This window comes from Urtica dioica, chromosome 2 (assembly GCF_054948205.1).
Source record: "Urtica dioica subsp. dioica isolate 48M chromosome 2, U.dioica_male_clone48M_v1_H2, whole genome shotgun sequence".
NCBI lineage: Eukaryota > Viridiplantae > Streptophyta > Magnoliopsida > Rosales > Urticaceae > Urtica > Urtica dioica.
The window spans coordinates 41,064,960-41,137,048 of record NC_142757.1 but is presented as its reverse complement, the minus strand read 5'-3'; the positions used below and the strand labels follow the sequence as shown (position 1 = coordinate 41,137,048).

At 38.5% G+C, this 72,089-nt stretch overlaps 3 protein-coding genes and 1 non-coding gene across 4 annotated transcripts; 3 read left to right on the top strand and 1 right to left on the bottom strand.

Moving 5' to 3' along the window:
• Positions 1-5,748: 5,748 nt before the first annotated feature.
• LOC149404773 (SNARE associated Golgi protein family) lies at positions 5,749-8,575 on the bottom strand. Its single transcript, XM_089607147.1, has 5 exons — positions 8,148-8,575; positions 7,195-7,465; positions 6,428-6,598; positions 6,126-6,328; positions 5,749-6,035 (listed from the first exon to the last, which is right to left on the bottom strand). The coding sequence occupies exons 1-4, from the start codon at positions 8,357-8,359 to the stop codon at positions 6,200-6,202; spliced, it is 783 nt and encodes a 260-aa protein (XP_089463273.1). The 5' UTR covers positions 8,360-8,575; the 3' UTR covers positions 5,749-6,035; positions 6,126-6,199.
• A 15,458-nt stretch (positions 8,576-24,033) lies between these two features.
• LOC149404772 (uncharacterized) lies at positions 24,034-24,582 on the top strand. The gene has a single exon (XM_089607665.1). It carries the CDS (start codon positions 24,034-24,036, stop codon positions 24,580-24,582), a length of 549 nt encoding a protein of 182 aa, XP_089463791.1.
• A 20,463-nt stretch (positions 24,583-45,045) lies between these two features.
• On the top strand, positions 45,046-46,628 carry LOC149404771 (inositol-tetrakisphosphate 1-kinase 1-like). The gene has a single exon (XM_089607343.1). The coding sequence runs from the start codon at positions 45,177-45,179 to the stop codon at positions 46,245-46,247; it is 1,071 nt and encodes a 356-aa protein (XP_089463469.1). The 5' UTR covers positions 45,046-45,176; the 3' UTR covers positions 46,248-46,628.
• A 19,376-nt stretch (positions 46,629-66,004) lies between these two features.
• TRNAW-CCA (transfer RNA tryptophan (anticodon CCA)) lies at positions 66,005-66,078 on the top strand. The gene has a single exon. It is a non-coding gene; the product is annotated as a tRNA-Trp (tRNA).
• Positions 66,079-72,089: the final 6,011 nt, after the last annotated feature.

Sequence of the window (72,089 nt, the reverse complement as noted above, 5' to 3'; positions counted from 1 at the left end):
TCATCATTGGCCCGAGCATATTAGTAACCATGCTACCCTGGAGCCGACTTAAACGAGTAATACTGCAAAAAATCTTGCAAAGTAACAGGGCGATCATAGACTTTCGCCCATAGCACGGCCATCCCAACAAAAATCTTATACACGTTGGGGACGAGCTGAGTAGGGGAACAACCCAGGTCAGAAACAAACTGGGAAATTAGAGGATGCATCGGCAACCCTCCGATCACGTTCAAAATAGCCCTATTGAACGCTACCTTCCCGGCAGGAGGCTGATCGGCCCTCTCATGTTCCAAAGGCGCCGAGATGATAATTCCCTCGGCTATCTCAAATTCCTCCCTCAGCTCTCGTATATATTTCTCGGTAACCCGAGAAGTCCAAACCTTGGCCGAAAACTGGCCCTCTTTCCATTCAAAGACCAAGGCCACATCCTCTTCCTCTGGGAGATCAACCCCAAAGGTCCTCCCACTCGGACCCGGAATACCCTGAGAACAGCCCTCTCCTCGGTCTTGCGAAAGAGAAAGGCTCGTCGTATCACGAGATTCCGACCCGCTCTCCCTCGAAGAAGCGGACGAAGACGATATCTCCACAACCATGGCGTCCCTACACGACAGGGAAGACGAGTCAAAAACCTTTTTCTCGTTGCAAAATTTAGAAGATCAAGCCGAGAACGCTCCGAGACTAAAATTTAGAAGAAAAAGCAAAATGAAGTCAAAAGTTGAGAAAATGCCTTATATAAAGACCTCACGAACGGCGAGGATTAAGCTTGTCCAAGAAGCCAAACACATCTGACCGTCGAAGCAAAAAGACGCTACGGTTCGGTAATGCCAAAAGACAAACGACGCCGTACGATGTCCTGCAAAAAGAAAAAGGAATGAAGAATTCTACTCGGATCGTCCCGAGACAAGTAAGCAAAGATGAACACGGTCACGAAGCAAACCGAAATAGTTCCTTACCATTTTTGCTAAAAATACTAAGAAACTGAAGGGCAGCTGTTACGGGATAAATTAGTCAGACTCCGAGCAGGATAGTCGGACTCCCGAGCAGCGAGAAGAATCTAGCACCGAGCTCAGGTTAAGTAAACCCAAGGGCCATCCATTGAAAAGGAACGAACCGTTCATAAGTTAAGAACGAAACCCACCGATCAGAACTTCGGAGAGAAGAGAAGAACGTGGGTCAAAGACTAGTCAAAATCAATAGAAAACATGTTTCAAACTCTAAAACGCACACCTTGACGGTTCAGGAATCATACGAAGAATATTAACCGTCCACCTCAGCGAGAGGTAAGAGGCAGTTACCCAAAACCGTCCAGAACGTGGGACTGATCACCCCACGTTCCCCAGAATAACCGTCAAAGACACGACCGCGAGGCCACACCAGACGAGTATAAATAGAAGCTGCAACACAGAACTAAGGACGAACTTTTTCACACACTTTCTTTTACTTGAAACCTCTAGAAAACACTGCTCTCTTGTATTAGATTCGTCTGTATAAAGAGAAAGTCTTGCCTAAATCATCTCTGTACTCGGAGCCCTGGTACTCGGAGTCTGTGTATTTTCGTGAGATATTGTTGTACTAATTTTACAGGTCAACAAAGAGAGATACCATATAGTTGATGTACACTTTCACAAATAGCTGCACTCAAATTGTACACTTAATTTTCGCTCAAAATAAGTGAGTGAGACATCTGTTTTCTTTTTGAAAAAGAATTCATACGGAAGTTTATAGAATTCAATTGCCAAATTTCCGAAATAAGAGTTCACTAAAAACGAGTGTGGTACCTAGGATAGCTTAGTGGTAATTCCACACCATCTCCTGTGTGGAGGTCATGGGTTCAATCCCCACTGTAGCGAAGCTGCCTTCAAAAAAAAAAAAAAAAAACGAATGTGGAATTTCTATTTTTGAGTGACAAAAGGGTGAATTAGACATAGTTTGGAGATATCACAGAGTAAACAAACATTAGCTAAATTGGGATCTCTCAAGTTTGAGGTGACTGATTCGATACATCACCGGGTGATGTATCGAATATCCCGCCCCTCCCGCTCCCGCTAACAACGGACTCCTGTTATTTGGCCAAACGGGAGACTCGTCCCGTTAAGTAACGGGACGGGAGCGAGAACCCCGCCTAACGGGATTCGGACCTTGTTAGGCATTAAAAAAAAGAAAAAAAAATGTTTAAAAAGATTATAAATAATTATATAGAAGGATGTAATTGAAAGGATTTTAAACTAAGTGGGTAGAAAAAAAGAATAAAGAAGAATGTAAATTTAAAAATGCCTCCTAAAAAAACTTCACCGACCCCTAAAAAAGTGCGACGACGAGGATAAAGAGCACCCCTTTCCTCGTTAATTATTTGAAAATTTATCCCAGAAAAGGGCTGGGATATCCCTTAGTTATACAAGTTAGTCTAACCATTTATGTTTACATTTGCAAAATCAACTTCAAAATCGTCAAGAATATCGAAGCACATGAATGTTTCTTGTGCTCGATTTCTATGTTGAATCCAATCCTTACCACACGTCAATGCTTCGACCATCTCCAGTTTCAAGCTACATCTTCTATCGTTGATGATGCGGCCCGCACTACTAAAAGCCGCCTCAGATGGCACGGTTGAAACATGGATGGTGAGGATGTCTTGTGCCATAGATGACAAGACCGGGAACCTCCTCGCATTCTGTCTCCACCAAACCAATAGGTCGATGGCTTCGTCATCCGGTTTGACCCACTCATTCCGATCGTACTCTTGGATCTCCGGATGGGACCGTGCGTCGGCTGGGCTCGATCACATCTGACTTGTCACAGCTTCTTGTTGTTGAGGCGATGGGCTGTAAGCGGGCGCGTTGACGAAGACATTCGTGTATTGGTGTCTTCTTGGATATTGCGTCTGTGTTTGAGATGCTTGTGCTCGATATTGCGGTAGGAGTTTCGCCTCGTATACCCTGAAAAGATCATAAAAAGCTTGCACGATCCTCGCGAGATCAAGTGCAACATAATCTTGGTCATCGAAATGGTTTCTAATGTACTTTAGAAATTTTTTTAAACCACCAATTTTACATCGGCAGTCTAGAATGGCTCCAAAACCGTATAATAATGGAACCTTTCCAGCCCCCTAATATTTTAAAAACTTGGCTATCATTGCTTGAATACAATCTTCAAAAATTGTTTGGTTTTTATATTTATCAAGATGCACAGCAATTGCGGTCATAGTATGAAGACCGAGAAAAGAGATAACAAGTTTCTTTGTAAAAAATGTCGAGAAAAGAAACAAATGATTCAGCCATCCTAATATCATACTCTTGATAGCGTCATCGCCATGTTCGCCGTTAATGTAAGAAACAATAACATCGACATAATGCTCGGATAAAAAGTTGGTCAAGATAAGAAAGGTAGAATTCCACCTAATTTTGTTTTCTAGGTGAAATGTGTGCTCTTGGAGACCGTTTAGTCTAAGGCATATCTCTTAAGCTCATTACTCTAGAGGTTGAACTATTTATCCAACTAATGTAATTCCTAATCTTGTTGATCGAATGGTCATAACTAGCGGCTCCAGCTTGAACTATGAGGTTTATGATATGGGTAGTACATCGTTGATGCAAAAGGGTATCGTCACAATGAAGTTTCTCCTTTAACTCTCTAATCATGGCGTTGTTGCTTGTGGCATTATCTAAGGTAACAGATATAATCCTATCGGTCAAACCCCACTTAGGTATAGCACTAACTATGATGTCTAAGATGTTTTCACCAGTGTCAGAACCTTCTATCCTCCTAAAGGCTATGATACGTTTGTTGAGGTTCCAATCGTCGTCTATATTATGCACTACAACACTCATGAAATCCATCTTTGATTGACCAGTCCAGATATCCGAGGTTAAGGCTACGCTATACCTACCAGATGATATTGTGTGTTTCATTTGTTCCTTTTCTCCTAAAAACCATTTTAGAATAACGGATCTCAAGGCTTTCCTAGACATTATTTGAACGTTTGGAATCATAGAACTCATGAATCTAACGAAGCCTTGAGATTCGATATGACTAAAAGATTGATCGGTGGAAACAAAATATTCTACTAAATCACGTCTAAAGCTTACAGGATCGATGTGACTTACCTGGCTTGACGAGGCTCCAGACTGATTCCCCTGGCAGTGCCTGTGATGACTCCACAATAGCGACGTCCCGACTCTTGTGTTGTGAGTGCTGAAGATTTTGCCACAACTGTGACATTTTCTGGCTTTTTCGCCGTTCGCAATCACCTCTTCAAAGAAAGTCCACACAACGGACCTAGCACGACGCCGTGGTGGTTGTTGTTGTTGAGGTGGTTGGTGTTGTTGTTGACCACCTTCATGTTGTTGTTGTTGTTGTTGTTGTTGTTGTTGTTGTTGTTGTTGTTGTCGTGCTCGTCGTTGTCGTGTCTCCTCTTGTTGTTCACGTTGCCGAGGTCGTGGAACTTGACTTCGACGTTGAGGTGGTGGTGGTGGTAGGTATTCTTCTTCCTCCTCCTCCTCTTCTTCATTTGGATTTTGGGTTTCATCGTCATCTTCTTCTTCATTTGGATTTTGGGATTCACGATAATGTTGCTCGAATTCTTGAAATGCTTCAAAAGCCACTTCGGATGGCAGAATTTGAGCTTGATAGGCTTGCTCGGGATCCATTTAAGGGTAGTATGGCACTTGGGTGTTTGGAATTTCGGTGAATTCCGAATGGCCGAAAGTATGAGCAACATAATTTGGATCGAAAGAGTATTGGGTGTTTAGGTCGGGGGCGGTAGTAGGAGCAACATATAGATTTTAGAAATTAATGGGTTAAAAAAAAAGGCCGAAAATTGCAACGGCTATAATACAACGGTAACAATTTTCAACGGCTATTTTTTTTGGGCCGTTGGATCTTTTGATCCAACGGCCGAAATTAAAAAAAAAAATTAACGTCCGGGACTAATAGGATCACCGTATCCCGTTAGTCCCATTAACGGGACTCCCGTCCCGTCCCAATAGCAGTAACAAGAGTCCCGCTCCCGTTACTATTCCTAACGGTAGCGAAGATTCCGTCCCGTCCCGCTACCGTTAGGCCACGTTTACATCACCCTTAATATTACTTACTCTACAATAATATAAGATTAGATCGTAAAATTAAATTAAATTATTAATTAAAATAATTAAAAAATTCTTAACTAAAAGTATAAAAACACCAAATGTTTGAAAAAAAATAAAATTCCTCAAAATTCATGTTGGTTACACAATTACCCTTAAACACAAGGTATTTTGCAATATATATTCCCTTTCGTTACTAATTGCCATTTTTATCATCCTCCATAAAGTTCGACAACGTGTACTCTCTCATTTGGAATAATTGACATCACGCGATCGAACGCGTGAGCTATATTCAAACTATAAAATTCCGTCCTAATATGTATGACATTGACATCATCAATATTCCCGCTATAAAATGAAACATAACTGTCGAAATCTTTGTTAGGTAATGAATAACTTAATTATAATACTTAATTATAATACTTTAGAATATCATATTTTCATTGAAGCGATGCTTAGGCATATTCTCTTCAGAAACTTGAACTTTACGTTCTCAAGCTCTTTACGCCTTCTTTAAGCGTTTCAGTCTTTCTCACAAATAATCAATCCAAACCTTAAATGCACATTTTCTTTTACTCTAATCCTATATTTCTAGCATTAATATTCAACTTAAGTTTGTTTGCTTTTAAAGCTAAAATAACAATCCAAAAATAAAACCAAGGAAATGAAAAAAGTAAAATAAAAAAAAAAAGATCAAAGATATCCAAGTTTTGTGTGTGAATGCCAAATGATTATAAAATACTTATTAAGGACTTAACGATGGCAAGTTATAGCAAAAACAACACCTAATACTTTCAAGTCTTCTTCTTTTTTTTTTTTCTTTTTTTTTTAATGTCAAGTATACATATGAAAGAAAATCAGTTCATTTCCTATCACTGAGATAAGATTTAACCCATTACATTCCTCCACAACCCACTTTCCTTCTCTCGCCAGCCATCTTCGAAGGTCTTCGATCTGCAACAATGAGATAAGCATTTCTTCACAGTCCGACCCAATTTGAGGGTTTAAATGATACCACAGTGAGTGAGAAAAAAAAAGAGGTACCGAAAAGACGCCTCAAAAAAAACACGGGTCCATGTTTCGCCTGCCTTCGAGCCCAGGCAGAGCGAGGCTCGCTCCTAAGACGACTTGCCTTTGCCCACCAGAGTCGGGGTAATCGAGACAAGCCCTATGAAGAACAATGTAGCAACTGAAGTGAAATCATAAAGATCGCCGATGGATTGTAGCTCTCCAAGTGCTAGTCCAGCCTGCAATGCAAGATATGCATTATAGTTTTATGGACTCAAAATGGGGCCCAAGGGACGGGCCTGGCCCGTTTATAGCCGGGCTCGGTCCCAATTACGCACCTTGACGGTGACATAGGCTGCGGGTATGAGACCGATCGAGGTTCCGAGAAAGAAAACATGATAAGGCACGTCCACGATCGGGGACGCAAAATTGATGAACGTGTTCGGCAAGGTCGGGGTCAATCTCAGGAAAAGCATGTAGTTCAACAATCGGTCTCTTCTCTTGGCCACCTGAGACTCGTCGATACAAAGCAACATTATCACTGTATGGTTCCAAATACATAATAATGAAGGGCTCTGAAAATTTACCTTTAATTTTTACTCTTTAGTGTTAATACTCGAACTATTAAGCAAGTCGTATTTTGGTCCTTAAATTTTTATGTTTTGTGTGGAGCAAACAGTCCTCATATTACTGATTTTGTAGCAGTTTAGTTTTATTTTTTATATTGGTTGTCAACCCCTCAAAAGCTTACAACAAATATTAAATTTTAATACACTAGTTTATCATTTTTAAAAAGCATCATGAAACAAAATCTTATTCTAAGAATCCGAATTCTTTCACTTCTATGCAGTGCTTCTCTGGCCAGAATATACTTTACTTAATTTCATTTATAAAAGTTAAAGATTGTTTTAGTGCTGGTTTTCATTTTCACAAAAAAAAAAAAAAAAAGAGCATCAATTTCCTAAAAACCAACTAAAATCCTACAAAACCATTATATCAAGGACATTTTGCTCCCAAAAAACAAAAAGAAGCCTAGGGACCTAGCTGACACTCACATAATAGTTCACTGACTAATTTTTTTGCTCAAAAGCCTTATAATTTTTACCTGAGATTGAAAGAAGCTCAATTTGTTGGGCCAGAGCGAGAAGACAATGGGGCGGCCGATAAGCTTGGACAAGAAGAAGCAGGAAGAAGCACCGGCGGTGGCTGCAAAGACGACGAGAGCGACGCCTCTGAATACTCCGAAGAGAGATCCGGCGAGGAGAGACATGAACACAGTCCCGGGGATCATGAAAGTCTGCATGAAAATGTAGACCATGCAATACCCAACTAGGACCTGTGCAGTGTAGTCGCTTGTGTAGCTTTCGAGGTTATCTCTGCTCAAAACATATTCTAACAATAATAAGACAAAGACGAAACTCACCAAAGGTTCATTATAGTCCATTGTCATACCATCAATTTGTACATGATTCAATGTTTCTCAAATTTTCTCAGGAAATCAAACCATTTGAATTCAGAACCAAGTAAGACTTGTAGTTTGATTATGGGTTGAATGAATCAAGTTTCATTGGTGATGCAATCTGCTGCTATACATGCAAGGCTAAGACTTTTCATAAATGTCATTTGAATTTCATAAGAACCGGGAATGGAAATTAAAAGATAAACGATCAGGGTTTGACAAGAACTAAGACTTATGTCTCAGTTTTACGAAAACAATCTGTTTTCCCCATTTAGGGCAAACAGAGATCTGGCCAAGCAAATTACTCTTTAGGAGGAATCAAATGGAATTTACTCGTTGAATTGTTAACAACACTGGAAAATGAAAAAGTCAAATCCCCTAAGATAATAAATAAATAAATAAATAAATAAATAAAAGCTAAATCACAAATTGAAATAATTTGAATCACCGAATAAACACAAGTTGCCCAAAATAATCTTGGCATTATAGTGAATCAAAACAGTCAATGAATCGAACAGTCCATCAACAACCCCATTACCTAAAAGAGATAATTCGTTACATGCATGAACGAATTAGGTAGGTAAGGAAACGAACTATACCTAAGAACCTGAAGATCTTGGAGCGTACGAGGAAGCTTGAGGAAGCTGTAGTCCGAGGAAGGCATGGTGAGATAAACGCCGAGGAATCCGAGAAAGAACCCCAAAAGCACCGTCGAAGCCACGGTGACCTCGAAGAAGCTCAATGGAAACTTGAGAGACTCAGATCTCTTCGCCTCGGTTTCAACGACGCCATTTTCAGGTCTCGTTTCCATTTCTCTCTCTCTCTTTCAAAATGTTTTCTTTCCGTTTTCCTTGTTTCTTTTCTCGGGGAAATGGAAAGAGAGAGAGAGAGAGAGAGGAAATCAAAAGACCACGAATTTTCCTTTTGAAGCACTTCTTCTTCTTCTTCCTCTTATTTCTTTCTGGTTTTGTTGTTTTGCTTTGTTTTTTTTTTTTTTTTTTAATTCCTATTTTGTTTGTTTGTTTTTTTGTAGAGAGAGAGAGAGAGAGATGAAGAAGAGCAGGAGAATATTCCTGCTCGTGAAGTTTAAATGCAAAAAGAAAAAATAAGCTTGTTTGAGACAAAAGAAATGGAAAAAAGGGAAAAAGAAATTTCTTATAATTCATTACATGATGTATAGGCAGTATAGCTATTTATTTACTGTTATTTAATGAAACGATAAGTTGAACCTTTTTTTTATTAGTGATAATTTGAACTTAAATAATTTTCTTTTAAAAAAAGGTGTTTAAAAAATGTGGAATCTAATTTTTAGTTATTTTTAGGACAAAAGAAGTGTCCTGACTTCGGCTGTAAGGGCATATGTAATGGATTTTATTTATAAAAGTTTTAGAAACATTGTAATGGGACATTCCCAAAAAAAAAAAACTAAATAAATAACATAGTTAAGACTTAAGAGTAAAGTACACTTCAGTTCTTGTTTTTAGGTTCCCATATTGGAAAATGGTTACAGAAAAATTTGTTGTGATTCAGGAATATTATTAATTGGATAGTGAGTGTAATCCATGATAATAAGCATTTGAAGTTGGAATGACCATCGATTGCCATTTTGGCACGAACTCCACCGCGTAACTCGCTCTATGGACAAGTCAACGTCAATGTCCAATAACTCACTTTATAGAAAAAAAAAATTCATTTTATTAAAAAAATAGTTCATCAAATCGAAATAAATTAAACAAACTATTTTAGTTAATTTTAATTTATTTGCATATGATCGAAATAAATTCAATTAACTGTTTTAGTTTACTTTTGCTTAATGAACTATTTTATTGATAAAATAAAATTTTGACTAAAATCTTAAAAGAAGTTAGAAAAGAGAAATTTCATTTTCTAGACTCGAAAGTAATGAAAATATATCAATTAGAACCACTACTTAAAAAATATCCAAAATTGGACTTTTGTACTAATTTCGGACGAAAATACCTTCGATTCAAAATAAACCCTCTCCCATCTCTTTCACTCTCACTCTCTCACTTTCTCTCTCTTGCTCTCCACACCAAAGATCCGACGCCCACACCATTCCGATGCCATCCACACCAAATTCGACCTCCTCGGACGCCCACCACACGAAATCCGACCGAAACCACCACAAATCCGACTCCACCACACCACTTCAAGGTCTCGAGCTCTCAAACTTCCTTAACTCAAAATGACAAAAAAAAGTTTTTTTAAATTTTTTTTTTCATGGTTTGAGTAGTGTAGGATTGATAGGATACAAGATTTTAGCGCTTATTAGTTATTTTAGGTTGATTTGAATGTGATTTAGAGGTAAAAATAGATTTAAAAAAAAAAAACTGGAAATTTCCGATGAAGACCATCCGAATCCATCGGATTCGATCGGATCCGACCGAATCCGATGGATTCCGATGGTCTTCATCGGAAATTTCCAACGAGTTCCGAAAGGATCTGACCAATTCCGACACGTTCCGACGAGTTCCGATGGTTTGAGATTCCGACGAGTTTCGCGACCGTTATTGATTTTTTTTTAATAATTTAAGATAATTTGGTGTGTGTTTATGATAAATAAATTAAAAAATAGTTCTTTTTTATTTATGAACAAAATATACTAATAATTAATTGTTTTTTTTTCTAAATAATGATTAGTTGTTTTTTTTTTTAATTTTGAACAACATACTAATAATTAGTTGTTTTTTTCTAATTAATAATTAGTTGTTGTTTTTTAAATTATGGACATCGTGTTTTTTATGTTAAATTTATTTATACGATGATGATATTTTGTTTTATGTTATATATTATGTTATATTACAAAAAGTTAAATGAATTATTGTTATTAAGGTTTTAGTTATGAGATCTCTTTAGTTATTGTATAAAAAATATAAGATTAATCTTGTTATTTGTTTATTTGTTTAATTATATTAATATTTCATGATAATTAAATATTAATCGTGTTTTAGGACAAATTGACGTTTCTATGCGACCACGACTTTGCGGTTGAATCACATACGGTGGTTCGGGATATTTGAAGACGGTGAAAGAAAAATTCACCGTTTTCGGTCTACTTCAAAGGGTCGCGGAGACTCCGTTCGCCCAATTCTTCGAGGGGAGTACGCTAAATTTTTCTACGCTACTTCTACACTTTCTTCTTCTCCATAAGATCGACCCAACGAAAAGGGGGGAGATTCATTTCGGAATAGGAAATAAACGCGTGAGATTTCGGTACTTCTACACTCTCTTATTCTCCGTAAGATCGACCCAACGAAAATGGGGGAGATTCATTTCGGAATAGGAAATAAACTCGTGAGATTCTGAAGACTTGAATACGCGTTGATAACCGGATTGAGCATGAAAGATGGTCTGTCGGCGGAGGAGCAGAACGAGCGGAGGAGCGATAGACTCGTCACAGATTACTTGAAAGGCGTGTCAAACGCCAGGTTCGACGTCTTGGTCAACGCATTCAAGACATGTCAAGATCCGAACGACGCGTACAAGCTTGGTTTATGTGTGTTTGTCTTGGGATATCTCCTCGGACTAGAACACAACAGAACAATCAACGACAAGTACTTCTACATGGTTGAGGACTTGATGTTCTTCTATTCTCTGCCATGGGGGAACATCTTGTGGGCTAAGACTCTGTCGTCCCTCTCGGTAAATTTGTCGCACTACTACGAACGAGTAAAGGACAAGTCCGCGAAAGAGAATGTCCTACAGAAGGAGGCGAAGTATTCCTTATTAGGGAATTTGCACGCGGTGCAATATTGAGCGTTTGAGGCGATCCTGGAGATTAATCAGCAGTTCGGGAATAATGTCGGTGTTCTAGTACCGAGGATGCATTCTTGGTCAAGCACTCGAGTGGTCACGTGCAAGGACGTCGAGAAGATTTTGCTCAAAAAAAGGGTAATATAATTTATAATTTTTAAAAATATTTATAACTACACTTATCTAACTTATAAATATTCATAAATTTTTTTGTCTTGTAGCTCGGCGTTTTTCAGATGTTGAGACCATAGACCGGAGAGCGCGAGTTCTTCAAGCTACTGGAGACGCAACTCAGTCAATCACTCTATCCGACTGAAGGCGAAGACGTGGTTGAGCCACATAATATCAAGGAAGAGATTGACTTAGTAGGGTCAACGACAAAAGAAGCTGGCGTGCTCAGACAAGCCGAAGAGGACGAGGAGGAGAAGTTGTGAAGTGAGGAAGACGATGACGAAGAACATATTTCGGATACTCCGCGAGTACCTCGTCGGGTAAATTCTATTTTAGTAGTTTATTTATTAATTAGTGATTAGTTTATACTTTATTAATTAGTTAGTAGTTTATTTATTAATTAGTGATTAGTTTATACTCTATTAATTAGTTAGTAGTTTATTTATTAATTAGTGACAATGTATGCAAGTTGAATAACAACAAGATTAAGAGTCTTTTATGTATAAATTTTGTGGTTTTGTCTTTCAGTGGTGATTGCGGGATGTTCGCAATCAAGTATGTGGAGCACATCCTTGTTGACGCGGGGTTCGATACACTTCTAAGCGAGAAGATGAGGACGTTCAGGAAGAAATGGTCGACCGACTTATTTTTCCAATTCGAAGCGCGATGATATGTATTGATGTGTACTAATATAAAGTTTTTGATATGTATTGACATTAAATATTTGGATATTTTTATGTCATTAAATATTTTAAAAGTTTATGTTAATGTTCGCTATGAAATTAAATAATAAATAGTAAATATAAATATAAATATAAACATAAACATATACATAAACATGAACTTCACCTTAAACTACAAATATTCAACGAAACACGTACAAAAGTTGTCAACATAAAAATACAAACGTCATAAATTCAAAACAAACAAAATAAAACTAAAATGTTTTCACTCTCTCCAAGTGTATGTCTTCCTGTTATGGCCCATACCACCACATTTACCACATTTGCGGTGAATAACAACTTTTTCGCCTTGCGAATGGTATCGATTGACCCTCCCTCCGCCTTCCTTGTTTACTTATCTTCGGTCGACCGGCTTGTTTCTTTTCAATTGGTTCTGAAACCTTCATGTTCTTTATGTCATCCGGAACGTTCCATTGATCTTCATTCCCAACAGGATATATGGATTCCTTGTACATCTCAATCCATGTCTCCTTCGAATAAAAATTGACTGCACAAAGAATAGATGTCGACACTCCTGTGTTGTGCAGATGCAATGGCATGCTCGCACGGGATTCCAACTAGTTGTGGTAGCCCACACGTGCATGTCTTTCTCAACAAATCAACATCAAAGTCACCTCTCTCGTCTTTGACATGACATTCATACATACCGAGTTCATAGGTATTGACGAATTGTGCCTTTCCGTTTAGATGAGCGAGATTGTCTTGAAACTTCGGGGACAATCTTGTATCACATTTCCTAGCCATTTCTTCTCGATCAAAAAACCACGTTTGAAGTGTGAATCTAATAAACTCAAGCAACGTGGTAATGGGAAACGTTCTAGCATTTCTCATCTTATTGTTGAAGCTTTCTGCATTATTACTTGTCATTACAATTACATATTAGCGACGTTTTATATCTAGTTAAAACACTTATAATGACAAAATGAAGAGTTTGTGTTTTACCGTTTCCCAAGGAAAAATGCTCTTGCCTATCGATCAAAACCGACTTCCTCGAGATACTTAGCCATCTCAACATATTTCCTTCTCAATTACAGAAAATGAGCTTCGAAAGCGGTCTTATTGAAAGCATAAGCGGCGGCATTCAGTTCAATGCCACAATGATCGGTCTTGAATTTGTGTTGGACATTTATTTTTAGATGATGGTAGCATGCTCCATGAGGGATACCAGGGAACACCACTTCGAGACCATGTATGATGCTAACATGTCGATCAGATATGAACGCCAACTCTTCAACGTCTTCACCGATAACTTCTCTCAACTTTCTCAAAAACCAAATCAACGAAGCATGACACTCGCTATCTACTACCCCGAATGCAAATGGATATAATTGTGAATTAGCATCCATCGCAATTGCGCATAGCAACTGTCCACCGTATTTTTTCTTCAAAAATGAACCGTCTAATGATATCACCGGTCGACAAGACTTGAATCCTCTACGACACGCCCCAATAGAAAAAAAAAACGCGTACTTGAATCAATCGCCATCTTTCACAAACGCAGTCAGAGTCCCATGGTTCTTCAGCTCCAACATGTATAGTCAAGATGGTAACTTTTGATAAGATTCTTCTGGCGTACCCCTTACGTATAAGATTACTTTCTCCCTGGTTCTCCAAGCTTTCAAGTACAAGATGTCAACACCCCATCTTGTCTTCACTTCCTCTCTTACGTTATGTGCCGAATACTCATCCATATAGCTAATACTGTACTTATCTTTAAAGACGTGCCCAATAACCCAAGGTGTAGCTCCTCTATGCCCTTCTGCTCGAACCACATGCGCGCAAGAATGTCTACTCTCGTATGAAATAATCTGCCACATATTAGACCACTGCACAACACCCCTCAGCTTCCAAGTGCACATCTCATTTTTTCATATGACATACCATCGCCTTTTCGAAGACGATTTCACTATAAACTCGAAATTATTTTTTAGAGCGAAAACGTGAATATCTTGCTTCATCTGTTTCTTGGACTCAAACTCCTTCCCAAGGTATATATATCTTATGTGCTACTTGTTGCATTCAACAGTTATAATACATATAACAAAACATTTTTCATTTAAGAATATAAGTACATCTCATTCTTATTACCTGTGGAAGAATTTGGCAACTGACTTGGACCGTCATTATGTTCTTCCTTGACAAAATCATCGGTTGTGAAGTCGGGGGCTTTCCATGAGAAAGGCACACAATCCGTTGGTGATACAACTTTATGAGGGTCACGTGACAGTTCACCGTGTGCCGATGGTTCACCCTGTCCCGATGGTACTGTAAAATGTTTTACAAAATCTTCATATTCTTCAGTATTCGCGAGCTCTTCAAATTCTGTTCCACTGTCACTGTTGTGTCCATCATCTCTGTCAAACTTGTCTTCATCACCCCCCTCACTTTTGTGTTCATCATCTCGATCGTTGTGGTGGTAGTCATATCTTTCACGCTTGTATACTTCATCGTCTCGGTCATCTATTCGACTGTAGAACACAGGATTATCATCTTGATCATTGGTAATCAGATTGTGTCGTCTCTTGTTGAGTTCAACGCGAGGGAATTCTTCATTCATCACATTTTTCCCTTTATCTACTCTTTTTGGAGTTAACGCTATGACTTCTTTCGATACCAAAGTTACACAAAGTGCATAACTTCTATGACTTTTATTCTTCGTATAATACTTAACGTCAATATCGTCCTTCAACAAAGCAGGCTCAATCGGCATATTACCTTCCTTATATGGACTTTAAACTTTAAGTCATACTTTGATCTATCTATATAAACTCTCTTGTACACCTTGTAGACTAACTCCATGTATGTTGTCTCTTTCGAAACTTCAAGCGGAAATGGTCTCGCGTTTTTGAACACGTATAAGTGTCCATTTCTCTCCCACGTGCCGTTAACCATCAATAAAACTGCAAGAAATATCACAAAAATACATTATATTACATTAAACTTCGATTTTTCCAAACTCATCGGAATTGGTCGGAATGGGTCGGAATTGGTTGTAGAGGTCGAAAACGATCGGAAACGGTCGGAATTGGTCGGAGAGGTCGAAAACGATCGGAAACGGTCGGAATTGGTCGGAATTTCTGCTTGAATTTCATCGGAATTTTTACATGAATTTCATCCAAAACAGTCGGATTTCATCGAAAATAACGTCAAATTCCGGAAAGTTTAACCTACATCTACCAACTTTATTTATTCTACACAAACTATATCACTAAAGCTATAAAAGATGAATGAAGAAGCATACTTACCCATTTTGAAGGAATTCAACCGATTGGATACGCGAAATGATGAGAAAATGAGAGAGAATGAGAGATTTTCAATAGGTAGAGAATGAACTATTTTTTAGTAGTGTTATATGGTCTTGCAATGGTATTTTCGTCCAAAATTGGTACAAATGTCCAATTTTGGATATTTTTAAAGTAGTTGGTCTAATTGAGATATTTTCATTACTTTCGGGTCTAGAAAATGAAATTTCTCTTAGAAAAATGGCTAGCTGCAATAAATTCTTCTTATACGTTTTGCTTTATTCATTTATTTATATTTCTCTTTTGGAGAATCGATCGTCTTTTAATCATTTAGTAGCTGAATTTGGTCACTTAATTCTTGCTTCTATTTGCGTTCACTTATATAGATTTTAGATTTCCTGATAAGTAAGGATAAAAATTTCGTATTCATGGTCATGTTAATCGTGTTTTCAAAAATAATTATTAGGACTGAATTCGTTCATTTATTATTTTGACCGCTGTGCGTAGAATCTGTATTTTTGGAAAATTTCTTGTTTCGCCAGAATGATATGCAGTATACCTTTTACACATATTTTCTCCGCATGAATGAGTAAGCAAACCCTAATTCGACTTACAGATTTGTTGACCACTATAAAAGAAAAGGTGATGGATAATGGATCTCAGTTTATTTCAGCTCGCTTCGAAGGATTCTGCGAAAGATGGAGAATCAAGCTGAGCAAGTCTACCCCTCGCTATCTGCAAGAGAATGGATATGCAGAAGATATATAGAAACATTTGACTAATGGACCAAATTATGACACAAGTAAATTGATTGAGCAGATTGTTTCTATAACTTGATGTATAGAAACGACAAGCTCGTTCTATACAATCTCATATATACTTATTGATATAAAGTATATAGCTCGATTGTCGAGGCTAAAGACATTATCATTAAAAGGCCTAGTAATCAGACTTTTGACAATGGTAAATTTCCGAGAAATAGTAAAGTGTTGTAACACTAAGGTTTTCTGAAAATAGTGAGATACTTAGTTATTAAAATATAGTAGATCCTTAAAGTCCTGTGTATATAGTGTTAGGAATTCTTGCCCACGAGAGATAATAAATAAACGTTTACTAAATAGAATAATGGTTTACTTTATTAATACCATATGATTAGTGGATTATTTTATGAATATCTGAATCAATAGCAACCGTCATCCATAGCCTCTGTATTAAACTGAGGCACGTGTTAAACACCTGTGTTCGGGCGGTGTTGCTAAAACATGGTCGATGACTGATACATGCCTGGACAACTGTATCTAAAGTCATTTATGCAGAACACTAGTGAAGATTGATCACGACGTGCGAGCATTCTACACTTGTGGTAAGTGTACGAACCGGACATACTTTGGTTGTAGATGTGTTGTTTAAGTACCGTTACGATACACTAATTGAGGTCGCTACGATGGTCACAGTAAGACATTATCCAAATCCTGAAGTGATCATGGACACTGGATCATGTTACCGTGCTCTTTGACACATTCGCTAAAAGGCTACTATCATGCTAATCCCAACTTATGTCTTGGGAGTTTCGGAGCATGATTCGAGTGGAAAGTGGTTGACAGATATGGAATCCAGCCTTCCTGAAAGAAGGTCAATGTTCACTCACCTAAGGGTTGATTTCAGAACCGATAGATTGCCGGAACTTTCGAAGTTTGTACGTTCGGAAGAATCTTTCGCTGGGGAAGCAACAACGCTTGGGGTATATATGTATCAAGAAAGGTATAACGGATTAATTGACCTTTCTCGATACGGGTTGAACCTGGAGGATCTTGATCACGTACTAATTAGAAGAGTGGACTCTCGTCACGATGAGTAAATATAATTCTAGTATAAAGGAGATTTCAGTCTTGGCATACCTAGGTGGAGTCTGACCAAGATTAGACAATCGATGTGGAAAAGAGAAAAGGCTTTTTCGTCTTTTCATCGGATTTGTTAAGCTTCTATTACTAGTTCCATAGTCTCTGATTTGGCTTCAATAATACGAATAAAAAAACCTCTAATAATAATGTGTTTCATTATTATAATCTTTCAAGCTGTAATTGTGATTGACAGCATCAATTCTGAAATATGGGTATTTGCATAATTAAATAATTATTCATGGTAGTATTAATTATTTATTGTTTGATCAAGTAAATAACTAATCAATTGCTTATTTGTTTATTGTTGGATCAAGTAAATAAATAATTAATTGGGCTTTGAGCAATTGGGCCTTGCACAACATGAGGAGGACGAATTTTAGGATATTTGGGCACAAGGATTTGCGCCAAATCCCCTTGGCCGAGTGCCTCTAATTGCGTCCATAAATAATTGATAGTTACCTATATTTTCTCTTTAGTTGTTTAAATAAAGGAAATAAGATATTGTCCTTTATTCTCTCTCATGAATATTATGAGAGAATAATATTTAAAAGGAAATAAGATATTTCATTTATTCTCTCATAATTAAATATTCTTTATTTAAACACCAGATAAAATCTCATAGATATTGATCTGATGGCTAAGAGAGAAAGTAGGATTCATGAAATGAGATCCAAAGGCCAAGCTTTGATTCACTAGTGTGAACAGAATAAAAGGAAATAATATATTTTAGAAACTACCAAGAATATATCATTTGCGCTACTATAAATAGGGGGTTCATGAGAAGAGAAAATACAAGCTTCTTGGAAGTCCAAAAATTCGTCCAACACAAGAGTGTGACCGTACTCTCTCTCTCTCTCACTCTTTAGCCCTTGGAATTGCTCTATTTCGTTCTTAGAAAATAAGAGTGAGATCTTGAAGAAGGAGATCAAGGCGTTCAAAGACGAGGATATGAAAGCTTGAAGAAGTAGCTCAAGGCGTTTGAAGACGGATCGAGAAAGCTTGAAGTTTCTGTTCGTGAGCCCAATCCGTAAGTTCTCTACGAGCCCTGTTCTTTGTTCTTATTGGTTGCTTGACATGTTTGAATGCTTTTATCATTTAATTAATAAAGTAAATCTAGATCTTTTTAAATAACCATACCATTAATTAGCTCTTGTTAGTGTAATTAATTTATTCCGCAACTTATATGGTTATCAAGGTGAGCACATAATTACAATAAGTGGTATTGAAGCAATTTTTCGTGTCCGTTACCGCTCGTGTTTCTCCAACAAGTGGTATTAGAGCGATTGTTCGTGTCTAATACCTACTTACCTTTCTCAACAAATGGTATTAGAGCGATTGTTCGTGTCTGATATCCTACGTGCTTCACCGACGAGTTGTGTCGGAGCAATTGTTTGTGTCCGATACCCCCCCTCATTTTCCAACATATAGAATATGAACATAACTAATACGGACCAACTATAAATAACCAAGTAATGGAAATAGGTCAATAGAAGTTCTTATAAATATGTTCAATAAAATCACACTATGGTTAGTGGTGATGATATTGAAACATGCTATGGTGCAACTAGCTGTGGCGCAAAAGGGATATACACCTAGAATAGGGATACTTATTATCTTAATGATGTAAAGTCCGGTGTATGATCTAAAAGATATACGAAGTGTTAATGTGTTATGTAGTAAATTAATTTACTACAAAAAATTTGACTTGACCTTATGAGGTAAGTCAAAGATCACTTGCAAAGAAGCATGAACTGGAAGAATATTAAATGAGACATACATCAATCGACATAATTGATAGAGATATAGATTAAGGTGATAATCCATAAGATGAGAATCTCAGTTCTGGTCAAACATCTAAGTCGTATGTTGTACGATGGCTAAGAATTAAATGGCCTAAGGAAACTGCGTTATCTTCTCTGGTCAAAGTGAGAGATTGTTAGGAATATTGTCCACTGAAGATAATAAATAAACATCAATGATTACTGAATTGGATAAGATGTTTACTTCATTAACCCCATATGATTAGTGGGTTATTTTATGAATCTGAATCAATAACAACTATCATCCATAGCCTCCACATTAAACTGAATCACATGCCGGGCATCTAAGTTCGGGCGGTGAGCAAAAACATGGTCGATGATTGATACATGCCTGGATAGCCGTATCTAAAATCATATATGTGAAACACAAGTGAAGGTTGATCACTTTGTATGAGCATTCTGCACTTGTGGTAAGTGTATGGCCTGTAGACTTTGGTTGTTGATGTGTCGTTTAAGTACCATTACGACACACTAACCAGGGTCGCTATGATGGTCATTGTGAGACTTGATCAAAATCTTGAAGTGATCATGGACTTCTAGGTCATATCGCCATGTTCTTCGACTCATTCGTTAAAAGGCTACTAAGACGTTGGGATACTTATATCTTGGGAATCCGGAATGTGATCTGAGAAGAAAGTGGTTGACATATATGGAATCCAGCCATCCTGAAAGAAGGTCAATGTTCACACCAGAAACAGGGACTACCCGAGCTAATGACAGAGGCAAGAACACTTTCCGTCCAAGTTTGATTACATAACCGATAGATTGCTATCACTTTTGTAGTAATTAACGTACAGAAGAATCTTTCGCTGGGGAAGTAACGGTGCTTAGGGTATATATGTATTGAGAAATGTATAACAGAATAATTGACTTTACTCGATACGGGTTGAACCTAGAGGATCTTGATCACGAACTGACTAGATCAGTGGTTAATCGTCACGATGAGTAAATATAATTCTAGTAATGAAGAGAGTGCAATCTTGGATTACTTTGTGGAATAGTGAACAAAATTGAACGAATCGATTGAAAATAGAAATGACTATTTCGTCTTTTAATCGGATTTGTAGGAGTTTCTGTTACTAGGTCCATAATCCGCGATTCGGATCCGACTAAGGCGGACAAGAACTCTCTAATAATAATAAAGATAAAGATTATTTATTATTATTACAATCTCACAAGCTGTAATAGGTATTGGCAGCATTAATTCAGAAATACAGGTATTTGCTGAATAAAAATCGATTTATGGTAGAATTGATTATTTATTGTTGGATCAAGTAAATAAATAATTAATTGGATTTGATAATGGGCCTTGCACTATGTTTAAAAAAAAAAGTCGAATTCACTAGGCCCATTGAGCTAGTGAGGCCGATTTTTCATTATTGATATTTAAAAATATTTTCTCTTTAGTTTAAATAAATGAGAGAGAATAATATTTTAATAGGAAAGAAGATATTGTCATTTATTCTTTCTTATGATTTTGAGGAGAAAATATATTTAAAATGAAATAAAATATTACCTTTTATTCTTTCATAAATAAATATTCTTTATTTAAACACAAAATAATATATCTTAGTTATTGATCTGATGGATGAGAGAAAAAGTAGAATTCATGAATGAGATCCAAGGGCTGAGCTTAAATCATTTAAATAAAGAATAAATAAAGGAGAATAAAATATGTTGGAAGATTTCAGGAATATCTCATTCCACTACTATAAATAGTGGTCTAAGAGAAAGCAAAAAATCACAAAAAACAAGAGCAAATTTTCGTCTACCACACTAGGTTGGCCAATCCTTTTCTTCTCTCGCTCCCTCGGAAATTTATCATTCCATTCTTAGAAAAATAAGAGTAGATCTGAAACTCCATAATAAGATCTAGTGAGATTAAATAGAGTGTTCCCATATTGTATTCTTGTTCGTCCGGGGATTACATTTCAGAAGACTATGGTGTCATCCAAGGAGATCCAAGAGATTCAGAGATATCCCGGAGATCAGATCGGAGCTCAAAGATTGGAGAGGAAGACGAGAAGAAGAAGGTGAACCCGTTTCAGAAGCTTAAGGAGAAACCTGTAAGTTTTCTGATAATTCATCTATTTAATTCGGTTACTTGACAATTGCTCTCATGGTTTGATATTAATTAAATAAATCTAGATCTTGCTAAATAATCTTAATTAATTAGCTAAGTAGCGTAATTAATTTATTCCGCATGGTTATCATGAGTTGAATAATAACCTACATTGTCGACCAGTCCACGCGAACCATATCAGCATAGCGACCTATGGTGAGCTAAGAAATCCTAACATAAAAATATCTCTCCGCCCATTTATCGTCACTCGTATGGATACCTTGAATAATAGTCATTGCGGTCTTCCACAAGAACTAGAAAGTCCTAGGATTGTGAGAATTTTTCCTAGTTGTAATAAGACGAATCAGGTCGTTTAGGGAAAGATTTACAGCCAACTCATCGGCCAGGGTAAGCAGCCCGCACACGATTGTGGGAGTAGGATTTCGACCCCTCCTCGCGAGTTGGGCCAGTTTGACTAAAAGCCCAGTTCGGCCAAGAAATCCCAGGCGCAGGCGAGCTCGGCCCAAGACGATAGCAAGGGATTCCTTGTTGAAGACTGAAGCTCAGTTCGACCCAGGCCCATAGACGATCCCGCCAAGTAGTTTGCGCGATCCACCTTCTCGAGGAAACGGTCAAATCGCCTAGAGATAAGGATGAATCCGAGACTGGCGGATTGAAGACCGGTCCTGCTCGTACACGTAGGATGATCTGAAAAGGAAGGAAGATCGGCGAGTTAGCTATAAAAGCCCGTTCCACCTTCATTTTATGACTACGGATTCTCTGCTTAAGAACGCATATAATTGTATTTCGATCTGCTTGAATCTTCAGTTCATCCCTTTTTTATTTTTGTATTGCCAACGCTCGAATATCAATAAAGAAATCTTTTTTCTTGCCTATATTTTTAATTTCTTATATCGATTATTAGTATCCTTCGGATCCCGATCTTGTCTTCATAATCGGATTCTGAGACCCTTCCTTCTCAAAAATAGATATACGAATCCTCATCTAGATAATCTTCGTATAGATTGTTGGAATAAGAAATCGGTTCAATAATTTGGCGCCATCTGTGGGAAGCACCATCAAAAACTTGATGCCGAAGAACAAAGATCATCCGATCTGGAAAATGTCGTCCAACAGCGAACACGAGATCCCGATCTCTGGAGCCGATCCAGAGATGCGAACTTTGTTGCTGAAACTCTTTGAAACTACCTCCGAATTCCAGAGGTCGACTCGATCTCAGCTTGATAGCTTAACGGCTGGGCAGTCTTCGCTTCAGGAGAAGCTCAAAATCGAGCGAGCTACCTTGCTGACCTCGGTCGGGCCCATCACCGCAAACGGGCGCAAGGCCACTCCACCCGGAAGACGTTTGAGCTTCTCCGGAATTTAGATGTCCCCCAATACTGCTGGTCCTAGTAACACGGCCAAGACATGACAGTTTGACGGACAGGTCGAGACCAATGCTTGGCGTGCTCGACCGAATCAAGGCGACCTTCCGCCGCCCCCTCCGGGAGGTCCCTCTCCTGGATATGGTCCGCGGGTTATCGACTTCCCCCATGAGGAAGAAAATCCGGAGGAGCCGAACTATTTCGGACTCACAGATCGACAGGAAGAGGATAATCCACAAAAAAGACAAAACCAAGTTGGGACGAAACAGCTCGGAATGGATCCCCTAGGGGACAACCACCCTGCCCTCAATGCTTTTCGCCAAGCGGTGGAAGCAAAATTCCGAGCTGTGGATTCCAGGATGCATTATGCTACAAGCTCGGCCCCCGAAATCGACTGACTGGTGGCAGATACTCGGCGAACTCCTTTCGCCTAGAACATAACCCGGGTTAGAATACGGGCGCTGGGAAGTTCAGACTCGTAAAGTACTCTGGGAATTCTAACCCAAAGACTTATGTAACGGCCTTCCGTATCGCGATGGCCCAAGCATGTCTGAGAGATAATGAGCTAGAAGCCGGGTATTGCCAATTGTTTACCGAGAACCTTTCAGGGAACGCCCTTGACTAGTTCTCACGCCTCGAGGAAGGCTCGATAAGATCTTTCCAGCAACTGTCAGTCGCATTCATTAAGCACTTGGTTGAGAAGGAAGCAACCCTGGCGGATCTGTTGAACACCCAACAAACTCGGGATGAAACCCTAAAGAACTTCATGACGCGGTTTATGACCGTTATGTCAAAAATCCCCTATGTAGAAGGGGAATCTGCCCTGAACGCCCTTAAAAATGGACTCTGGCACGAGTCCAGATTCTGGGAGGAAATGACTGTAAACATGCCACCCACCATTGAAGACGCGATCCATCGCGCCTCAAACTTCGCAAAGGCTGAGGAGGAGAGGGCTCTCCTGGCCAAAAAGCATAACCCGAGGAAGGCTCTGTCCATGGCGCCCATCCCGGCCATGGTAAGGACGCCTGGCGCAAGACCCCACAGAAACAACGAATGGAGGAAGCCCCCAGGCCCTCCAGAATACGCGTACAACGTGAACAACGAGGGGACTTTCGAGGATGGTGCCTCGAAGTGGCCTCGTGACAAGAAAAAATATTGCGACTTCCACAAGAGTTACGGACACGATACCTTGGATTGTGTCGTAGCCCGAAAAGTTCTCATCGAAAAGTATAAAAACGGTGAGCTAAAGAACGTCGACCTGGGCCCCCCATCCCAAAAGAAGGAGTACAACAATGCCAGACCTTGAGGAAATCCGTCCCCGAAGAGAGGAAGGCTGAAAGAAGAGGATAACGACTCGTCCCTAGCAAAACCTCGAATCGACTACGTAATGGGAGGTTTCAAGTTTTGTAGAGACAGCGTGCATTCCATTAAAGCGCACCACTGCCAACTTAAGAGTGCACCAAGGTCCTCAAGGCCTGAGGAAGAAACCAACACCGTTATCTCGTTTAGCGAGGACGATTTCAAAAAACTGTACGGCCCCCACGACGACGCTCTAATCATCGAGCTTAAAGTGGGCAACTGCGTAGTAGCCCGGATCCTAGTCGACGGAGGAAGTTCTGTGGATGTCATATTCAAGGCAACCTTGGATAGGGTGAACATCAAGGAAGTAGAGATCGCGCGTAAGCCCAACCAGCTCTCACGGTTCAACGGCGAGACGACCCCTTCCATGGGGGTTATCGAGCTTCCCGTACGAGCTGGAGATGTGAACCATATGGTAGAGTTTACCGTGTTGGACTGCCCGTCCCCGTTCAACATAATCCTTGGGAAACCATGGATACATGGGATGAGGGCAGTGCCTTCGACATATCACCTTTGCGTGCGATTCCCAACTCCCAACGGGATACAAGAAATCAGGGGAAGCCAAGAGGCCTCCTAAATCTGCTACCTGAGCAATTACAAGAGGATCACCGAGAAGCACAAGTCAGAAAAGAGCGATTCGGAAGGTCCGTCCAACGAAGAAACCGACAATGGTCAATAGCAATTAATGACCATCGGAAACGGGAGCACCGATCCACCTCCAACGGAAAATCCGGAAGAAAAGGACGAGCCTAGTATAGAGTCAATAACACAAGTTCAGATCGACGGAACTGATCCTAAAAGATGCGCGGGCATCGGGGCCAAATTAAAAGGAGCCGAGAGCTAATAGCTTTATTGAAGAAAAACAAGAGGACCTTTGCATGGAAAACCGAGGACATGCCAGGTATAGACCTCGAAATCGCCGCACATCAACTCAACGTGGACCCTAGTTACAAGCCCGTAAAACAGAAACGTAGAAAGCTCGACCCCGAAAGGGCTAAAGTGATTAACGAAGAAGTGGAACAGCTCTTGAAATTTGGGTTAATACGTGAGGTGAAATACCCCGCTTTGGTAGCCAATACCGTTGTTGTAAAGAAAAAGAATGGTAAGTGGCGCGTATGTGTCGATTACACCGATCTTAATAAAGCATGTCGTAAAGACAGTTTTCCGCCACCACACATCGAACGCTTGGTGGAAGCCACGGCTGGCCATAAAATCTTGTCATTTATGGACGCATTTTCAGGATACAACCAAATCCTCATGCATCCAAGTGACCAAGAGAAGACTGCTTTCACAACCGACAGAGGCATATATTGCTATAAGGTAATGTCGTTCGGGCTCAAGAACGCATGAGCCACGTACCAACGATTGGTGAACAAGATGTTCGACGATAAAATAGGGGCAACAATGGAAGTATACATTGATGACATGCTGGTGAAATCACTACGAGAAACAGACCACGTCCCACATTTGGAAGAGTGTTTTAAAATCCTAAACAAATACCAAATGAAGTTGAACCTATCCAAGTGTACCTTCGGAGTATCGTCCGGGAAATTCCTTGGATACATGGTAACTCAAAGAGGGATTGAGGCAAACCCAGATCAGATACAAGCACTCCGGAGTTTGCCATCCCCCAGGAACAAAAGAGAAATTCAGAGACTCAAGGGACGCGTAGCAGCCCTTAGCCGATTCATTTCTCGATCGACCGACAAATGTTTGCCATTCTACAAGCTCATGAAAGGAAACAAGAAGTTCGAATGGAACAAAAAGTGCGAGGACGCATTCAAACAACTGAAACAATATCTGGCCGAGCATCCGGTCCTAGCCAAGCCCGAAGTGGGAGAACCCCTCTACTTGTATGTCGCCGTATCACACGATACGATAAGCATAGTACTCGTCAGAGAAGAACGCGGAGACCAAAAACCAGTGTTCTACATCAGTAGGTCACTTGTTGACGCCGAGACAAGATATCCAGCAATGGAAAAATTAGCTCTGGCCGTCCTCACAGCAGCTCGAAAGCTGCGACCGTACTTCCAATCGCACTCAATAGTGGTGATGACCACTCAACCTTTGAGCTCTTTTCTCCACAGGCATAACCAATCAGGAAGGTTAACCAAATGGGCTGTCGAGTTAAGTGAATATGATATCGAATACCACATTAAGACCTGCGCGAAATCACAAGTTTTAGCCGATTTTCTTATCGAGCTCCCAACCAGCGAAAGTGAAACCACGATGGACATCGGAGTTTGGACCCTCAAAGTCGATGATTCCTCAACAAAATAAGGGGCTGGAGTCGGAATACACCTAGTATCACGAGCAATCCTTCCGCCTGGACTTCACCGCCTCAAATAACGAAGCCGAATACGAGGCCCTAATCGTAGGATTACGTCTAGCAAATGCTGTAGCAGCAAAGTCAATATCCGCTTTCTGCGACTCGCAACTTGTTGCGAACCAATTTAGCGGAGAATTTGAAACAAGAGACAAACGTATGGAGGCATACGTACAACTAGTGAAAGAGATGATGGGCCAATTTGATAAGTTCGAATTAACCTGTATCCCTAGAGGGGAGAACGCCACGGCCGACGCCCTAGCCGCGTTGGCTTCAACGTCAGACCCTACAATAAGTCGAATCATATCGGTCGAAGCAATAAAATTGTCTTCTATCACTACCAAGAGCGCAAGCATAATGGTAAATATAGAAGTGGGGGACTGGAGAAGAGATATAATCAGATATATTTTGGAAGGCCACACCCCGACGGACAAGCAATTGCGCCGAAAACTAATTGGTCAAAGCGCAAGATTCTCCATAATCGACGGAGTACTCTTCAAAAGAAGGTTCTCTGGAATTTACTTACGATGCGTAGGAAAGGAGGAGTCCAAATGCATCCTCTCCGTAATGCACGAAGGAGAGTGTGGAAACTATGCGTCCGGACGAGCTCTAGCCATTAAATAAAAAATCAAGGGTACTTTTGGCCAACCATGGTCCGACTGTGAACAACACTCACGGAAATGCGACCAGTGTCAAAAGCACGCCCCGGACATCAAGCGACTAGCTGATGATCTATCCTCTATATCCGCTCCATACCCATTTATGAAGTGGTCTATGGATATTGTTGGACCTTTGGCCAACACACCGGGAGGACTCAAATTCCTCCTAATCATAACGGATTACTTTTCCAAGTGGGTTGAAGCCGAAACATTCGTCTCCGTAAGGGATGTGGACGTGAAAAATTTTATTTGGAAAGATATACTCTATCGACATGGAACGCCACAAGAGATAGTCACGGATAACTGATCACAATTCATATCAAAGGAATTCCGACGCTTCTGCGCGGCAGAAGGAATCACATAACGATTCTCAATACCCCGATACCCACAAGGGAACGGACACGCAGAGGCTACCAACAAAACAATTGTTAGTAAGCCGAAAAAGAAACTCAAAGCTAAAAAGGGACTATGGGCCGATGAACTTCCTGGAGTTTTACGAGCTTACCGATCAAGTCCAAGAAGGCCCACCGGAGAAACCCCATATTCCCTGGTATATGGAGTAGAAGCAATTCTACCCATCGAACACGAAATAAGGACAATTCTCACCACCTACGTGAATGATAACAAAGAGACTAACGATAAAATGCTTCGCGACTCTCTCGACTTAATAGGCGAGAAGAGGGACCAAGCATTTGTGCGCTTGGATCTATACCAATGATCCATCGCCCGATACTATAACAAAGGTGTCAATTTTCGAGAATTTGACATCGGAGATCTCGTGTTGAGAAAGGTCTATCAGAATAGAGCCGAGGAGAACGTCGAAAAATTAAGAGCTAATTGGGAGGGGCCGTACCGAATTACGGAGGTCCCACGAACAGGAGTCTATAAGCTCGAGACAATCGACGGCGTCCCAGTGTTTAGATACTGGAACGTCATGAACTTGAAAAAATATTATTGTTGAAAGTAATACCACAATAATCGAACTACGTAACGGCTTGATCCCAAACATGGGTACATAGGCAGCCTTGCGACAAGGCTCAGCCCCGCCTCGTCTAAACGAGAAAAAATTGGAACGAACAAGTTCGACCCAAACAAACCCGCCAAGCATGGTTGATTCGACTTACACCCGCAAACGGAACTGCCTTGTGGAACTGTTCATGCGCTCTGTACGATAAACCGCTCTAAACCAGATTCATGAACAAGGAAGAGTTTAGAGATTCTTTTCAAAAAATGTGTTTAAATATAGAGCATAATCCCAATGCGACTAGGGGTACGACTCACGATGGCTGAAACACATCATACGAACAAGTTGTGAGGAATGAACGTCTTAGTCAAAAACGCGTTCGTTCGAACACACAAAACATCAAAACACTAGCTAGAGATAATTGGTTATTACTCCACAAGTAATTATTATCTGAATGCAAGCATAAACAAACATGACACAGATATTTAATAGAAAATTAAAATCAAGGAAATATGTTCAAACAAAAGGGAAAAAGAACTGAAAGGAAAAGAGTTCGACAAACCGGCCCAATAGGTGGACCCAAAAGAAGCTTGCCCACGCAGGGGACTAAATGATTTATTGAATAATAAAAAAAACAAAAGGAAAAAAAGACCGAGGCGAGCTTAGGCCGACGTCTTCTTGGCAGACTCAACCCCCTTGGAATTCTCCCCGACCTCGTCAATCGAAGCGAGCACGTCGGCCGAGCTCCCGGCAACCTCCGACAGCACGGCCTCAGGAGACGAACGCTCATCGTACGGGGTGAATTCAAGGTCTTTAGCCCCAGCCAGCGAAGGCAGAGGAACGATGTTCAGTTCGGCCTGATACTTGGCGAGCTCGCTCTCGGCGTCCTTCAGCTCGGCATCGGGGTCGGCGATCCTCTTGTCCACCATCTCCTTGAAGATCGTGGTCGTGGACTTGACCTGGTTGAGGTGACGCATGATAGTCGAGGTCCTTTTATACTTCGACCCGGCCGCCTTCCTGCCCGCACGAATGCATTCTCCTTCTCCAGCTCGGCCTACGTTTGCTTCAGATCGGCCTCCAAGTTGTTGAAGGACGCCTCTGCTAAGTCGAGCTCCTTCTTGAGCTCGACCCTCGTCCTCTCGGAGTCCTGTAGGCGATCTTCAAGGTCCTTCTGGCGACGGACATGCTCGGTCGCTTCGGCCATCAATAGGTCCAGCTGTCCTAGAGACCCCTGGCACTTCTTGAGCTCGTCCTCCGATGACTTCAGCCTGCCTCTCAGATCACGGTTCGCGGAATTAAGACGGTCATACATCACCTCATAGCCAAGGAACGCCTTGTTCATCTCGGCCATGAACTGTCAAGAAAAAAGGCATATGGTTAGTACTAAACAACCAACACTAGTTCTAAGAAAGCTTACCCTTGAGCTCGCCGAGCTGACGTAGCGGTAGTAGCTCGACCCATGCATCCTAGAGACAGCATGAAGCCGAAACTTTAGGTAGCCGAACTGGCGCATGAGACATGTCGCCGCAGTCGGATCTTCGTGGACTGGCTTGGGCTCCTTCCAATTGAAGGACAAGGTGCAGGCCTCCGGGGAAGACGCCAACGACTGGTCCGATTTCGAGTTCGTCTGGCTCGACAACTGAACGCCCTTTCCGCGTTCCTCAGGACGACCCCTCTTCGGATCATTCGACTGCGGACGAGTGCCCCCGGCGGCCTTCCTCTTGGTCGAGGGAGTTGGGACCATCACGGCCTTCACGGGGACGGTCGAGACCTTGGCGGCCTAAGTGCCAGAAGCCTTGGCGACCTCGGCATCAGTGGATGGGAGCTCGGTGGGCAAAGTCTCGCTGTCGAGCTCGATCAGGAGAGTTGTTGGGGGGACGGTGACCGTCATCTCCTGGAATCCAGAAGACGGATTCAACGCAGCCGGGGCGGTACTCTTGGCCGACGCCAAGGCGGCTTCAGCATCTTCGGCCTCCCTGGCGGCCATTCTCTTAGTACGCCAATCGACCTCCTCGTTGTTCATGTTGGGCGAAAGAGGGATTGAAGATGGGAAGCCTTCGGAAAAATCCCCTGTAGAAAACCAAAGTTAGAAAAAAAAAACTTAAAGACAATAGTTCGACCATGCCAAGTTACCTGAAGGGGCGGGCCAAAGATCGGCTCGGATGAAGCAGTCCGGAGAGACGGACTTCCAAGAAACCTTGCCGGTGCGGAGTTTTTGGACCTTGTTGTTAAATGCGTCTGACGGGTAGAGGAGAATTTTTTCTGCAAAAGATATCCCAAAACATTAGTCCGAGCTCGGCCGTAGGTCGCCATTGAAAGGGTTCCACCCCCAACTCAGTACCGCAGTCCGTCTTCCAATGGACAAACAAGCATCCCTTCACCACCTCGACGGTATGTTCGTTGATTTGAAAATAAAATTATTTCGACCCCCAATTTCTATCTTTTCCAGGGAGGTCGGTGATGACTCCCTTGCGAGGTCGATTCGCCAAATAAAAGCACACCGGGTGATGCTTTGAATTTCGCTTGGCCACCAATAGGCGGCTAAGGTCCTCAACCTCCAGCTCGACCCCGACTTCTTGGGATAATAACAGGAGCGCCACTACTTGGCGCACGAAGTTCGGACACATCTGGGCGAATTGGAGGCCCAGACGGTCGCAAAACTGGATTAGGAGCCTGGGAATCGGGAAGCACAATCCGCATTCCTCGAAGAACACCTGGTATGCGCAAACAAAACCAAGTATCACTCGATCGGCTTACTGGCCTCCTCGTTTCATATGAAGACCGTCGGGAAAGTTATATCGTTCCCCCATGACAGCAAGGTCTTTCTTCGTCAGAACCGACGGAGAAGACAGCTCACTGTTGGGGTCATCACGGTTTTTGTCCGAGGTCGACATGGCTTTCCAAAAATTCAGGTTTGAAGGTAGGAGATGAATAGACGAAAAGAAAATAAGAAGATCTTTTAGCTTGGAAAAAAAAAGAACCAGAAAGAATAAAAAAAACGAACGAAGAAAATGGAGAGAGTGAAAAAGGGAGAGAGTTACCTTGAAGACGCGAATGGAAATAATAAAGAAAATCCCAAGGGTCGAGACCTTATGTAGGGTCAAATCATATCAAACGGTTGAGATTCTCGAGAAATTCGCCATAATGGGAAAACGTTTGGGTTCCCGAAGCAATAGCACGACGACACGTGTCCAGATACTCGCCCAAGGCATTAAATACTCGAGTATTTCGTGGGATTCCAACCAAACTGAGGAAATCTCGGTTCGATCCTAAAGTATATTCTATTTTATATTATTATTTAAAATAAAATATACTAGGGGACTGATTGTGGGAGTAGGATTTCGCCCCCTCCTCGCGAGTTAGGCCAGTTCGACTAAAAGCCCAGTTCGGCCCAGAAATCCCAGGCGTAGGCGAGCTCGGCCCAAGACGATAGCAAGGGATTCCTTGCTGATGACTGAAGCCCAGTTCGACCTAGGCCCATAGACGTTCCTAGACGGTCCCGCCAAGTGCTTTGCGCGATCCACCTTCTCGAGGAAACGGTCAAATCGCCTAGAGATAAGGATGACTCCGAGACTGGCGGATAGAAGATCGCTCCTGCTCGTACACGTGGGACATTCTGAAAAGGAAGGGAGATCGGCGAGTTATCTATAAAAGCCCATTCCACCTTCATTTTATGACTACGGATTCTCTGCTTAAGAACGCATATAATTGTATTTCGATCTGCTTGAATCTTCAGTTCATCCCTTTTTATTTTTGTATTGCCAACGTTCGAATATCGATAAAGAAATCTTTTTTCTTGCCTATATTTTTAATTTCTTATATCGTTTATTAGTATCCTTCGAATCCCGATCTTGTCTTCATAATCGGATTCTGAGACCCTTCCCTCTTAAAAATAAATATACGAATCCCCATCTAGATAATCTTCGTATATATTGTTGGAACGTGAAATCGGTTCAACAACGATCCTCAAGGAAGACGGGGTGAGCTCCGGGAAAGTCACCTCCACTTGCGCCATATAACCTAAGAGGAGCCTAGAAATCGGAAACCTAAGCCCACACTTTTCTAGAAAAATCTCATGGACACACAAGTACCCATCTTCTACGGTCTCGGCCGTATCGTCGGGACTAGGCAGTAAGAGCTCTATTACAGGTAGAATATGAAATCTCTGCCTAATGCAGTCTAAATCTGGCCTACTGAGTAAGGATAGAGGACATTCGTGAAAGAAATCTTCACGAGGGGTACCCGAATTTTTGAGACTTGGATTTTTTGGTCGAAAAAATACGAGACATCTTAACAAGGCGATAAATGGATGTAGACGCCATTAGAGCTATCTTAAGCTAAAAAAATTCAAGAAAAAGTTCTGTTTTTTTTAGAACCCTAAGCCAGAAAACCCAAAACCCTAGCAGAAAAGAAAACAAGCAAGCGAAAGAAAAAGGTTTAGAACGTACCATTCTTCGAAGCGACAACACAAATGAATAAGAGAGACCGATGGAGACGTCCCTTTAATTTATAGACACAAAAGCCCAACAAACTCGCATTTATTGCGCCGTCATATCATGTCAAATCGTATTTGACCAAATCAAATATTTTATGATAATTGCATGATCTTCTCGAGATAAAAATCATTACGGTTTGAATAACGAATATAATATTCACCCGTTCCAAAGGTAACGAGCACAAGTGGCATAACTAGTGATCCATTCCGGACTAGGAGTGCAGTTAGTTCGCTTATTGATCAGCTCATATATGCTTTTCGTCTTTAGTTTATCCATCATTATATACCGAATAAACTAGGGGGACTGACTCTTGAGGTTAGACTTCGTCCTCCATCTAACGCACAAGAGATTTGACCCAGTACAATTTAATTGGGCCCAAGCCCATGCCTTTTGTCTTTAGCAAGTTTGATCAATGCACCAGCATGTCAACAGTATCGAGAGCTCGTCAGCTAGAACAATCCGCAACCGCCTCTCGCATGAATAGGTCTCTCACGCCAAGTGTCTTGACATACAGTAGTGAGTTTCAGCTGACACATGACGTGTCTCGAACGACCCGGAGCTCATTATTTCATATTCTCAGGTTATAAATATATGACAATTGGGCCCATTTTGGGCACTTTACTTTCTAACTATTATCATTATTACCGAAATCCAATCTTTGTACAAGCGATCTTAATACAAAAAGTCTCGAGCTATTCTTACATTCCATTTTTGTCTTCGTTAAAATTACGCATTTAATTTCCAGTACTTAGAGAGATCAAATTTATTCTTGATACGAAGAATTGAGGCTCATCTATAAATCTAAATCGACTCATTTTAACTACAAATTTATCATGATTGTTTTGGTGTGATTTATCGCATCAACACTAACAATATTTCAAAATACTAATATTCATGTGTATATCCAAACCTGATACCATTGCTGTCGGGCTTGAGTCACTAAGATTTTGATTGTCTGTATCCCAAGTATTCCCTTTTATGTTTAGAAAATTGATAAGCTGATAGTATGTTTGTTTTAAACTTGGGACTTCTCATATAATCTTCAAGTTTAAAGAGTAACGTTGAGAGTTTTTTATTATTTAATTTAATTTTTTTTTGTATAACTTCTAAAATATGGCAAAAAATGTGTGTTTTACGTGGTAATAGTCTTTATTAGTAGAAATATGACGGACCGGGCTTTGTTACTGCAATAGAACATGGGCCAGGCCGAGATCGTGCTAAATTTAAGGGGAGTATCCAAATACCCCTTTTTTTTTTTTTAATTATAATTCTAAGATTTTGGATTACCAAAAAACTTCGCCAAATATTAGTTAAATGATAGAAAGAAGAAGTTAAATGAAACAATAAACATCAGGAAAAATAAATGGCATACAACAGTAAATGACAAGAAAAACTATAGACCGATAGTATTAAATTTATTTACCAAGAGTATTTTTTGGATTAGATTAATTTAATCGATACCTAGGCTAGGAAACTAAATTGTCTTAATTGGTTCTAGTAATCATTTTTTTTTTGTATTTAACATGTTTAAAGTTTTAATTGCAAAAATAACATTTTTTAAGTTGTAAATATTAAAAGTCATTTTTCTTTATTTTTCTTGATGTTTACCTTTTTTTAAATTAATTTTTTTTTTTGGGCGTTGTTTAACTTTATTTACTGTTTATAATTTTATTTATTAGGAGAATAAGTATTTACCATTTCAAAAAGCACTACTTAAAAAAAGAATGTCAAGATAGTTGTTATTTCAAAAATGCTTTAAAAACTTTCTTTTTTTAATTTCCTCATTTAAATTTGAAAAAATTTGTATACTATAAAATTTAATAGCCCATAAGTTTATTTTGTCTAAAAAGACTAAGGTTAAGGAACCCATCGTGCTCATTTTCCTTTCTCTTTTAACTGGTTTTTTTTGTTTTTCAAGTTTTTTTATATTTAGTAATTTTTTATTTTTAGTTTCAACACTTATCTAAGATAAAAGAAGACAAACATCAACACACATCAATTATAGACCCGCTCCGCTTGACTTCTCACTAAATTAGTATATCCAGAAAAAGAAAAAAAAAAGAAAAAAGAAAAAAAAAGATTTACATAACTAGAGTTTAGGATGGAACAAATTTTTTAAAGTCAGGCTGAGGTTAAATGAAATCATACTCGGGCGAAACATAGCTGAACTATCCATTTTTTTTTACAGAACTAGTTGTTAAAAAAAAAAGAAAAAAAAGTAGACATAGTACCAGTTCTAGTCTTTAATAGAAATAAATTTAGTTTTGTATTACCAGTTTATGTTAAAATATTATTAGTATTTTCTAGTTCTTTGGCAGTGATTCGAACTCATATTTTTATGAAAAATTTGTTGTAACTAGTCAAACCCCCTAATTTTTTTTTAAGATTCTAATAAAAGTTTCACCATGCTTGAATAAATTAAATTAACTAAAACATGTAATTTAATTTACTTTGGTTGATATGCTATTTTTTTAATAAAATAAAATTTTGACTCTTTTTAAAATGAGAGTGAGATATTGTACTATTGAACTAATTGTCCTTATTTTTATTTGGAGGACTAGAGTTCTTATCACTAGTTAATCAATTTTATATTTTAACCACACACTAGCTTAAGCCTTGAGTGATATAATATGTTTACAGATTTGTTTAGGATGCTCTACAATAGAAAGACTAGGCCTAATTTGGTCGTGTGACCTTGAAGATTGAAAATGATTAAATGAGATTATGAAGTTGACAGAAAGTATTTCTATTTGTTTAACCCTGAATCCCTGGTGTTAGTCATTAGCAAATTACTTTTTGTTTTTGTTTTTTTTTTCTTTTTTCTGGGTAGTCTAATGTTGTGTCATATTAAACATCCTAAACGAGACCACATTTGATATAGTTAAACTTTTTAAATAATTCAAGATCATTTGACAAATTAAGTACGTACGAATCAGCAAATAATTACAAACTATATATCATCATATGAATACTGAAAATGAAATAAAAATTCATAGAGAAATTGACGTTTCTGAAGCTCTCCGTACAATATAAAATTTAGAATCATTCAATAAAATGTTATATGTATAGATGTGGTCAGAAGATTTTTTTTTTTTTTTTTTTTTTTGGATAGAGATGTGGTCAGAAGATAAACATGTGTTTCCCGTGGAATCATAAAGCGACTCAATTATTTGAAAAAAAAAGTATAATAGTAGCATTTAAACCAAATAATAACCCCTATAGTATACTCAAAATAAATAACTACATATCTATAGAGCACAAAAACTTTTCGCTTTCATGACATAAATACATTATCACCACTATCATATTACAATGACCCACAAACCTTCGTACCCGCCCAATTCGGAGTATCCATATACATATTGGTGTCTACTCGTATTCTCTAAAGAAAAATGTGACATATGAACAGTTAATTAAAACTTGACATTTCCCACCAAAAAAAAAAAATTAAAACTTGACATTTCCATATATACTGTGTTGTCTAGGTTGATAATAACCACTCAATTGGTAAAGTACTTTATTCCCCCTTCCTTCAAATTCGTTAAACTTTTTGACTTTTGTTTTCCTTTTTTTTCATAACACCTTTTAAGGGGGTTTATTGCTGGAGTTGGAATTTGAAATCCAAGACTTTTGGATTTGTTCCCTTGGGAAACAAAATCAGGTGCGTTTGGACGTCACATATCATATATATTTGTACTCCCGGTCAAACTTAAAGAGAAACTTAATATAGATAAAACTATAAAAACATTAAGAGTGAATTTATTATTTTGCAAATATATATATATATATATATATATATATATATATATATATATATATATAAATTAGACGTTTGATATTTTTAAACAAAAATATCCTTGCTGACTATTTAAACTTATTTTTGTTCTCTCTCTACTCATTAGGTGCGATTTAAGATGTTTTCGATATATATATATATATATATATATATGTTTTTCAATGGTTTAAGTTTGGTTCTAATGGTTCCAATGGTTTAAGATATTTTGTGATGATTTTGGATGGCTTAATATTGTTGATGATGGCTTAACATAATTGAAGATAGTTGTTGATTTATGATAGTTTAAGATAGATTTCGATTGTTTCCGATTGCTTAAGATAATTTTTGGCGGTTTAAGATGATTTCAAAATAGTTTTGAGGTATTTTTATTAAAAAACGAGTCAATAATCTAATTTGAGATATCTTCTTAATAACACATTCAGTAAATTAATATTTTGCTAATGAAAAACTAATATTACTGCCTCTAATTGATCTAACCGACCTACGTGAGATTTTATCTTGTGCGCCATTTTGACGTTTTTCTTTATTTGATATTTTAATAAAAATTTGTCCAGTTATAATTTACAATCACGGTCTTGAATTGATGTGAGTGAAAATGATCACTACTTGATTACAAGCGTGAATACTAGAAATTTAATATAATAATGAATAATGTGAAATTCTGATTAGTCACAAGGATAAGATGTCGCACACAATGTATTGACTATGAACGACAACTTGCTTGCACACAGATAATGGATAAACAACAAACAGTGCGATAAAGAAAATACACACGATATGGTTACTCAGTTCGGTGCAATACACCTATGTCTGGGGGCACTCTGCCAGTGAAAATGATTTCACTATCTTGTAGTCAATAGTACACACAAGGTTTATATAGATTACAATCACCAAATCAATAAAACCTAGAGACTATTACCACCAGCGAATACCTAGCCAGAGACTCCCCCTGGATTTGAGCTCCGTCTCAATTCCACCCTTCAAGCAACTGCCTGTGCTCGGATGACTTTCAGTCTTCAACCTTTCGTGAGCCTTCAATCACGAGAACACAAAACCCAACTCTCACAGACACTCAATCTTTGTGGAATAGTGTTTGAGAGAATACACCGCGATTAATAAAACACAAAGCCTCCCAGTCCGCCGGTCCTGCACGTCTAAGAGCTCTAAGTGTTTTATCAAAAGTGTCGAGGCTGCTAAGGGGAATCGCATGGCTTTTATAACATCTGTACATGCCTGGAAGTGTATCTAGGGTTTCCTTACCCAGCCTTATACGAATATCCCATAATAAAGTCACCAGCGATGCAATATCTCATAATGAAGTCACCAGCGAGGCAATCTGTCAATACTGGAAACTTGCCTGAAATAAAGTCTGCACACAAGAGGAAAGATGTCTCACCAGAAGTAGAAGCATGACGACCGACATCTTTCCAAACAACTTGCACTAAAAAATAAAGCCAACATAAAACGTAACTACAATATGTATAGTTTATCATTTGTGTCAAACACAATATTTTATTGCACTTGAGGTAAAGACAGAATTAAAAAAAAAAACTATTATATGATCACATCAATTCCATCAAAAATCATTACTTGATCGTGAGTTATAGTTGTTGATTCATTATTGTACGCATACTTTTTTTTATCTAAATTTATGCCTAAAGACCTCCTTACCACGACCTTGATTTAAATTGGAACATTTTCTGTCTCCATTACTTCCATATATTTGTTAAAATATACACATTAATATATGTTGTTGTTTTGAGTTAATTGTTTTTGTTTAGACAAAACTATTGTTTCTCACGATGTTGGAAACATCAGTCTACAACATGAAACATCTGCTTTACATGTCAGTACTGTGATGTGGATTAATACATGTCTTTTATCAGATATGTTTATGCACCTTAGCCGATCGTCCAATGAGATTTCACCATGCGCATTGGGAAATCCTAGTCAAAGACACTACGCTTGTTTGTGTCATATATAAGGGTCGCTTTCCCTCTTTGGTAGGGTTACACATCTAGGTATTGTTAATAGTCATTGTTAGAGCTTTGTCACAAAATTGTTTATGTGTTTATTCATATTATTGTAAATACGTATTGTTATAAACGTTGTTGAAACATTGGAAGAGTGTGAGTGGAATATGAGGGGAACTCAACACAGAGGGAGCCTAGGTTAGAAACTCTAGAGTAGTTTGAAATTATAGAAAACCTGGAAGGTGATCATCCATGATTGTCCGACATTATATTTACTCTACCGGCTAGAGAAGTTTCTCTTTCCACCGGGAGTATCATTCCTCCAAAAATAGGTACGATTGGCTTAATTGAGTTACCAACTCTTGTGTTTCTTTACTTTCAGTTTATGTGCTTGTGATACTTAGCTAACTGATAAGTTGCATAACGTGTTAGAACAACCTTAGAAACATCACAATAGACAGTAGATCTACTTTTTCAATATACATTTTAGAAATTGTATAAATATTTATACCACCTTCAAATTAACTTCAAACACTTAAGTATTCAAACATAAAAAAAGTAAAAAATAAAAAAATCATTGAAAAACAAACTGTCATAATAACTTTATAATTGAAAATAATGTATAGTTCATGTCAACAACAATAACATATATATATATATATATATATATATATATATATATATATATATATATATACACACACAAAAATCACAAATAAAAATATCATTCTTGGCGAAAAATAATTGAAAATAATATGAAATCATTAAAAATAAAGGAAAATGGCGAAAAAAAATTACGTAATGTTTACGCATATTTTTTTCTGCGACAAAAATACATCATGTTACAATTTACTTGCGCCGTAGGTACTTGAGCAGTTATCTTGGACGGAAATTCACGTGTATGACTTGGATAAAAAATGGTTTTATATTTTTTTTTTCTATAAGTTAATTAGATATAAGCTGCATAACTAATATCATTTTGTAATAAAAATTTATAATAAAAAATTAAAATAAAGAAAATCATACAAACGATCAACATTCTTTATAATAATTTTATCATAAAAATTAAAGTGACAATCAGATTTGGATGACAATCATAAAAATATAACAAATGCAGAGAGATAGAAAGAGAAGCCATGGATTTCAAGCTGGAGCTTTGGACGAGCTCGAGGGAAACTAGTGAAGAAGCAAGGCGAGGAAGCAAAGAGTGAGGTTGAGGCTACAGAGAAGAAGGAACAAAAGCCAAGGTTTACAAACACAAAAACACTATTGAAAGTGCTTAGATATCTCCCGTCACCTGTGCTCGCCGTATGTACTTTTTCCATTAAGTTAGATAGAAAAACATGTGACAGCCTCTAATTTAATGAAATATTAACTTACTTTTTTTCTTAAAATTCTTTCAACATTAGATATATTACTATCATATAAAAATTAAAACAAAAACTCTCACCTCATGTCATGAATACACAAATATATATATATATATATATATATATATATATTTATTCAAACTAATTAAACACTAATTGTATAAGTTTATAATACAAAAACTTTAATAACTATATTTATTAAAACTAGTACAGATTTATTACATTATTTTATAACACAAAAAAATTATTATGAACTTTTCTTCAAAATGATTAAACCTTTTATTATATCATTTTTATAATACAAAACATATCAATAATTTTTTTTAATAATAGTAAAATGTTTCTTATAGTATTTTTTTTGTATTAATGAGGAAATATATATTTTTCCTTTTAAATTTTTTGCATTAGACAATGATATGATTAATGTTTGTTTAGTTTTAAAAAGAATTAATAATTTGTGTATATTAATGAGGAGAGTTTTTTTTATTTTATTTTATTTTAAGTTTTTCGTGATATAAAATGATATAATTAATGTTGAATTAATTTTAAGATAAAATATTAATTTTTCATTAAATCAGAGGCTGTCACATGTTTTTCCATCAAACTTAACGGAGGAAGTACCGACTGCACAATTAAAACGTAATATTAGGTATTATTGCAGACGCAAAAAAATAATGGGTATATATAAGTATGATTTTGGGTAAACATTAAGTATTTTTACAACCATTAACCCTAACTTTAAAGTTATAAATAATACCCTAACTTTCGTAAAATACTTTATTATGAATGTGAAAAATATTGCAACCAAGTTACAATAGTGAGTATCTAATCAATTATCTAGTCATCACGAGTATCTTTATGCACCTGTATCAGAGCTAGCTTGAGGACTATGAATCTAGTAAAAAGCTCCCACGAATCCGAATAATTAGACAAAACCTCAATTTAATCATATTCATTTGATTCGTCAATCTCGGCGTCACACCACAAGATGAGCCGATACTGCACTCTTCTTGTTACTAGAACTATATTTTACTTGATGTTATGAGCGTCCATTGATAAAGTTTGTTCATGAGATCAATCCTCTTGGTTCAATTCATATCGAGGAAGGTCAACCATTTAGCTATAACTTTCTTGATACATATGAGCCCTAAACATCGTTGCTTCTCCAACGAAATATTCTTTCGTACGTACTTCTACTTAAGTGCGCGCAATCAATCAATTATGGAATCAACCTTTAGGTGAGTGAGCATTGATCTTCTTTTAGGAAGGCTGTATTCCGTATCTGTGAATCACTTTCCACTCAGATCATATCCCGAATTCCCAAGACATAAGTATATAGGCATCTTCAAGTAGCCATTAACGAATGAGTCATAGAACCTGGTAGTACAACCTAGAAGTCCGTGACCATTTCATGATTTAGACCAAGTCTCACTTTGAACATCATAGCGACCCCGATTAGTGTGTCTTAACGGTGTTTAAACGACAAATCAACAACCAAAGTCTGTCCGGATCGTACACATACCAAGTGTGTAGAATGCTCCCCCCAAGTGACCAACATTTCACTTGTGTTCCACACATGTGATTTTAAATTCAATTATTCAGGCCTGGATCAATCACCAACCAAGTTTTAGCTCGCCGCCCGAGCTTAGATACCCAACATGTAATTCAGTTTAATACGGATGCTACAGATGATAGTTGTTATTAATTCTAACTACAAAACAACTCACTAATCAATAATACTAATAAAGTCAACTTTAGTAACTATCTTCAGTGGACAATATCCCTAACAAAAGGATTACAAACATAGTTACAACAATACAACAAGAATAGTGGGTTACCAGTCGTTTTAGATAATGCATACCATCACCTATTGTTGATTGTGTTTTATGAGACCTTGTCCAACTGAGATCCATGCCAAAATAATATAAAGAATATCTCAGATCTAAAATTCATATATAAATAATGGAATTTAAATCAAGTCTGATTAAAGATCCGGTGGCACAAAATCCAAATAAAAATAAAAATCCTCAATTGGAGACGCTTAAATGATGTTGGTGTGCACGCTAGAGATAGCTTGTAGTGACAGGGATGCTGACGATTTTAAACTCCAGATAGATGATCGCTTCGAGTTAAAAAGATACATATATGACAAACTTGACGGAAAAATCGAAGAAGACACAAAGAAGAAAAAAGAGAAACACCCCCTCTTTTCAAAACGAGAGCTCTATGATGGTCTCCATCATAGTCTCATGCTCTAAAAAAGGCGGTGGCACTATTTTTTAAACCTTAATAAAACAATTAATATAGTTTTGTTAAAAAAAATTGTAATTTATAATAATTATTAGCCCCTGAAATATAATTAACTACTCTCACGTTAAAGTTTCAAAGTTTTCATTGATTAAATTTCTGTATAAAAAATAAAATGCTATGTTTTTAGACCCCAAATAAACAAAAAAAAAGAAAAAAACATAGAAAAATATTGATATGAATATGAGCTTTATTCTCTTTAAATATATGGATATTTACGGCAAGAATATTCTTTCAAATAATATGCTTATCATAATTCATGCGTTTGTTCTACCTTTTGTGGTCGTTGGTCCACCACAAAAACGAAACTTATTATCTTTAATATAATAATATTGTAATTATTGCATCTATGGAATGAAAGATTGAAAAATGAGTCTTTTTAGTTTAATATTAAATATATATATATATATATGTATATATTTTTAAAATTTTGTTCAACCTCAAATGGATCGAGACTGCACTCTTTGTAATATTAGAATTAAATTTATTTGAATTAGGAGTGTCCAAATGTACGCGATAAGTTCCACCGATTCCATATCGAAATATTCGTTTGCTAACTTATTAAGAATCAATCAATTTATTTTGCAATTAACTCTTAGGTGAAAAGTAACTGTCTTTTTTGGGAGAGCTGGATTGCCCTTTTGCGCAGTGAACATGCCTCAAACTCCCAAAATAAAAGTATATTAAAGCCCCGATTATCTATGAACGAACGAATCAAAGAGCACTTACATATGACCTAGAAGTCTAAGACGATCTCAGAATTGGGATCACCTCTCATATATAATCCCTTTAACTCATCAATGTCTATCCAAGCCCGTTACAAGTTATCTATGAATTCTCCCACTCAACGAATCTACACTTCATGTTCTACATATATGATTTCAAATTTAAATATTTACACATAGATCAATCACCAATTAAGTTTGAGTGTTTAATCCACTTTTTGAATAGCAACTCGAGAAAGCTAGAGATTTGACAAATATTATAATCCCATTCTTTGAAATAACACTTCTAATTACATAATTAAAATCTTCAACTTATTTTATTAACTACCAATCATAAGATAACTACTATAATAATTGTTTGTGGGAAATATTCCCAACAAACCGAGACCAATAATTTCTCCAATTTAGCATAGAGGATATAATGTTCATTTTCAACTCATATCAATTCAACACAAGTCAAGATAGATAAAGACTAGTTGATGGACACCGCGTCCTTTATTTGCAGATTTATTTCTTTACCGTTCAAAGCAATCTCTATTCCACACATGGAGTCTTTCACGTTGCAACACTAGTATTATCCCACACATTATGAGCTTCTAAGGAACTCATCATCTTTAAAAAATTTCAAGACATCCCTCATCTTGTACCCATGAATGATGAACATAACCAAGAAGTCCAAGGTATTCTACATATTAGTTTGAAAAAAAAAAAGATATATAATATTCATTTTCCAAGAACTAGCCGAGTCTTAATTAGATAGATGAATCAATGTTTTTTTTCCCCAAGTAAACAGAGGCCCTAAAATCCGAGTTTGGTCGCAATTTGTCAAAGCATTTCAAAAGTTGATAATAAGGTAATATACCCGAGAAGGCCCGCCATCTTTCTTCGAGTTGCAAATAATATCATCAAAAGAGCCTCCACAGAAGTGGCTTATTTCCACTTGAATTTTTCTTGGATACCACATGTTTAGAGAAGTGGCTTACCACATGTTTAGAGAAGTGGCTTATTTCCACTTGAATTTTTCTTGGATATTTGAGTAAAGAAAACTTAATTCACTTGGAGGAGGTTCGATTACCCCATAACGCAACTCGGGATGTCTCTCATACTTAAAGCCAATTAGAACATGTTAATTAAATTGATTTACTATATGTGATCCAATTGAAATCGAGATAATGTGAAGTTCGAACTAGATTTATATAGTGCTGAAAGTCCTTTTTGTACAATACCCAACACCACATGCCTCATCCAGGGCTATGAGAGACTTATCAATGGTCCAAGGTCCACCTACGAAAACTTCCTTTCATATCAACTAAACTCTCTAATGTAAAGAGGAAGATATTAATGACATTGATCAAATTATCCCTAGCAGTGACTCTTGGCGTAAACAATTTTCCAATCGGCCTTGACTACATTGTTAGCCACCATTTTCAGTGAAAGCATCCTCAAGGTCTGCTAAAATTATATTACGCTCTTCATACCACCGCAAATTCACTAATATGTATTGGTAACAAACAAAGACAGATAATAACTGTTCGAAACCACACTAACCACTAACAAAATACCTGATAGAACAAGAGAGAGAGGAAAGGAAGACGAAAATTGGTCAAATACATTCTCTTTATTTATAAATTGGCTCAGAATTGAGATCTTATTTCTTATTAAGACTAGTGAATAAATCCTTTGACATTATTGCAACATCTTATATCAATGACATTCTTCAACCTTAAACCTAGATAAGTACACTTTCAACAAAGAAATAAAAATCGTCCTAGAGAATTAATTAACAAATGAGATTAATTTGACCAGATTACCTAACAATCGAAAGCCAAGAGAGAAGTCACACCACCAAAGAAAAGGAATATATATCAAATTGATAAATGTTCCCAACCAAAATGCCAAACCTAGCCTTCTAAAGGTCCCCACATAAACAGAATATAAAATAATAAAAAAAAAAAAATCCCAAATTTCAAGACCCATATCATACAGAAATAAAAATTATATATGTAAGACCATTGAAGAAAACAGTCAAAAAATATTAGAAAGGTCTCTCAAGTCTCAACAACCAAAGTCAATGTCAAAAACATATCCTTATTTTTACTTACACTTGAATTAAATAAAAAAATAAAATAAAATAAGAATTGACTGTCACCCACACTCTCTTGAACTCCACACGCGCTTTCTTTGCTCGCCGCGAATCCTAATGCTGTTAAAGAATCTGCCACGTGTCCTAACCGACCCCCTTTTGTACGAACCCGGGTTACTTTATCATAACCCAACCCCGCCCGCTCTCTCTTAACCCTAGTCGAAGCTATATATACCCACCGAAAACACCAAACCATTTCTCTCTCCTTCTCACTCTCTCTCTAAAGAATTTCCCTTTCAATTCTTCTTTACATTTCTTTTTCATTTCTCTTCGTCTGCCGAGAAAGGAGAAAGAAAGACGAGAGAGGTTCGATTCTCGTTTTCTGAGGCACATTCGCTTGAATGTTCGAATCGAGTTCGTCGGAATCGCCGGAATTAGGTTTTTCTTCAGACGTCTTCGATCAAGACTTGCAATGGCGGAGCGGAGGTTCGGCGTGGGCTACGCGCTGGCGCCGAAGAAGCAGAAGAGCTTCATTAGGGATTCTCTGGTGAGCCTCGCTCGGTCTCGCGGCGTCGATCTGATCGAAATCGACGACGGAGCTCCATTGGCGGAGCAAGGACCGTTCGACGTGGTTCTCCACAAGCGCTACGGCGATGATTGGCGTCGCGAGCTCCAGGAATTCTCGGCGAGGAATCCAGACGCGGTGGTCGTCGACTCGCCGGATGCGATCGAGAGGCTTCACAACCGGATTTCGATGCTTCAAGTCGTGACGGAGCTCGCGGCGGCGGAGCGGAGCGAGGCGTTCGGAATCCCCAAACAGACGGTGATCTACGACTCAGAATCGCTTCTAGAAGGACCGGCTCGCGAGGGACTGAGCTTTCCGGTGATCGCGAAGCCTCTGGTCGCCGACGGAAGCGCGAAGTCGCACAAGATGACGCTTGTGTACGGAAGCGCGAGGCTCGGAGAGCTCAAGCCTCCGATTGTCCTCCAGGAGTTCGTCAACCATGGCGGCGTGATTTTCAAGGTCTACGTCGCTGGAAAGTACGTCCGGTGCGCGAAGAGGAAGTCTCTGCCGGACGTGTCGGAGACCGGGGCAACCGAGGGCGGTCTTCTGAAATTCTCGCAGGTTTCAAACCTCGCCACGAACGAGCGCACGGACGACAAGTACTACAAGAAGATGAGGCTCGACGACACGGTGATGCCTCCGTTGGAGCTTCTCGACGATATCGCTCGGGGGCTGAGGAAGGCAATGGGGCTCAATCTTTTCAACTTTGATGTCATAAGGGACACGAGGTTCGGAGGAGATCGGTACCTGATCATCGACATCAATTACTTCCCAGGGTACGCCAAGATGCCGGGCTACGAGGCTGTGCTGACTGATTTCTTCTGCGATTTGATGGAGAACAAGTTTGGGGCCGCGGCCGAGGACGAGGAGAAGAAGGTCAATGTCGGAGGAGGCGATTCTTGCTGCGGTGACGGGGACGAAGGAGTTCTTCCGGTTTCGCCTCGTAGCAGAGAAGAAGAGAATCCTATCCAAGTATGAAATCTCGGATACTCTTTGTGACTTGTTTGTTTTCCTCTGTTGGTGATTTTTGGGTCATTGGAATTTCCTCGAGACAAGTCACACATTTGGGTTTTAATTTTTTCTTTCTTTCTTAGGTAGAAGTTGATACATTGCTGAAATGAGTAGGTCCGTTCTTGGATAGTTTTCTTTAACCTTGACAGCATTAGATTGTGCTTGGTGGTTGATAGTGTATAGTCCATCCAACGTTTCTATGAAGATAGACAAATCTCAGATACTTTCATGTTTTACGGAAAGTCAAGTTGTACCTTTGAGCTTCAAGCTCTGTTCTTTCCTTACAAACACTGTTGTAGTTCTTTGCCGCTGGCACTATTACTGAAATGAATTTTCCGATTTTTGCAATTGTACTTTCTGCTTTTAACTGTGTCCGATTCTTACTGTTATATGGCTACATTGTTTTAGAATCTTGCTTGGTTACCAAAAGACTCACATTTCACTGATCTTTGGAAACTGATGATTCTTGATATTTCAAGAAAGGGTTTTCATTGTACTGGTTCGTTTAGTGGAGGTTGAGAAGGGACTAAATTGTTCCTGCTCTTTATTTGAATCGATCAAGATGACATCATAAAGAACCAGATTGACTAATTTGTTTATCTTGTACCTGCTTTAGCTGTGCTACTCTGTCAAATTCTTGCAAATGTAGACTTGGATATTGAATACTTAATTAGAATCTTCTTGCCTTGGTTACGTGTAAGTACATTTTCATTTTCTTACGAAGCCCTGAATTTTGAAAGAGAGAAAATTAAAATATGAAAATGGATTTGTTGTTTCGAGCTTTTGCTTTAAGCAACTCTTGATTCTTGATGTTCTCACGTTGGGAATATTTTTTTTTTATATGGATTAAATAGACTCCTCTGTTCACGCTAGTTGATTATCCTATGCATGCGTATTTTCTAAGCCGTGTCAATTGTCAAAAGTGAATTTTGGAATCTGGAAATCTAAAGCTGCTGGTATATGCTTGATTCTAAATTTTCTTATTTTTTAACATAAAATATCTTAACCTAATTTTATTCACTCTTTCGATGGCCGGTTGGTCTATTTTCAATCATTTTGAAATATTATTTAGGAACAATCTTTTACTTTACAAGATAAAATTGTAACAAATATGACTGATAAATCAATTTTTCTTACGGCAATACGCGGCCGGATGTTCAATTTTTTTTTTCTCCAATTTTATTTTACAAATTTGAAAAAAAAAAATCAATTTTTACGATTCATATTTTCAAACTTCTCTTTCATATTTTGTAATTTTATGGGCGATTTTTTATTTTCTTAATTTTTATTATTTTTTTATTTTTTTTATTTTTATTGAAGACAACCAGTAATAGTAATGAGATCGCACTTTCCCGTTGTATGCTTCAGTATTTTATTTTAATTTTTTTGTTTTTTTTTGTTTTTTTTTGTTTTTCTGAAAGTACATGTGCCGATATTCTTAGCATATGAAAATATTTGATTTTATTTAGTTTTTGGTAAGAAATTTAATACTCTTTATCTCGTAAGAATTTGATAAACAGATTAATTATTAATAGAATCTGAGTCGCCACGCGACCCGATGACGATATTAAGAAATTAGAATAATCACGTCGCAATCTGACTAAAGATCACGACAAAATTAACGTAATCAAGCAATTTGCGTACACAGGGCAACTGGCAACTAATTATTCTACTTGAAGAATTCTTTATTTGTGATAATTGTAAAACAGCACCGCGGAAGGGACAGTTTATACTTGGATTATAGTGAAAGTAACAAATCCCTAATTGCTGTATATAGCCTGTAGCCCTGTAGTTTATGATAACACATATACATATTTAAAACACAGCTATACATTTAAAAAGTCAAGGAGGGCATAGTCATACTATATAAAAATTCTAAGTCAAGGGGCACACTATACAAAAATTTTAAGTTAAGCGAGGCTTCCGGTATAAAAATTCAAGAAACAGTTAAAAAAAAGAGTAGGAAATAGTCAAATAACTAATTTTAATTAAAATTATAGATTAGTTATTCAAATATTACAAATATAGCTCAATATTTTTTGTTCATTATTAAAAGGTTGGACCATAATTTTTTTAACCTAGAGATCTAAATGAGCTATATTCTAAATACCCCATTAAAAAGGAAAAAATTGTACAAAATAGGCATTTGAAACTTATTGATTAGCAAAATAGCCAAAGTTTCAACTTTTCAGCAAAGTAGCCACATTTACGTTTTCAAAATTTTTTTGATAGTCAAGATTAAAATTTTTGACGATTATTGTAAGCAATTTATCACTTAAAAAAATAATATTGGGGTCAAATTTTTTTTTTTTGAAACCAGATTACTGCACATTTTGGCTATTTCACTAATTTAAGATAAACATTGACTTTGCAAACTCATAATTTTAAATTAGCTATTTAGCTACATCACCCCATTAAAAATAAGCATATATTATGTTTCCTTAATTTTAACGGGGCCCGTCCTCCCTCTACTTGGCCCTGGGAGTGAACCGTTAACGAATGATCTATCGGTAAAGTCTTTATAAATAATTACCGATAAATAATATTAAAAATATATAATATTTCATTAGGTATATAGTCACATTTACAGTTTGACATTGCTAAATAGTCAACGTTTCGTAACTCTTATGTAAATAGTCACTTCCATATATTTACAGACGTAAATCTTATGTATATAGCCACTTCCATGTATTAGGCGTCGTCATCTTTATGGTTATTTACCCAAGATATACGAAACGTTGGCTAGATAGCAATCTCAAACGTTTTAGTTGCTTAATTACCTAATTCTTGGATCCATTAGATATGTATCCATATTTATAGTTTCACATTGCTATATAGTCAATGTTTCGTAAATCTTAGGTAAATAGCCACGCCCGTGTATTTACACGTGTAAATTGAAGTAATTTCCCAAAATTTTATTTCAATGAATGGGCAAACCAGGAATGTCATGTCATCTTTATGGCTATTTAACTAAGATTTACGAAACGTTCACTATATAGCGATCCGGAACGTTTTAGTTGGCTAGTTATCTAATTTTTTTGCCATTAAGTATATAACCATATTTACAGTTTCACATTGCTATATAGTCAACGTTTTGTAAATCATAGGTAAATATCCACGCCCATATACTTACAAGCGTAAATTGATGTAAATACCCCACAATTTTATTTCAATGAAAGGGCAAATCAGGAATGCCACGTCATGTTTCTGGCTATTTGCTTAAGATTTACGAAACGTTGGTTATATAGCAATCCCAAATTTTTTGTTTATATTATCCGCCGATATACGATGTGTATCATACAGTATCACATGTATGTTCATTGAAAGGGAGTCTCAACCCCCCAAATTTTTAGGTTTTTGTGTCTTGATTCTTTTAAATTAGTGCGCTCTAGTAAAGTAACCAAATTAAAATCATGAAATTTCAGTTTAGCCAACGTCTTAAAAGAGTTACATATATATGGAATAAAATTTCCTCGTTCTTTGCCATTTTCTCTAACAACTGAGAACGAGAAGAATCCCGAAAAAAAGAAACCCACAAAAGGAGCTGAAGGCGCCAACCTATTAACAATTATTAACTGTGCAATTTTGAATAAAAAACTACAAATCCAAGGTTATTGCAAAACCCAAGAACCTTTAAAACCCACAAAATTATTAATATTTATTACTTATACATGATTTAGAAGTAAAAACCCAAAACACCAAATGTTACTATATAGAAACTCAGAAATCGAGTAACGATTATTATCGACATTAACTACACACGATTCGTACGTCAAAGCAAACACGATTTGTACGCCAACGCAAACACGATCAATGAAGCAATTGTTTATTTTCCAAAAGAAATCAACTACTAGTCACTCAATTCAAATTCAAAAGCTGCAGCGTTAACAACTATTTTCAATAACTAAAATAAAAGCCATCCTGAATTGTGAAGGAAATTTGAGTGTGCTGTGGATGCTAGGACACTTACAAGAGTCCCATATGAAAGAGATATATGTAGTGTTAATATAAAAAAAAAATTGCATACATCTTTGGAATCTCAAGGTTGACCGGGCAATTTTGTAAAGGGATTGAAACGCAGACAAGCTCAAGTACACCGCACACACATGCGTGCGATGCCACCGTTGTCCTTATAGTCGGACGGGTGGGCGGTTTGGATTGGGTTGAGCCTAACCGTAACCCATTAAATTTCATTTCTAATTTTATTTGTTTATTTTATTTTTGATGATATAAAATCGTGTATTAATTGTTTGTTTAAGCCTTGTAATTGTACACTCATGAGGTTATATGTTTTCGTTAAAAATGTTCAGTATGGGAAAGCATTTAGTAGCCTTCGAGGCATTAAAATGTATGCTGAACGTTTGTAGCTGAGTGCATGGCTATCGTACAAAAGGATATCTTGGCTTCTCATTTCAACAAACCTTAGACCAAATGTTTCGTAGCTTCCTCTCCTACTCCGTAAATTGTTGATTTCTTTGTAGTCTCGGCGTAGCTTCTCGCAGTGGTTCTTTTCAGCGGAGATGAACTTTTGTTGCATTGTTTTTCTTCTCTTACGTTGATGTATCTTGCGAATCTCTCTTGCTTATCATTTCCAGCATCCGTTAGGAGAACAATATATTTTTTTATAAAGATCTTCTAACGAGTCCAGAACTCCATCTTTTATTTTGTTTCCATCCGAGTAATCTTTCGTATTTTTAACTTCAATCCTTACTCAGTTTTTATTTCTCTGCCTATTTTTATTTTTCTTATTATTATTTCCGTTGATTTATTCTCAAACTTTTGTATTATGTTCAGGATTATTTATTCAATAATATCTAATACATATGCTAATTGAGATTAATCGATATATTAAGGTGGTATGTCTAGTCTGTGCACAAAATAATCATCCATGCAATGGGAGCCTTTTCCTTTATTGATGTTGTCATCAGTAGAGCTAAAGATTTAAATGTTGAATATTGTTGGACGACGAGGAGTTCAAATTCTTCCGGTGATGTGCTCAAAGTGATCTTTCGGTGTTGCTGTCGCTGAAACGAAACAACCGTTTGGGAGGGAGGAGGGGGCCTTTGCCTCATTATGGAACGAAAGAATGAAAGATCAATGACAGAAAAATCGCCGACAAAGCTACATAACAACCTTGATGAATTGAAATTCTATTTAGTCAAAGATAATACATCACACACAATGTAGAGCTATGAGACAATGTGTTTTGATACAATAGATAGAAAATATAAAAGCAGTGCACAAAGTAAATGACACAAATAATGGTAGTTTGGTGCAACATCACCTACTCCGGAGGACAGTTTGCCTAGTAAAAATGAAATTCACTATACATAAATTAGTCAATAGTACACAACGGTCTTATATGAATGATCCCCACATCAAGGCTTTTTTTTATTACTACCCGTGATTTCAACTTAGACTCCCCTTGAATCTGAGACCCCCCACTTCCACTCAAACATTCCCCAAGTGTTTGTATAAATAAATTACAACGGTTGTGGACAATAATCATGAATTACGAAACCCAAGCAAAATCTCTAATGCTTAATGAAATGATGAACAATGCCTAGATTATTACACCACACAGAACACACCATCAGTTTCTCAGTCTGCCGGTCTTGCATGTCTAAGAATCCTTATTTTGTGAATAAATGCGTAAAAAATCATCAAGGGCAGAAACTTTCTTTTTATAGTAGTCAAAAAGTCTGAAAGTCGAGCTAGGATTCCCATACTCATTCACGCTGGGAAAATATTCGTAGAAGGTCCTTTCACTGATAATCTTGGTAAAATTAGAAACTTCTGTTGATACGTTGTTTTGTTGCCTTTATTTTTTAGTGCAAGTGGTATGGAAAGATGTCGGTTGTTTTGTTTTCACTTCTGGTTTGACATCTTTCCTCCTGTGTGCAGACAGTATTTCTGGCAAGTTTCCAGTTTTGACAGATTGCTTTGCTGGTGACTTATTGCTGAGTTATTGCCTCGCTGCTGTCTTCTTTTCAAGATATCTTCCTCGCTGGAGCCTTCATTGCAAGATATCTTTCGCTGCTGTTTTCATTGCATGATATTCGCCTTGATGGAGTCTTTATTTTGTGATATTCGCTTGAGGACGGGTAAGGAAACCCGAGATATCTTCCAGGATTGTTCTACTGCTATAAAAGCCATGCGCTCTCCCTTAGCAGCCTCGACACTTTTTGATCAAACACTCAGAGCTCTTAGACGTGCAAGACCTGCGGACTGGGAGGCTGTGTGTTTTGGTTTTAAGTGGTGTATTCTCTCAAACACTGTTCCACAGATTGAGTGTATGTGAGAGTTGGGTTCTTGTGTTCTCGTGATTGAAGGTTCACGTACTGCTGAAGACTGAAGGTCATCCGAGCCAGGAGGTTGCTCGAAGAGTGGAATTGAGACGGAGCTCAAATTCAGGGAGAGTCCTTGTCTAGGTGATCACTGGTAGTAATAGTCTCTAGGTTTTATTGATTTGTTTATTGTAATCAGATATAAACCTTGTGTGTACTATTGACTACAAGATAGTGAAAATCCTTTCCACTGGCAGCGTGCCCCCAGATGTAGGTGTGTTTCACCGAACTGGGTAACCATATCGTGTGTACTTTGTTTACTGCACTGTTTTGTTGTTTATCCATATCTGTGTTCAAGCAAGTTGTCGGACACATTGTCAACACATTGTGTGCGACATCTTGCCTTTGCAACTAATCAGAATTTCAATTGGTATCAGAGCAGGCACCTTGATCTCTTAGGTGGTTTCCTGTATTTTTTTTCTGATTGCCTATTATGGATAGTTCCCGAGATGGAGGTTCTGTCAATCGCCATCCAGTACTCGACGAAACCAACTATGGATATTGGAAGGCACGCATGACCGCTTTCTTGAAGTCCCTTGATAGCCGAACATGGAAAGCTGTGATACACGGGTGGGAAGCTCCTATGACGACTGATGACAAAGGAGCCCGTACTGGCACAAAACCCGAAAAGGACTGGACCCCCACTGAAGATGAGGCGGTCCTTGGTAACTCCCGTGCTCTCAATGCTATATTTAACGGTGTCGATAAAGATGTTTTCAGGTTGATAAATACTTGCACTACTGCCAAAGAGGCCTGGGAAATCCTCGCTGTTGCCTATGAGGGAACTACAAAGGTCCGTGAACAAAAGCTTCAATATCTCACAACCAATTTTGAAGCCCTCACGATGCTCGAGGATGAAACAGTCGCTGAGTTCAACGTTCGCATTCGTGACCTCGCCAATGAATCATATTCTCTCGGGAAACCAATGACTGATGAAGATCTTGTTCGAAAAACCCTGAGAGCTTTGAGCTCTAGGTTCAAAATGAAAATCACGGCCATCGAGGAAGTTCATGACCTAAAGACGTTGAAGTTCGACGAACTAATGGGATCTCTCATGACGTTTGAGCTCTCACTTCCTAAGGTGGAAAAGAAACAAAGAGGAATGACCCTCAAAAGTTCTGTTCATGAACAAAGGGATCAGGTATATTCAGACTCTAACAATGATATTGACGATACTATAGCTATGCCTGCAAAAAACTATGGCAGGGTCATGAAAAGACTCAACCAGATGAATGGGAAAAATGTCCCACAAGATGTCAAGGACAATTTCCAACAACGATTCCAGAAGAACACTTATCCTCACAGGAATAGTAAAAGTGGTGAACGATCTGGGAAAGGCAAAGGCATTCAGTGCCACGAATGTGAAGGTTTTGGTCATATTCAAAAGGAGTGTCCCAACTTCCTCAAGAAACAGAAAAAGGGATACAACGCTACTCTTTCGGATGAAGAAGATGAAGAAAGCGACTCAGATAAGATAAGTAACTTTGTAGCCTTTACTGCCTCTGTCCATACTCATGAGTCTACTAATGAATTTGGTGAATGCTCTCAGAAATATGTTCTAGATGAAGAACTATCTGATGATGCTATGAATGAAGCATACAATACCTTGCACACCAAATGGATTGAAGAATCCCAGATTCTAGACAAACAGAGTGCTCTTATCCTTACCCTGACTGAAGATAAGGCAAGGCTCCTGGAGACGATTGTGGATCTGAAGAAGGAAGTCAGTCGACTGAATGGCGAACTCGAGCACATGACTAAAACTGTCAGAATGCTGAACTCTGGGACTGACAGCCTTGACAAAATCCTCACCATCGGCAAGCCTGCGAAGAACATGAAGGGGCTTGGATATACCCATGGAGCTTCATCTTCCCAGACTACGTTCGTTCCTCAAAAGCAGACTAGCCAGATGTCGCGAAACATGCCTCAACCATCTAGTAACAATAAGTCTCATGACCTTTCTCGACATCATCAATTTGGATCAACCAGGTCTCCTGTCAACAGACCTCGTTGGGTATGCCATTATTGTGGTAGGAAGGGACATATCCATCCTTTTTGCTATCGGTTGTATGGGAGGAATATTCGTCAGCAAAGGTCCATCCACAGGAATGTCCCATCTCATCAACAACCTGCTACTCGGCTGGAATGGAGAGTGAAAAATACCTCATATCGTGCCAATATTGCCTACACATCTCTGAGTGCATCCACCGGGAATGACTGGTATTTCGACAGTGGTTGCTCTCGCCACATGACTGGTGATTACACCTTCCTGACCAACGTGAAACCTTATTCCAACTGTCATGTTACCTTTGGAGATGGAGTAAAAGCCAAAATTGTGGGTAAAGGTCAATTAAACTATCCTGGTATGTCTTGTCTAACTGAGGCTTTGTTGGTAGAAGGACTTATTGCTAATCTTATTAGTATTAGTCAGCTTTGTGATCTGAATTTGCATGTCAAATTTACTCGTGATAAGTGTGTAGTGATTAATGAAGAACTGGATGAACTTATGCGAGGAAACAGATCTCGTGACAACTGCTATTTGTGGTCTCCCGTACCAAACAGCAATTGTCTCTTGACCAAAGTTGACGAAACCAAGCTGTGGCACCAAAAGCTTGGTCACCTAAATCTCAGAAGCATGCAGAAAATTGTCTCTGAGAAAGCCATCATCGGTGTCCCAAACCTGAAAATTGTAGAAGGAAAAATTTGTGGTGAGTGCCAGATGGGGAAACAGGTCAAGACGTCTCACAAGATGGTGCAACATCTTACCACATCTCGTGTTCTGGAACTTCTTCACATGGACCTGATGGGACCGATGCAGGTCGAGAGCCTTGGAGGGAAGAGATACGTGTTCGTTTGTGTGGATGACTACTCCAGGTACACTTGGGTTGATTTTATTCGTGAGAAATCTGACACTTTTGCTGTTTTTGAAGCTCTATGTAAGAAGGTTCAGAGAGAAAAAGGAGAGAGCATAGGCAAAGTGATCAGAATCCGGAGTGATCATGGGAGGGAATTTGAGAACATGAGCTTTGCTAAGTTTTGTACTGAAGAAGGGATAGCCCATGAGTTCTCTGCTCCAATCACACCACAACAAAATGGAATTGTTGAAAGGAAAAATCGAACCCTCCAAGAGATGGCTAGAGTGATGATGTTGGCCAAGGATATTCCACCACATTTCTGGGCTGAAGCTCTCAATACTGCCTGCCATATTCACAATAGAGTTACTATTCGTCCAGGTACTTCCAGCACTCATTATGAAATATGGAGGGGGAGAAAGCCGAATGTGAAATACTTTCATGTCTTTGGTTCTGTTTGTTATATTCTTGCTGACAGAGATCCTCGGCGTAAATTTAACCCGAAAAGTGATGAAGGTATATTTCTTGGATATTCTAGAAATAGTCGTGCATACCGTGTTTTTAACAAACGCACTAAGACTATGATGGAATCCATAAATGTGGTGATAAATGATGACCATAATGTTACTAACAGTCCTAATGATGAGGATGAAGTTTTTCCTAGTAACACAGATGTCAGGACAGACGCTGAAATCTCTTTGGACGACATCTCCACTGGAAATCCAAATGTCAGGACTGATGCTGATGACAAAGTAAGCGACATTGTTCCAGATGAAGGATCCTCTCCTGAGACTGAACATAGAATTCCTTCCCGAAGAGTTCAGAAAAATCATCCGGCTCATGAGGTGATTGGCGAAATCAGTGAAGGAATAAAGACTCGTCCAAAACCTCCTGTTAACTACCGGGAGATGATTGGTAATCTCTGCTTTGTCTCTAAGATTGAACCTAAGAATGTTAATGAGGCTATTGATGATGAATACTGGGCTAATGCTATGCTAGAAGAACTTGGTCAGTTTGAAAGAAACGAAGTCTGGGAGCTGGTTCCTAAACCTGACAATGTGAATGTCATAGGAACTAAGTGGATTTTTAAGAATAAATCTGATGAACATGGTAATATAACTCGGAACAAAGCTAGACTTGTGGCGCAGGGCTATTCACAGGTGGAAGGCGTAGACTTTGATGAAACCTTTGCCCCGGTTGCGAGACTTGAAGCTATCAGACTTCTGCTTGGCATCTCGTGTCACCTGCAATTCAAGCTCTATCAGATGGATGTTAAGAGTGCTTTCCTCAATGGGTACCTGAATGAGGAATTCTATGTAGCACAACCAAAAGGGTTTACAGATCCCAGCTCTCCACAGCATGTCTACAAACTCAGAAAAGCTCTCTATGGCCTTAAGCAAGCTCCTCGTGCGTGGTATGAGAGACTGACCCAATTTCTTGTGCAGAATGGTTATACCCAAGGTGGCGTTGACAAGACCTTGTTCGTGAAAAAGGAGAATGGCAATCTCATGATAGCTCAGATCTATGTTGACGATATCGTCTTTGGAGGAATGTCAAACAAGATGGTGGATCTTTTTGTTCGACAAATGCAGTCAGAGTTTGAGATGAGTATGGTCGGCGAGTTAAACTACTTTCTGGGTTTTCAGATCAAATAAATGAGTGATGGTATCTTCATTAATATGCCAAAAACTTGGAGAAGAAGTTTGGCCTGGAAAAATCTTCTCACAAGCGGACCCCTGCCGCTACTCACATCAAACTCACTAAGGATGAGCATGGAGAATCTGTTGATCAAAGCCTCTACAGGAGTATTATTGGTAGCCTTCTTTACCTCACTGCCAGTCGACCTGACATAGCCTACTCAGTAGGTGTATGTGCGCGATATCAAGCCAATCCCAAAGCTAGCCATCTGGCTCAAGCTAAGCGAATCATAAGGTACATCTCAGGAACTGCTAATTTTGGTTTACTGTATACCTATGATACTTCTTCTACGCTTGTGGGATACTGTGATGCTGACTGGGCAGGTAGCACGGTTGATAGAAAGAGCACTTCTGGTGGATGTTTCTATCTTGGAAACAATCTCATCTCCTGGTTCAGCAAGAAGCAAAACTGTGTATCCTTGTCCACAGCTGAGGCTGAATACATCGCCGCTGGGAGCAGTTGCACTCAGCTCATCTGGATGAAATAGATGTTCGCTGAATATGATGTTGGACAAGATGTCATGACATTGTTCTGCGACAACATTAGCGCCATCAACATCTCAAAGAATCCAGTTCAACACAGTAAAACCAAGCACATTGAGATCAGACATCATTTCATTCGAGATCTTGTAGAAGAAAAGAAGATCAAACTCGAATACATTCACACCGAGAAACAGCTCGCAGATATTTTCACCAAGGCTTTGGATGCTAACCGGTTTGAAAATCTCAGATCTTCTCTTGGGTTATGCGTTATTGATCAATAGCAATTACTGTTTATCGGAGGATTGTTTGGTCTTAACATATGTGCTAACCCTTCGCTGATTCTTGTTCGCATTACTGTTGTGTTTTTTCTCTCATGGGCCCATATATCTGGTTGGCCCATTCGACTGGTTTGCCGGGCTAAAATGCCAATTGCTGTCTCTCAGGGCCTAAAATCGATCAAGGCCCACTTTATGCCACGACGTCGTATTTCTCCATGCCATGTTCTCACGCATGCAGACGGTTACTCTCCCGAGAAAGAAAGGGAAGTTATTTCTTGCTTGAATTTCGAAATTTCCCATTCTTCTTCGGCGCTCTTAAGCTTTGTTTCCCATATTTTCTTTCTTACCTCTTTTGACAGTTATCTGTGTGGCAGTTTCCCAAATCTTTTATTCAAAATGGTTGGCACAAGAAGTGGGATCAGTACTACCACTCCCTCAGAGAAAGCCACAATGAAGAAGAAAAATGTCGCAACAAAGAAACCTGGCGCTGAAAGCAACATGCATGGTGTTAGGGTTCGAGGTCTGAGACCCAGCATACGCGCCGATGGTCAGGCCGGAGGTGCGATCGCTGGGTCATCGGTGCCTCCTGAGAACCCATCTCTTCCCGCCGCCAGAAGCGCAATCCTCAAGAAAGCTGCTCTTTCCATCGCTGACATCACAGGAGAAGCAAGCTCTAGCAGTTCCTCCTCAGAAAAGACGCAAGACAAAGCTGATTCCGAAGAAGAAGTTCGTTCTGGAGGATCCCCTATCGAGAGTCCTCACAAGATTGTTCGAGGTAACCCTAAAGCTTCTAATATCCCAATTGATAGTTCTAGGGATAGGAATTCGCTTCCCCATGTTCATGAGCCTACTCCTGAGGATACCATTGGAGGCATGATGGGCTTGAATAAAGATGTCACGAAAGATGTGCCTACATCTTCTCTGGGGCAAAAGAGGAAGGGAGATCATGTTCTGGATGATGCAGAGGACATTCTCGCATCTCTGAAGAAGAAGATTCAGAGAGATGATGAGGTCTGCTTAGCAACTCTTCTGTCGGAGAAGAGGAAGAAGAAGAAGTCTCCGGAAGAAAGCACTTCTGCTGTCCCCATCCCTGTCCAGAAAAAGAAAAAGGAAAAGATGGGCATGATTAAGAAACGGGTAAAGAAGTCGGCTCAGACTCCCTTGTCTCATGTTGTTGAGGACCATGTGGTGGAAGAAGAAGAATCTGTTATCCCTCTTGGTTTGGGAAACAAGAGGTCTGTAGGAGGGCAAAAGCTCCCGAAGAATATCCCCGCTGCTCCCATGGATAATGTCTCCTTCCACAAAGAAGATCGTGTTCTCAAGTGGAGATATGTGTACCATCGTGCCATTTTTCCTGAAAAGGAATTATCCACTGAGGCACTGAAAATTGATGCGATTATGGAGCTCTTTCACGACGCCGAGATGCTGAGGACTGTCACTAGCATTGGGGTGTTCTATCCTGCGCTGGTAAAGGAATTCATTGTTAATCTTTCCCCTTCCTTTGATTCTCCAGAAGACCTAGAGTTCAGGAAGGTCTTTGTCAGAGGTCACTACTTTGAGATCTCTCCTGCTGTGATCAACAAGTTCTTGGGTCGTGGGAAGATCATCACAGCTGGAAACGAGACCAAGGTCTGGCCTTCAAAGGGAACTTTGCCTTCGGCCGAGGTTACTGTCAAATACTCCGTCCTGTATCGCATTGGCATCGCCAATTGGGCTCCCTCCTCTCATGGGTCTAGCATCACGGCAGATCTCGCTCGGCTCATATTCCAGATAGGTACACGCTCCTCATTTGACTTTGGTGATTTTGTTTTTGATCACTTGGCAAAACATGCCAAGTCTTTTGCAGTAAAGCTTCCCATCGGCTTTCCCTCTCTTATCTCTGGGATCCTGCTTGATCAAAACAAGAACATCTTGAGGAGTTCAGATGTGGTGGGTAAACGTCCTGGTGCTCTTACCTTCAGTCCCAAATTATTTGAAGGGAAACATGTTCAGGATCTTGTCAGACCTTGTGACGAGACATCTGACGCCCCTGCGAGCAATCTTCACTTGAGATCCATGTCAGAAGATGTTCAGAGAAAAGTGGTGAAGGAACTTCTTGAAGAGGTTGATACTCTGAAAAAGACCATCGAGACTCTCTCCTCCAGGAAAATCAAGTGTGAAGCTCTTATCAAGGACCTTACTGCCCCGAGCTCTTCTACCTCTTCTCAGCCAGGTCAAGCCGCTTGGTCTCATGTTTCTGAATCCGCTGAAGATTCTGAAACTGAAGACGATGTTTATGTCTCTGAGAATGATCAGGATATTGTTGGTTGATTCTTTTCTGGTCTGTAATATTCTCTTTTCAAGACATCTTTTGCTACTGCTCCAGTGTGTTTCAGACTAATGTGTTTCGTTTGGATGTTTTGTAAAACAACTTTCTCGTTCTTTCTGATAAATGATATGCTGTTTTCCTAGTTCTCATTCCCTTTACAGGCTGTTGTTCCTCCCTCTGTGTTGGTCGATCCTTGCCTTTGGTATCTTTTTGAGGCAATCAGGGGGAGAGGTGTCATGAGGGCATTTATTTTGACTCTCGCTCTGGTCATGACGCTTGTATGAGAACTGGTCCTGGAAGTGCTTGCCTAAAAAATAGCCAAAGGGGGAGATTGTTGATACGTTGTTTTGTTGGCTTTATTTTTTTAGTGCAAGTGGTATGGAAAGATGTCGGTTGTTTTGTTTTCACTTCTGGTTTGACATCTTTCCTCTTGTGTGCAGACAGTATTTCTGGCAAGTTTCCAGTTTTGACAGATTGCTTTGCTGGTGACTTATTGCTGAGTTATTGCCTCGCTGCTGTTTTCTTTTCAAGATATCTGCCTCGCTGGAGCCTTCATTGCAAGATATCTTTCGCTGCTGTTTTCATTGCATGATATTCGCCTTGATGGAGTCTTTATTTTGTGATATTCGCTTGAGGACGGGTAAGGAAACCCGAGATATCTTCCAGGATTGTTCTGCTGCTATAAAAGCCATGCGCTCTCCCTTAGCAGCCTCGACACTTTTTGATCAAACACTCAGAGCTCTTAGACGTGCAAGACCTGCGGACTGGGAGGCTGTGTGTTTTGGTTTTAAGTGGTGTATTCTCTCAAACACTGTTCCACAGATTGAGTGTATGTGAGAGTTGGGTTCTTGTGTTCTCGTGATTGAAGGTTCACGTACTGCTGAAGACTGAAGGTCATCCGAGCCAGGAGGTTGCTCGAAGAGTGGAATTGAGACGGAGCTCAAATTCAGGTGGAGTCCCTGTCTAGGTGATCACTGGTAGTAATAGTCTCTAGGTTTTATTGATTTGTTGATTGTAATCAGATATAAACCTTGTGTGTACTATTGACTACAAGATAGTGAAAATCCTTTCCACTGGCAGCGTGCCCCCAGATGTAGGTGTGTTTCACCGAACTGGGTAACCATATCGTGTGTACTTTGTTTACTACACTGTTTTGTTGTTTATCCATATCTGTGTTCAAGCAAGTTGTCGGACACATTGTCAACACATTGTGTGTGACATCTTGCCTTTGCAACTAATCAGAATTTCAACTTCCAAAAGTAGCAGATTCTGCATAGAACGACCAAGATGTCTCAAAATATAACGGAACATATTATGTTGAGTTGGCTGTTTTTATTCTGGTAAAAGTGTTGTTCCTCACAATGTTGGAAACAAAATTCTACAACATTAGACATCTACTTTCCACGTTAGTATTGTGAAGTGGATTTCTGCAGATATGCCTTTTGTCTGATATGCTTCTATGCTTTTCCCGATCGTCCAATAAGAGTTCACCATGTTCATTGAGAAACCCTAGTCACGGACACTAGGTATTTTGTTGCAATTATCAACGCCGAAATACCCTATCCTAATTGTGCTTTATACTCTGTGTCGTTGACAGCTATTGTTAGAACTTTTTTCACAGAGTTGTTTGTGTGTTGATTCAGATTATTGTAAACACGTATTGTCATAAACTTTATCGAAACACTGGCAGAGTATGAGTGGAAAGTGAGGGGAGCTCAAACACATGAGGAACATGGGTTAGAAACTTTAGGATAGTTTGAAGTTATAGGAAACCTGGAAGGTGATCATCAATGGTTGTCCGACGTTGTACTCACTCTACCATCTAGTGAAGTTTCTCTTTCTACCGGGAGTATCATCCTTCCAGAAGTACGCACGATTGACCGAACTTGGTTACCAATTTTTGTGTTTCTTTAAATTCTGTTTATGTGCTTGTGATTCTTAGCTAAACTGATAAGTTGTTTCATAACGTGTAAGAACATCCTTAGAAACATCACAATAAATAGTAGATCTACTTTTTCAATTGGTATCAGAGCATGGCACTCTACGTTTCTAGGGTGTAATTCTTGGTAACTCTAACTATTTTTATGGATATGTATGCTTTTAGGGAAAAAAAAGGTTCGGTCAACCGAGCTCCTCTACTCGATGGTCTGAACTACACCTACTAGAAAGCTCGAATGAGTACATTCATCAAGTCTATTGACCAAAAGACGTGGATGGTTGTGGTAAATGGTTGGAACCCTCATACCAAGCTTATTGAAGATGGTGTCACTGCAGTTGCAAAGAATGAAAATGAGTGGGATACTGCAAAAGATGAAGCCGTCTTTGCAAACTCCAATGCCATCTAAAATGGTGTAGATAAACATGTTTTCTGACTGATCGACGCTTGTGTGACTGCCAAATAGGCTTGAGAAATTCTAGAAACCTCGTACGAAGGGACAGACAAGGTGAAGAACTCACATCTCCAACTGGTCACCATTAAGTTCGAAAATCTGAACATGATGGAGGAATAGACCATTAGTGAATTCTATGTCCGGGTGAGAGATCTCTCAAATGAATCTCACTCTCTGGGTGAACCCATGTTTGATGCTAATCTTGTGAAGAAGATTCTTCGCTCTCTCCCAAAGAGGTTTAAGATCAAGGTTACTACAATAGTTGAGGTTCATGATACCTCAAAGATGAAGGTGAATGAGCTGATTAGATCACCTCTCACCTATGAGATGTCTCTCGAGGATCAACTAGAGAAGAAATCCAAGGGAATAGCCTTCTCTAGTCACATAGGTCTTGGGTATTAGTCTTCGTCCAGCTCCTCCAAGAAAACAGTGTTTGTGTCTCATTTAAAAAATGTTGATCAGATGTCTCCACCAAGCCAAAGAACATTTGGAAAACTGAGACTCTCTCAACAATTTCAAAAAGAACTGGAGATGCCACTATTGGGTGAGATGGAGACATATCCGTACTTTTTGCTATTCTCTCTATGGCAGATACTTGGAAAAGAAGCCTTAAGGGGCAAGTCTTAGGAAATTTATTCCTTTTTCTCAAAATAGGTTCCCAAGAGTAAGAGCTGATCTGAAGGAGAAGACCATCAATAACCCTCCCATGTGGTTAATAGAGAATAGAGAGTCAAGACTAATTGCAGAGCTCTGGTTGCCTATATCTATCTAAAAGCTACAACTAGAGAGGACTAGTACTTTGACAACGGATGTTCTCGTCATATGACAGGTGAAGAGTACTTTGACAACGAATGTTCTCGTCATTTGAAGTCATGTGCCAAATGACATATTACGTTTGATGGTGGAAGATTAGGAACCGTGGTTAGCAAATGAAAGTTAAATGTCTCTGGATTACTAGGTCTTAATAACATTCTGCTGGTAGAAGGTCTTAAAGCAAACCTTATCAGTATCACCCAGCTTTGCGACCAGGACATGACTGTAACTTTCACTAAAGATGATTGTTCTGTTGTTCGTTAGGATGATTATATCTTCATGAAGAGCACTAGATCACCTGATTACTGCTATCTGTGGAATGTTCCCTCAATTATTCCTTCTACTCTTGTCTAGTAAGCAGAGAAGATTTGCTGATTTATGGCACAAAAGGTTTGGTCATCTCAATATTAGAAGCTTGGCTAAGATCGTCTCCAAAGAAGTTGTATATGGATTCCTGATCTTAAGGTCAAAAAGGAAAAAATTGTGGAGAATGTCAAGTTGAAAAGCAAACCACAACCTCTCATAAGAATGTCAACCATCTCACTATCAGTAGAGTTCTTGAGCTCTTTCATATGGACTTTATGGGTCCTATGCAAGTGGAGGGCCTCGGTGGGAATAAGTATATTCTTGTGTCTGTATATGATTTATCGAGGTACATTTGGGTTGGATTTCTGAGAGAGAAGTCTGATGCCTTCCAGGCACTCCATTCCTTATTGCCTCAAACTTCAACGTGAAAAGGAGGCCTCTACATGAAGAATTTTGCACATAAAGAGTGATCATGCGAGAGAGCTTGAAAACAGCCGTTTCACTGATTTTTACAATTAGGAAGGTATTGCTCATGAGTTCTCTGTTCGTACAACACCTCCGCAAATGGTGCAGTTGAAAAAAAATAGAAGTATACACGAGCTGGCTCAAGTCTTTCTTCATGCCAAGAAGCTCTCCTACTAGTTTTGGGCTGAGACTGTGAACACTGACTGTTACATTCATAATAGGGTGTTTATTTGACCACCCGGTCTTCTTCCACAAACTATGAAATTTGGAAGGGGGATGAAGCCTAGTGTCAAATACTTTTATGTTTTCGGAAGTCCTTGCTACATTCTAGCAGATCGAGACCAGAGGAAGAAGTTGGATGCTAAGAGCGATGAAGGTATTTTTCTAGGCTATTAAATCAACAGTCGTGCCTTCAGGGTCTATAACAAGTGTACCAAGGTGGTCATGGAGTCTATCAATGTGATTATTGGTGATTAAGAATTGGGTGAGTCGGTCGAGATGAAGATGTAGGTGTCAATAGATCGAGTCCTCTCTCAAGTGGTGTCTCAAACACGAGCAACAACAATGAAAAAGAGTTAGACACCGATGAAGAGGAAAATGATTTGGCAAGTGCTACTAAGAAACCTTCTAGTAGAGTCAAGAAAAATCATCCTTCGCATTGGAGATCTCACTGAAGGGGTCATCACTCGAAGAAAAGATCCGGTGAATTACTTGGAGATGATTGAAAATGTGTGCTTCACCTCTAAAATTGAGCCAAAGAATGTCACTGAGGTTCTCAATGTTGAGTTCTACGCATGAAGAATTGGTGCAGTTTGAATGGAATGAAGTGTGAAAACTTATTCCAAGACTTGAATCGATGAATGTTATTGGCATTAAATGGATCTACAAAAGCAAATGGGATGAGCATGGTCATGTTACTCTAAAAAAGGAAAGACTGGTAGCACATGGATATACTCAAGTTGATGGAACTGATTATGAAGAGACTTTTGCTGTAGACTTGAAGCCATTCATTTGTTGCTTGTAATATCTTATCTTATGAAGTTCAAGTTCTTCCAGATGGATGTCAATAGTGCCTTCCTAAATGACTTCATCAATGAAGAAGTCTATGTAGAACAGTCCAAGGGATTTGTTGATCCAAAATTTCCCAATCATGTCTACAAGTTGCAAAGGGCACTGTATGTGTTAAAACAAGCTCCACGTGCTTGGTACGAGCATCTTGCTGAGTATCTCACTCGGAATGGCTATTCTAGAGGAGCATCTGATAAAACTTTGTTTATCAAGAAATCTGGATCTAATATGATGATTGCAGATATCTATGTGGACAACATTGTGTTTGGAGGTATGTCGCATGTGATGGCAGAATAGTTTGTGCAACAGATGTAGTCTGAGTTCGAGATGAGCATGGTTGAAGAACTTCACTTCTTCTTCAGATTCCAAATCAAGCAGATGTAAGATGACATCTTTCTCTCGCAGAGAAAGTATACCAAGAACATTGTGAAGAAATTTTACCTAGAGGATATGAAATCCAAGAGAACCCCCATAAATAATTGTTGTTCTGAATGGGGGAAAGACTCATATTGCCCAGTTTATGCATTTCATGACAGATATCAATATTAATGCTGTTGAATCTATTATGACTTTCTCATTAACGCTACGCTGATAGGAAATACGGGCTAGATATAAAATCTTTGATGAGTTTTCTATAGTCTTTCTTATCTTAAGTGCAGATGCCTTACATTTTCTTTACAGTTGCTCGTTATCTACAGTCTTGGTTGGTATTAATAAGCGCTTTTAGTTCAGTTCGGTAGAACGTGGGTCTCCAAAACCCGATGTCGTAGGTTCAAATCCTACAGAGCGTGATTCATGAAGTGAAACAAGATATTATATCCCCCCCTCTATCGGGCGCATTCAATACATTTCCTTTAAAGAACTAATACCATTACCATTATTCAAACATTCAAAGAACTCCATATTCATTCATGCATTGTTGTGTATTAATACCAAGAAATCAAATATTGAAGTGAGACCATTCATGTCTTTCATGTTGTTTGAGTTCTAGATTGATTATGTTGTTTCTTTGTTGAAATGAATAATGGTATTTATTATTGTATGAGTCCGTTATTGTTATAGAGCCCGTTTTATGGTTGAATGGTATTAGTTCTTTACGACCTCTTATCTATATTATTGTATCATGGTACAGTGTATGAATTATCTCACATTCTCTTTTATGTTTGTCATTATCTCACTTCGTTTCGATTGGTGCCTCGTACCTATGAGTATCTCATTCCGGTATCTCGCGTATCTCACTTCGTCATTATCTCACTAAAATCGAGCGTTCGATCCTCTAGGGTATCTACCGATTGAGATTTTTTAAGCAACAAATATATATATCTATAACGTGAAAAATCGTCGATTAAAGTGATGAAATACCTTTCTCCACCAAGTGATGGAACATCAAATGGCCCATAAATGTCGGTGTGTATGATTTCAAGGAGCTGTGAGCTTCTTGTGGCTGCTTTCTTAAGCGTGTGTCTTGTGTGCTTTCCCTTAATACACTAAACACAAACTCCAAGATTAGTAAATCCAGATTACATAGGATATCATTGTTTACCAACCTTTTTCATTCTTTCTTTGGATATATGACCCAGACGTTTGTGCCACAAATGAGCTAGTGATTCATTAGATAGACATGGCAGGTACAACAAGAAGAAATCCGTCAAGTATTATAAGGAACTTTAGGCAAATTGGATTCGAAACATACAAAAACACTAGGCTTACCCTTTCTTTCAAACAATGCCTTACGTTTTAGGCAATCTTTCTGCCAGTGTCCGTTCTTTTTACAGAAACGACACACATCATTACTTTGTTCCTTCTTGTGAATTTGGGCAGATGAATCATTAAGCTTTGATAGTCCTCGCTTACCTTTTCCGGTCTTCCATGGTTTTTTTTAGCTCCTTTATGACCTGCGAGATTGGCAGAATGATTTCCCGATTTCTTAAGCCTCGCTTCCTCTTGAATGAGCATACTTTGTAATTCATGCACATTCCATTTATCCTTTATAGTGTTGTAATGCACGTGAAATGTGCCATACTCAGGAGTTAAGGAATTGAGGATTTACATTACGAGGAAATTTTCATTCACTTCCATTCCCATGGTCTTCAGTCTTGCTGCAATATTCTTCATTTTGACAACACCCTCATGCATGGTGCGAGAACCATCAAACTTCATGGTGGTTAACTTATTCATTAGTGCCCCAGCCCCTGACTTATCAGTCGAGTCAGACTAAGAGCTTTCTTCCACGAATTTCACAAATTCCTTAGCGTTTTCAGTTTTCTTAAATGTGGACTTGATGCTGTCTTCTAACGTCATTCGCATAAACATTAGGCTCAGTCTGTTAGATCTTTGCCAAGCTTTATGGAAAGATCTTTGGTCAACGCTACTAGCATCAGTAAGAGCAGCAGGTTCCTCACTTAAGAGTGCCGAATCAAGATTCAAAACACGGAGGTGATACTGAACTTGTTCAGACTATTCAGAGAAACTAAGACTTTTGAACTTAATAATAGACCTGGCTTGCGACTGAAGAGAAACATGAAAAAGGCTACAAAATAAATAATATATGCTCACACATGAATGCTTTGACTAATAACTTAATCTATAACACAGATTCAGAACACGTGAAATAAACATAAGGTATATATTGAAGTCACCTCTGGGCAGAACAACAATATATACAATAAGGTCAACATAATTGATGCTCAAAATAGTTTTTCACATAATAGGTAATTGACATACGTCAATTAGATATATTTATAATCTTTGATATACTAAACATACCTAACCATGCATATCAATTTACCACAATAATATTCATGAATTATAAAACGAATAATCAACCTTTGGGCGATCCGAAAAGTTTTATAAACATGAACTTCAATATACTCATGATAAATTTTAAAAATGTCATAATGTCATTTAACTTAAAAGCATCACACAAACATGAGTAATTGAATTTATTTTAACTTCAAATCCATTATAAACTTTATAATTTGGCCACTTTGGTGACTAACAAATAAATCATAATATGGATATCAAAATTAAAATATAATAATTTGACTGTGGCGACTTAAGACTTTAATAAATCATGTCACTTTGGTGATTAGATTTAATATCAAAACTTTAATTTTGCCACACAAAAAACTTGAATATGTTATCACTTTGGTGATTAAAAACATAGACAAACATATTCAACGAATCGGCAATAAGCTTAAGCACCAAATAAAATTAAACCAAAGCAAAACTTTAATTTGGTTACTAATTAGGCTTTATTAATCATTAAGTGAATGGTTCACAATTTTATTTGTCAAACTCATATGCAGGTTCACATCACACCGAATAAAACTTTGATTGCAAATATGATAAACTTCATAAACAGTGTTGGTATAATAAACAATATTTGATCGGTACAAGGCCAAAAGAATTAAACCATCAATAAATCATAATCTAAATAAGTGGGTATTTGAGACCCACAAAAAAAAAAAAAAAAAAAAAAATTATGCCGAAACATCAATCAAACACATATAGACCCTAATTGCGTCAACAGTAAAATTAAGCAATTCAGCCTTCACATGTACATAAATACATAAAATAAAATAGTTATGTACATTATCTAAACCATATAATCTTGATGCGATTTCATGTACATTATCTAAACCATATAATCTTGATACGATATAAGAAATCGCATTAAGTGTGGATGTATCCAAACCTTATTTCCTTTTAAATATTATTCTCTCCGAATATTCATAAAAGAATAAACGACAATATCTTATTTCCTTTTTAATATTATTATCTCCTAATATTCATGAGAGATAATTAAGAACAATATCTTATTTTCTTTTAAATAATATTCTCTCTAAATATTCATGAGAGAGAATAAAGGACAATATCTTATTTCTTTTTAAATATTTTTCTTTCTCCTTTAGTTAAACAACTAAAGAGAAAATATTGATAAGTACCAATAATAGCATGGACGATTTTGACACACACATCCAAGGGTTGGACGCAAATCCCAATGCCCAAAACCCTAAAAAAATTGTCCACATCGTATGTGTAAAGCCCAATCGCTTAAAACTCAATTAATTATTTATTTACTTGGTCCAACAATGAACAAATAAGTAATTGATTAATTATTTACTTGATCAAACAATAAATAATTAATACTACCATAAATAATTATTTAATTCTGCAAATCCCATATTTCAGAATCGATGCTGTTAATCACAATTACAGCTAATGAGATTATAATAATGAAAACACATTATTATTAGAGGTTCTTTATTCGTCTTATCAAAGCCAAATCGGGGACTATGGACCTAGTAATAGAAGCTTAACAAATCCGATGAAAGACGAAACAATCATCTCTTTATCACATCGATATGTCTAATCTTGGTGAGACTCCACCTTGGTACGCAACGACTGAACTCTTCTTTATACTAGAATTATATTTACTCATCGTGACGAGTGTCCACTGATCTAGTCAGTTCGTAATCAAGATCCTCCAGGTTCAACCCGTATCAAGAAAGGTCAATTAATCTGCTATACCTTTCTTGATACACATATACCCTAAGCACTGTTGCTTCCCCATCGAAAGATTCTTCCGAACGTACATACTTCGGAAGTGCCGGAAATCTATTGATTCTAGAATCAACCCTTAGGTGAGTGAACATTGACCTTCTTTCAGGAAGGCTGAGTTCCATATCTGTTAACCACTTCCCACTCGAATCATGGTCCGAAACTCCCAAGATATAAGCTGTGTTTAGCATGACAGTAGGCTTTTAGCGAATGAGTCAAAGCGCGGTAACATGATCCAGTGTCCATGATCACTTCAGGATTTAGATCAAGTCTCATTGTGACTATCATAGCGACTCCGGTTAGTGTGTCGTAACGGTAATTAAACGACACATCTACAACCAAAGTTTATCCGAGTCGTGCACTTACCACAAGTGTAGAATGCTCGCACGTCGTGATCTGCCTTCACTAATGTTCTGCATATATGACTCTAGATATAGTTATCCAGGCATGTATCAGTCATCGACCATGTTTTAGCTCACAGTCCGAACTCAGGTGCCCAGCACGTGACTCAGTTTTATACGGAGGCTATGGATGATAGTTTCTATTGATTATGATATTCAGAGCTCAAACCACTAATCATATGATGTTAATAAAATAAACCATTATTCTATTTAGTAATCATTTATAATGTTTCCATTATCTCTCGTGGGCAAGAATTCCTATCATGGGTTAGAAGCGAGCTGTCGCTTTTAAAAATGGTGTTGCATCTAAACGCTATTTTTGTAATAGTTTGAAGATGGGACATTGTAGCCTGCCTTTGAGGTTATTGGCAAAGAGTTAGTGTTATAGAGGCATCCATGCACGCTGCTGAAGAAGGATCATCAAAGCACACGCCGAGGAGGAATTTTGAAGTAATCTTTATCGCGTATCCATGACTATTGATGGGAGTGAGCCGTAAAGGTGTACCCATCAATTTTCTAAGCCTCAAGAAACAAACATACAAGAGCAGTTCTATTGATGCAAGCCATTTGATGCGGGCTATCAGGGAGCAGACCACCGAGGTATTTTCCATATATTGTCGCTGCATAGGTACCTAATATGTTTTCCATATATTAGCCATCAATTGGAGCCTTTAAATGTGGGATATCGAGGTAGGGGACCTCGGAGGCTGTCAAGTTTGAGCATCATGGAACGTGTGTCACAAAGACATGTCCATTGATGTAAATAGCCGGAAGTAGGCCATTGAGGCTTTTTCGTCACCTTTGATGGTTTCTTTGGGTGTATTTTACTTGATATGACACTATAAAAATGACTTTTACGTGACGACCAATTTCTCAGGGATACTCAAGTTGTGTACCCACCAAATTCTTCATTGAAAAAGTATAATATATTCACGTCCATGTGAATCTAAGCTTGACTTGGTCTCATGAATTGATGGAGAATGACGTGGCACTTTGAATATGTATGGGATCAGTTACAAAAATGTTACAAGATCTTAATAACAATTATTTAGTATAATTGAGCGGTTATGGGATCATGGAGTAATAATGTGGTTTTAATGCTAACGTTTTTTTTTTTATTTAGGAAGTTATGGTTACGTTATTTTATTTCTCTATATATAGTTGTTGTTGTTGCAACTTTTACATATCTCCTACATTGTATTTTTCCTTCTAAAATAGTGCAAAAGAAAATTTTTCAAGCTTGTTAGTCTGCTCCATAAATACACAGTTTTATTTCTTTTTTCTTTCTTCACTTTTGTTTCTTCGGAGATCCAATTATTTGGAACCAACATTTGATATCCGAGCAAGATGCCAAAGGACGCGTCGTCACCAAGCAAAGCTATCGGAGGAGATATGGCGGCAATGAAGATCGGAAGAGAAGGAAACGTGACGCTCAATTATCCGTTACTCACGAAGAGTAACTACTCGGTGTGGGCATTGAAGAAGCGTGTGAACTTACAAGCGCAAGGAGCGCGGGACACCGTAGAGCTCGACGAGGTCGAAGAGGCAAGGATAGAATGGCTCTCGCTGCAATCTATCAAGCACTTCCGGAGGACGTTCTTCTCATGGTGACAGAGAAGGATTCCTCCAAGCAAGCATGGGAGACACTAAAGATGATGCACATTGGTGTGGAGCGAGTCAAGGAGACGAAAGTGCAAACCTTGAGGACTCACTTCGAGGCAATCCGCATGAAAGACGGAGAGTCGGTGGATGATTTTACCATGAAATTGACATCCATTGTGACATAAATATGCTCATTGAGAGAGAAAGTGGGAGAGATCTCCGTTGTCTAGAAGTTC

Excerpts from the sequence above, each read along its gene's own strand:
- LOC149404772 (XM_089607665.1), top strand. The coding sequence starts at position 24,034 with ATGGGAGGTTTCAAGTTTTGTAGAGACAGCGTGCATTCCATTAAAGCG.
- LOC149404773 (XM_089607147.1), bottom strand. The coding sequence starts at position 8,359 with ATGGAAACGAGACCTGAAAATGGCGTCGTTGAAACCGAGGCGAAGAGA. Across the intron at positions 7,466-8,147 it reads CAAGATCTTCAGGTTCTTAG|AGATAACCTCGAAAGCTACA; the intron begins GTATAGTTCGTT and ends TGTTTTGAGCAG. Across the intron at positions 6,599-7,194 it reads TGAGCTTCTTTCAATCTCAG|GTGGCCAAGAGAAGAGACCG; the intron begins GTAAAAATTATA and ends GACGAGTCTCAG.
- LOC149404771 (XM_089607343.1), top strand. The coding sequence starts at position 45,177 with ATGGCGGAGCGGAGGTTCGGCGTGGGCTACGCGCTGGCGCCGAAGAAG.